The sequence below is a fragment of the Eptesicus fuscus genome, chromosome 22 (genome assembly GCF_027574615.1).
Source record: "Eptesicus fuscus isolate TK198812 chromosome 22, DD_ASM_mEF_20220401, whole genome shotgun sequence".
NCBI lineage: Eukaryota > Metazoa > Chordata > Mammalia > Chiroptera > Vespertilionidae > Eptesicus > Eptesicus fuscus.
The window spans coordinates 17,587,886-17,659,974 of NC_072494.1; the positions used below are offsets into that span (position 1 = coordinate 17,587,886).

At 39.6% G+C, this 72,089-nt stretch overlaps 1 protein-coding gene across 3 annotated transcripts; it reads left to right on the forward strand.

Moving 5' to 3' along the window:
* Positions 1-5,644: 5,644 nt before the first annotated feature.
* On the forward strand, positions 5,645-30,584 carry GORAB (golgin, RAB6 interacting). 3 transcript variants are annotated; one of them, XM_008145830.3, is made up of 5 exons: positions 5,645-5,784; positions 12,647-13,004; positions 19,402-19,503; positions 21,657-21,797; positions 29,388-30,584. In XM_008145830.3, exons 1-5 carry the CDS (start codon positions 5,724-5,726, stop codon positions 29,845-29,847), a joined length of 1,122 nt encoding a protein of 373 aa, XP_008144052.2. In that variant the 5' UTR covers positions 5,645-5,723; the 3' UTR covers positions 29,848-30,584. The 3 variants fall into 3 exon arrangements, 2 of the variants coding, with proteins under 2 accessions (XP_008144052.2, XP_028007779.2); XM_028151978.2 differs by lacking the exon at positions 5,645-5,784 and having other exon boundaries at positions 12,952-13,008; XR_008555146.1 differs by lacking the exons at positions 12,647-13,004; positions 19,402-19,503; positions 21,657-21,797; positions 29,388-30,584 and adding an exon at positions 6,959-8,177 and having other exon boundaries at positions 5,719-5,784.
* Positions 30,585-72,089: the final 41,505 nt, after the last annotated feature.

The window sequence follows — 72,089 nt, forward strand, 5'->3', positions numbered from 1 at the left end:
AAATTATTGACGTTATGACATTAAAATTCACTTTGGATTACTCTGGGGTCACCTTTGAGAAATAGGTATTCATCCTCCTGGCTTGCTAAATTGTAGCTCTAAATAAGAACTACATCTACATTGACTCTTTGTATACTCTTCATAATTATATTACCTTCTACAATCTCACTGGTAGAATTCCTCTATTCTTCTTAAAACATTTATTGCCTCTACCATTCTGTTTCTGTTTTCTAAAAAAAAAACAATAAACAAAAAAAAAAAAAAACAAGCACCTTACCCAATAGTCTTACTTCCACTCTCCCTCCTCTCAATATTTTAAGTATATGAATAGTCACACGGAAATCATCACATTGTAAATATTAGCACAGTTGGAATTTCTTCTGAAGACCATCTGAAGTTTCTGCATCAATTTTTTTCCACAAGTAGGGACTGACATCTTTAAACTTGAATCTACAGTACCACAATTTGGCATTCCACTTCAATTCTTTAAAAGCTTCATTTATATTGATATTGTCTTGGAATTTCCTGTAGGCTGCCTCAGATAAAATAATTCCCAGCCGAATCTTCATCTTGTCTGCTCTGTACTTTTACATTATGCCTTCAAAATCAAATCTTCTTATTTAATCCAAAACAAAAACACTTTATTACAGAATATTAAATCAATAACATTAACAGACTGACCTTGGTAATTCATTTTACCATGACTGATAAGCCAATGTTTAAACTTTGACTACTGATATTCAAAGCTTTGCAAATTTATTCCAGACTATTCATAATTGAACAAGATATTCTAACCGCCACACAGAGAAATCACTATCCAACCACTTTGTGTCTTAGACCAAGTCAATACTTTACTTTCTCGTTTTTCAAATAAACTTACAGCCAAAACTACAATACGACTGATTGTAAAGGCCAAACATTTTACCTTCCTCTGTTTCATTCCCATCATCTTCCTGAGTTGGTGCCTGTGAAAATATGCTAAGCCCAAAATAGCAGTTGTGCACTGCCAATTCAGCCTCAGTCATTTCCAAGCCCAAGGGGAATTGACAGAAACCCCCTTTACAAGTCTAGTGTTTGTAAATATCCAATGAAATGACTTCATCCAGTCAATTATTTCTGGAGAAAGCTGGCAGAATAACATGGTAATTAAACTGAGGACTGGTGGAAACTGTTAAACAGGAGAGGTATTTTGCTGAGCAGTTCTAGTTAATGCTTTTAATGCATTTTCATTTTTAAAAAAATGCTTGAGATACTAGTACAATTAAAAAGGAATTGCCTCTTCATATAGATCAACGGAACAGAACAGAGAACCAAGAAATCGAGTCAAGCCACTATGCTCAATTAATATTTGACAAAGGAGGCAAGAGCATACAATGGAGCAGAGATAGTCTCTTCAATAGATGTCATTGAGAAAATTGGATACAGGCAAAAAAAAAAAAAAAAATGAAACTAGATCACCAACTTACACCATATACAAGAATAAACTCAAAATGGATAAAAGACTTAAATGTAAGATGTGAAGCCATAAAAGTCCTAGAAGAAATCATAGGCACCAAAATCTCAGACATCTCTCATAGCAATATGTTTACCGATACCTCTTAGGACAATGGAAACTAAGGAGAAAATAAACAAATGAAACTACATGAAAACAAAAAGCTTCTGCACTCCAAAGAAACCATCAACAAAATAACAAGAGAGCCCACTACATGGGAGAACATATTTGCCAATGATCCATCTGATAAGGGGTTAATCTCGAAAATATACAGGGAACTCATACAGCTTAACAAAAGGAAGACAAACAATCCAATTAAGAAATGGGCAAAGGACCTTCAAAGTGGACAGACAGAAAGCCAAGAGACATATGAAAAAAATGCTCAAAGTCACTAATCATCTGAGAGATGCAGTTCAAAATGACAATGAGATATCACCTCACACCTATCAGAATGGCCATCATCAACAAATCAACAAACGACAAGTGTTGGCAAGGTTGTAGAGAAAAGGGAACCCTAGTACTCTGCTGGTGGGAATGCAGACTGGTACAGCCATTATGGAAAACAGTATGAAGTTTCCTCAAAAAATTAAAAATGGAACTCCCATTTGACCCAAGATCCCAATTCTAGGAATATATCCCAATAAACCTGAAACATCAGAAAGAATATATGCACCCCTTATGTTCATAGAAGCACAATTTACAATAACTACGATTTAGAAACAGCACTTAGGCTGAGGTACATATACACAATGGAATACTATGTGCCAATAAAAAAGAAAGAACTCTTACCATCTGCAACAGCATGGATGGACCTGGAGAGGATTATGCTAAGTGAAATAAGCCAGTCAGAGAAAGATAAGTATCACATGATTTCACTCATATGTGGAATCTAATTAACCAAATAAATGGATGTACAAAAGTAGACCCAGAAGCATGAACAGACTGTTGAACCTCAAAGGGAAGGCAGGGGAGGATGGGTGGGAAGAGATCAACCAATGAACTTGTATGCATATATGCATAACCTGTGGACACAGAAAAATGAATGGGGTGATGAGGGTGGGGGTTAGGGGAGGAATATGGGAGTGGGCTGGAGAAACTCAGTTTGTCAGTATCTTCTTAGAGTCAGAATTTATTTTAAGTATGATGAATTCTGAAATCAAAACACAACTGTATCCAAATGTTAAGTAGAAAAGACATCCCAAAGCCAGAACATCATGCAGTGAAGACTCAAGTGCCTGTGTGCTTAGGTATTCACTGTCTGTTGCATATTTTTGCCCTATCCACTTTCCCATTGGCTCCTCCAATGGGCAACCCTTTCCTTCCTTCATTCAAAAAACTGAACCCATCAGGCATTGGTCTAGTTATGTCTACTGTAGCCATAAACAAAAAATACTTTACCACATACTTCTCCTAGGTGCCTAATGGTTATGCACTAGGAGACAGAGCAAAGTTCTAAGACAAAGAAACAAGCTGGAATCCAAAAGCTGATAGGAAAGTCTATGAATGCTTCCCAAAGTAAAATACAAGCTGTTACTTGTATCACTTCCTTTTTCAAAGACTCCTGCATACAAATAAATGCCATCTTTCATAGAACCTGATGCCATGGATACAAAGGTTACAGAAAAAGGGAGAAACTTTCAGGCTGTTAATGGAATAAGAGAAGTTGCTGCAAAGTTCCAAGATGGAGTAAAATTGGGAGAGTTAATGACTAAAAACAGCTTCTGTTACACTTCACAAATATTCTCATTTCTTTTTGTCAGAATACATGATATTTCACTTACAAAAGATTCCACTGGGTGAGAAAGCATAATCTTTTCAAAATGTAAATAACATAGGGTGTAAAGTTAAGAATTGTCAGTCATTCACACACTGCTCACATGAGCTATATAAGAACTTAATGGAATGTTTGCCAGAGGAATACTATAAAATCAGAATGGCAGGGTAGTTAAGATCTTAGATTCTAGAGATATACTGCCTGAGTCTGAGTCCTAGCTGCATTACTAGCAAGCTAGGCAAGTTTGCACAACCAGAAAACTAACACCTGAGGCCTGTATCATATAAGGGGGTGACATCCAAATTTATATCACAAGTTGAAAAAAATGACCTTAAATCTGGCTTAAAGCAACTGAAATTTCCAGAGCCCAGGAAAACCAACCTGTAGTGACAATCTCTCAACCCAAGGTACAGAGAACTCTCACAGAACAAAGACCTTCTTTGAATTTAATCTCCCAACAAAATATTATACACCATTGAAGAAACCTGTTCCCCCTAAGAGCCAACAGACTTAGCCTTTTGCACTCGGATGTCAAGTGTGACTCGACACGGTTAGCATTGGTAGCAGCGCGTATGTCGAATTGTATTGAATGTATCAATAATTTGAAATATAAAAAAATCCAAATAAGTAAGTTTGTATGAAAAGAAACTCCAGTTTTTTATTTTACTTCCGCGCTTTGTAAAATCTGGGGTATTTAAAAAATTAAATCCTGAGTAGAATGAAGGAATCGAGAAAAAAGCGAGTGCAAAGGGTTAAAGCCTTGTAAACTACAAATTACAATTTTACACAAATGATGTTATCTTTTACTATCTTGCTCATGCTTTTGTTCTCATTCAGGGCTAACAAAACCTTTAAAAATACGATAATATCCACGTCTATTAAGATTACTGATAATTCTTGAAATTCACCCCCTGAGCTAAAGAAAGTTCATGTATAAATGTAACATGGGGCATACAACGTGATTCATTTTTATTAGATGAATTAGATGGCTGGAATCTATAAATGGGAAACTGAATTAACTACCAGACTGCTACCGATCCCCATCAATTACTTTGAAGCTAATCTGTATCTTACATTAACATATTTAGTTGACATTAAAAAAAAAGTGGATTAATGTCTCCTCCAATCCTTTTGGGCGGCATTAAAAATTTTAAAATTCTGGGGAAATGAGTCCACATTTAAAAAGAAGCGCTTGTGCACCTAGATTTCAGAAACCACTTTTAAATTTAAAAGCTCAAAGTTTATAAGAGAAATTCCTTTCCCTTCTGACCACCTATCTAAACCTGAAATACTTATTTCAACCCTTTTCTTTGTGTGGTAATTTCAATCCACTCATTTATTTCAATTTGTCTAAAAATATTGACACATTAGTGTCGAAAGTCCCTTTGGCTTACATTTGACATCTTAAAACGTTTGCCAAAATAAACATTATTTTTTTAATGCTCAATATAAGAGAAATATGAAAAATGTAATAACTGGCCTTTTAACCACCCTATGTATGTGTTTTGTTTTTTGTTTTTTTTTTTTTACAACGCTTGCATCTTTTAATCTTCGAAATGTTACTAAAAATGAGAATACGGGAGCCCGGAGAGGTTAAGTGTCCAAGGTAGAACCAGCACAATGAAAGCGGGACTTGAGGCTGGGGGAGCCTAAGGAGCGTTTGCCCACCCTCCGGGGCTGTTTTCCATTGCCTTCTCGAACCACAAAAACAGAAGAGACCATTTTTAACGGGGGAGATGCAGACATCTCTTAGGAGAAAGGTCGCAGCATAGCAAGAATTACTCATAAAATATCAAGGACACAACCCAGTCAACAGAACTCGGAGACGCTACAGAGACCTTGTTAAATGCCTCTGCTCCCTTTCCACTCATTAAATCCCAGTTCTCTGAAGTGTACCTTCATAACTAAACACCTAAATCTGAACATTCTCTCGAGTCAACCTGCAGGGCAACTTCAGCGCAGTTTTGAAAGGAACCCGTACGACGACCCACAGAGCACACACCTCGAGACCACTAGGTAGAGGGCTCCGCCCCAGTGAACTGAAAGAGGACCCCCTCCCCCACCCCCAGGTAGTTTCGTCCGCCCTTTCGCGCCACCGACTCGTAGCCGCTTCCTAACTGCCTGCTGATCTCCACCCTGATCCTCCTTGATATTTGTCCCCTTATCGGTTGAAGTTATTAACCCAACGATGATAAGAGACGGGAGAGAGAGAAGAGTCAGCTCCGGGAAAAGGAATGTCTGCGTAGCCAAGATTTCCTTAGGCAGTTTGTCCGGCACTGCCGTGGGCAGCCTTAGACGGAAGCCGGGGGGGTCGGGGGGGGCCTTGGGTCCAAAGCGCGACGCACCGATTGGTTGATCAACCGCTGCCGGGAAGAACCCGGATGTGCCTGAGTAGTCAGTGTTGGCACTCGGGACTCTCAAGTGTGGGTATTCTAGGGGTGCTGGCAGCCCGGACGGATGGCGCAGGGCTGGGCTGGCTTCTCTGAGGAGGAACTGAGGCGACTAAAGCAGAGTAAAGGTAACAGGACGTGCCTGCGAAGACTGAAATCTTGGGTCTGTTAGGAGAAGGGGCGGGGCTGCTGCTTTTGAGGGGAAGGGGGCGGGGAAGAGGATGAGGTGTATATGTTGGGGGATGGATCTGTAAATGGGAAGACAGAATTGAGGGGCTCCGGAAGTGGACCTACTTGGGGCCGTGGGGGGAGGGGCGGGCTCAGGGGCCTGGGATCTACTTTTAGAAAAGAGGGTTCAGGGATCCATTGCAGGGTTTGGTGTTTTTTCCTGGGAAAGGAATGGGACCTGGGAGAGGGGGCTGAGCCTATAGCCTGGCGGGCTCAAATAGGAAGATTGCGGTGTAGGTCCAGGGTTGGAGAGTCAAGGAAGGAGGAGGGTCACTCACCATTTTAGAATTGTGATGAATTTATAGCAGTAGATAATGACTGAGCAAAGGGGAACACGGGGGTCTTAATGCAAAACGTCGGTGCTTTTCATAACACATCTGGAGTCTTGCATTCACTTCTGGTTGCCAGATGATTTTTGCTGTTCTTTCCAACCCAGAGAGTCAGCAAACTAAAGGGGGTCTTTGAGAGGTTAGGTGTGATATAAATAAATACACACACACAACACACACACATCTGTGATATAATCCAGAATTTTGTCCTTCCCTCTCTGGCTTTATAGAGTAATCACTGAATGGACTTGTACTATTTTGTTATCTTTTAATAAAGAAATTAAGTTTGTTGATACTTGGTGAGAACTCTTGTTGATATAAATGAGGCTTTGATGGTGGTTGAAATTTCATAAAATTCTGTCTGGTGATCCCGGTAATGCACACAACTTCTGTGAGTTTATACTACTCTTGGTACACAACTTACACACTGTACTTTGGGGGAAAATGAAAACCCTGTGATGCCTTTTATTAGTTTTTTTGAGAAAATTGCATGTTGCTCAGATAGGCCTCTGTATTTTTAGTATAGATGGGAGGATAATCTAGGGTTGACAATCAGAAAAGGAAGTAAATTGGTAACATAGGGCCAGTGAAGGTTACATAGATTGAGGAAAATTTGACTGGTCCAGAGGGCTTTAAAAACTATATCATAAAAGTCATACTACAGTGTTTAATTAACGGATTCTATCTTGCTTGATGTCATCAAATTCTCTTGCTCTGTGTTTTCAACATCCATTCACTTATTCAGATGTACAGTGTGCAAGTACGTCTGCTTCCTGTCTGACCTGAAGTTAAAGACATCAGCTTCTGCATTTAGGATGCTGAGATGAACATGGCCTCATCCCTGCCTTCAAAGAGTTTCTAGTCTACTGAGGAGACAAACTATAAAAAATGTAATAGTAGATGTTGTTCAAGAACTTGCTACCTGTGAGCAGGAACCTCACACTGCTGGGGGTTGGGTGCACTTTGGGAAGATATCACAGAGATTATGTGTTAGGAGAGGTGAGTTTGCTGAGGGAAAGACGACTTCGTGTAGAAGTCTAAATTAAATAACAGATTGATATGTAGAAGAACATTTTTAAATAGCTCTGCAATTTGGGATAGAGTAGGTGGACCTTAATTTCAAAGCCTATCATTTCATAGCCAGATGTTAGAACATAGACACCAACTGACTGGTCTATGATCCTTGAAGAAGAGAAAAGATGCATCTTTGCATACTTATAGCATCTTTGTATACTCATAACCAAACACAGTGATTGTCAGATCATCCAGATCTGCATCTAAATCTTTTTGCCTTGGATTTCTCATTTGTAAAACTAGAAGAGCTGGATCTTTACTTTTGAAGGTTTCTTCCAACTATTCTCCAGCCATAAAAATATAATTAAATAATCTATGAAAATGAAGTTGGTTACCAGCAAAAATAAGTATAACAACTCTAGAAAAACCCATTTGTGCAGTGGTGGAGATTGAGAATGTTCTCAACACTCTTCATTATAATATTGAAAATCTGGGAATAAACCAAGTGTTCATTAACAAGGAAGTGGATAAATAAATTGTGGTATAATCATCCAGTGGACTACTATATAGCTAGTAGAAATATATGAACACATGCATTAACACGTATAACTTTCATAAATACAATGTATGAAAAGAGCAAGTTGCAGGAGAATATATAGTCTGATACCATTTATGGAAGGTCAAAATCATTTAAAGCCAGCATATTTTAGGAATATAGGAAGTCTTTAAAGAAAGGCAAGGGAATGAAACACAAAATTCAGGGTGTGGGGGGAAGCAAGGAGTGAAACATAGAAAGTTTCAAAGGTAGTGGTAATTATGAAATTAATTACCAACTTAAGCGGCAGTAATAAATAGCCCTAAAATATCAATTGTGTAAAAAAATAAATAAATAAAGATTTTAAAAAAAATTTATTCCAGTTTTCTGTCTAACATGGGTTGGCAGGTGACTCTACTCCACACAGTGCCTTGGTACCGTCCTATAGGAGTTCACCATGGCAAGAGAAGATTGAGAATTAAGCATTGGCAATAAATACTTCCACCAATAAATGACATGTGTCACTTCTATTTCATTTAGCAAAAGCAAGTCATATGACTTGGAAGACAGGAAATATAGTTATCTTGTGTGTTCCAAAAAGGGGGTAATGTTCTATCTTTAAATATCAATTATTTCTACTATAGCCATGTTTTATTTGTTAAACTGTGTTGTTTAGTTTTTATAATCCAGTAGAGGCCCGGTGCATGAAAATTCATGCACTAGAGGGGGGCGTCCCTCAGCCTGGCCTGCCCCCTCTCACAGACTGGGAGCCCACAGGGGCGGGAGGCAACCTGGTGATCAGGGGAAGGCAATGCCCCACTGTCGGCAGCACAAGCCTTGGGCGGCCCTGGTTACCTGAGCCTTGGGCATCCCTGAGCGGCTGGGCAGCTGCCATCCGAGGCTTGCCTGCACCTCGGGCCTGCCCTGGGCAGCTGGGCAGCCGCCATCCAAGGCTTGCCTGAGCCTCAGGCTGGCACTACACAGCTGGGCAACCAACATCCAAGGCTTGCCTGCGCCTCAGGCGTTGGCTGGGCAGCCACCATCCGAGGCTTGCTTGTGCCTCGGGCCGGCCCTGGGCGGCTGGGGGACTGAGGGGACTGGGGGACTCCGGAGGCAGGCGTGTGGAGCGGCCAGACCCACCTGGGGGTGAGCCCAGCTGTGCCACGCGCCTGCCACCCTGGTGGGGCTGAGAGGACTGGGCACTGCCATCCTGTGGCTCTGGATGCCGCCATTTTTGAGGGTGTGGCAGTCAATTAGCATATTTCCTTATTGGCTGTGGGCACCACCATCTATGTGAGGGTGTGATGGTCAATTAGCATAGTCCCTCTTTATTAGATAGGATACTGGATGGATTGTGTGTGTGTGACACATTATAGAATGTATGACTTCTTTCATAACTAGAGGCCCGGTGCATGAAATTTGTGCATGGGGGGGGACCGGCAGTGGAGTCCCCCAGCCCGGCCTGCGCCCTCACAATCCGGGACCCCTCGGGGGACGTCTGACTGCTAGTTTACGGGCCTAAACCGGCAGTCGGACATCCCTCTCACAATCCAGGATGCTGCATGCACCAGTGACCATACTTTTCATACAGGTGAAAGGCATCTTGCTTTTGTATGGGCAGGTACATTTTTTTGCCCTGATTACAAAAAGTAGTCCATAACATGATCCTTCTGAGGCAGTAGTACCATTTTCCCCATTTTATGAGTGGAAAAACTGAAGCAGAGAGAAGTAATTGGCTTTGTCACACAGTTATAAGTGTCAGAATCAGGGCTGACCACAAAATGTGCAAGCCAGAGTCCATGCATGTCATTGCTGCATCATCCTGTTTTTTCAGTGTTAGAGGAGCCTTGCCAGGTTTTAATTTTTAAATCTAAGAGACTGTTCTCAATATATAGGGTAGGGTCCCTAGGCCTGGCTGACAATCAGGGCCGATCTGTGGGGTGGTGACTGGTGGGGCGATCAGGGAGCCCCCGTTGGCACCCGCCTTGGCTGGCCTGGCACTGCCCACTCGCCGGCCCCGCCCCCCGTGGACTGGTCATTCTGCAGGTCATTCCGCTGATCAGTCAATTTGCATATTAGGGTTTTATATAGATAGATGAAAAATTTTGGAAATAAAAAAGCAGTGCAGCTACAATGCTTTATGTTTTCCAGTTGTTGATGATATATAAAAATACAAATAAGCCAAAGAAAAATTGACAAAAAAGACATGAAAAGGTAATATGAAGAGATGCTTATCACCATCTATAAGAGAATTGCAAATCAAGAGATAGTGAAATACTGCTTCATACCCATTTGATTGACAGAAATTTAAAAGTCCTTCATTAGATTTGTCTTTTGCAGTGAGTTTTCTCACTCCCTTGACAATGTCTTTTGCACAGCAGAAGTTTTTAATTTTAATGAAGTCCAGTTTACCAATTATCTTCTTCATAGATAGTGCCTTTGGTGTTGTATCTAAAAAGTCATTGCCATACCTAAGGCCATCTAGGTTTTCTCCTATATTCTAGTTTCGAATTTTGCATTTACATCTTTATTTTGAGTTAATGTTTATGCAGGGTGTAAGGTCTGTGTCTGGATTCCTTTTCTTACATGTGGATGTCCAGTTGTTCCAGGACCATTTGTTGAAAAGAAATTTCTCCATTGTACTTACTACCTTTCCTCCTTTGTCAAAGAGCAGTGGACTATATTTATGTGAGCCTGTTTCTGGGCTCTCTATTCTGTTTCATTGATTGGTTTGTCTAGTTTTTTGCTAATACCTATGTCTTGATTACGGTAGCTTTGTAGTGTCAGTCCTCCAACTTTATTCTTCAATATTGTGTAGCTGTTCTGGGTCTTTTGCCTCTTCGTATAAACTTGAGAATCAGTTTGTCAGTATCCACAAAATAATTTTCTGGGATTTTTATTGGTATTGCAATGAATCTATAGATCAAGTTGTGATGAACTGACATCTTGACATTATTGAGTCTTCGTATCCATGAATGTGGAATATCTCTCCATTTATTTAGTTCCTTGATTTCATTCATCATAGTTTTGTAGTTTTCTCATATAGCTCTTGTACATATTTTGTTAGATTTATACCTAAATATTTTTTGAGTGCTATGTAAATGGTATTGTGTTTTTAATTTTAAATTCCACTTGTTCATTGTTGGTACATAGAAAAGCAATTGACTTTGGTATATTACTCTTGTATTCTGCAACCTTGCTATAATGGTTTATTAGTTCCCCAAGTTTTTTGTCATATGTTTTATTTTTAAATGGCCTGATTTGTTTGTTGTTTGAGAGTGTAAAAATTAGCGTTATGAATCTTATAGGTGGGTTCTGTGAAAATGCAAAATGAAATGGAAGCTAATGTACAGAATTTGAGAGTCATTATTAATTCAGCTAATGAGTATAACTGAGAAGTAAGCAAGCTCAATCATATTTTCTGATGGTGTGAATAAAGATCAGTAGCCAAGAATAAGTTCCTGTTCCAAGATGCAGGAGGTTACTTTATGTTTCTGGCTAAAGTCAACAACAGTAACATTTTACTTTAGATAGTACAGCTATTTTTAAAAAATGTTTTCTTGCCCTGACTGGTTTGGCTCAGTAGATAGAGCGTCGGCCTGCAGACTGAAGGGTCCCAGGTTCGATTCCAGTCAAGGGCATATACCATGGTTGCGGGCACATCCCCAGTAGGGGGTGTGCAGGAGGCAGCTGATCGATGTTTCTCTCTCATTGATGTTTCTAACTCTCTATCCCTCTCCCTTCCTCTCTGTAAAAAATCAATAAAATATATTTTTTAAAAATGAGGAAAACTATAAAAAAATAAAAAGTAATAAAAAATGTTTCCTTTACCCGTCTCATTAAATCTTTACACCAACTCCATATGAGTTAAGTAAAGAGGTAATTTTCACCCAGTTAGACAGGCGAGGAAACTGAGGTATGGAATATATAATTGCTTGAACTGGACAAAAGCAACTCTGGAACTGTGACTCCAGAGCTTTGAACTCTCCCTTGGAGAATCTAAATAATAAGTTTGTATTGCTTCAAAGGTCAATATGCAGAATTTAAAAGCCCTATTTGAGTTCATTTACAAGAATTTATAATATTTCCTGAGCATTTTGTAAAGAATATCATTTATAAATTTTATTAAATATAATATGAATATGAGTTAAATTCTCTAGTTATCTTCCCTACAAGGTTAATACTGATATGGACAATATAAAAAGTGTAATAGAAGTATTATTACTCAGTTTGTAATATGACTTGTTTTATCTTCCTCTATTGCTTTGATCAGGCTGCTATTAAAGTTAGGTTGCATACATTGATTAAAGTCTAACTAGACTTTGGGGAACACAACCTTGGACTGTTCTAGAAGATTAAAGAAAACAATTTAGGGTAAATTAGAAATAGGGGACTTCATTTAGTTATACTTTGTGTATAGCATCTTCTTATGTATCAGATTGCCTTAAAATCTGTGAAAATTTAAGAAAGGTGAAGCTCACTTGAAAATTCAACCACCATTTTATTTCAGGAGAGTAGACACAACCGTAAATCAAATTTAAGATATATCAGAGAATTCACTTGTCTACTTATCTTGGTCAAATAGGTGATACTTTTGATAATAATCAAATCAAGTTGAAAAACCTTGTTTTGTATCCTAAGGCCTTACAAGACAAATAGCTCTCCTTGAAGATAAATTGAGAGGTAGGACAGTTTTTATTAAATGTTAACAGTAGATTGAAGAACTATCTAAACTCTGCAGGAAGATGCTGTTTTTCCCTGGGCTTTTAAGCTAGAGAAGGGGGATTATCAAAAAAGTTTAATGTTAATCCTTTATTTTCCTAGATAAATTATTATTATTTGCTGTTCACACAAAGGAATTTTCCTTCATTTTCTTTTATGTAGATCCATTTGAACCACAGCGACGTCCCCCTATGAAGAAAAGTCGACAACAACTTCAGCGAGAAAAAGTCCTTCAAGAGCAAAGCCAAAAACTTGGACTGCAAGATGGATCAGTCAGATTATCTCCAGAGCTGCTGCTCTCTGCACCACAACAGAGATTCAATCATCAAAAGCCACATTTTTCTCCCCCTGCTGCTCCTAATCCTCTTACACTCAACTCTCCTGTTGGCAATGGAAAACCACAGGGCACTGAAAGTCAACCAAGGGAACTGGGACTTGAGAATTCCCGGGATGGTCACATAAGTGCTGAGGTTGTACCTCTAAAACCAGATTGCAAATTGGAGAAAAAGAAAGTGGAATTGTTAGTAAGTCTATATATCCATGATATATTTTCCATTTTACTTTTTTTTTCCTATTGGGCTTTGAAGAAATGTAGTTTTAACATTTTCTCTCTTTCATATTCTAACCTAGAAATGTGATAAACAAATTGTCGAGAAAGAGCTACTACCTAAATGTATTATAAATCAGTCAGTGTTAGGCATTTTATGTTTAATGTCACTTAGTTCATTATTTTCACTTTACAGCTATTTTGGACTTAGAATAGCTGTTGTATTCTCAAAGCCAATACACAACTAGTAAGTAGTAGAGTTAGGACTCAATAAAAGTCTCTGAATCCAGAGTCTATACTCTTGACACTCACAGAAGCATTTCTTATATGCGTAGTACTCCTTCCCAAATGTAATGCATTCTTCAACTTCCAGGCTGCATCTTCATTGGCCCAGAGAAGGGTACTTGTGAAGAGACATGTAAGGATGGTCAGAGGAAAGTGTGTAGGAAATTAAGGGGACTGATTAAATAATTCACATGTGTCATTAGATTTCTTTTTATTATTTAATTTCTTTGTATTTGCAACCACCTCCAGAATTTAGTTTAGCCACATTCTTATGAAAATTGCCATTCTATGACTTGTAAATTCATATAATCATATATTATTTACTTTGACAGGACATGTATATCTGTGTGAATTACAAGAGCAAAATAGAACATGTGCATACATTCAAATAGTTTACCAACAAAGGCCTGAGACAAATAGGGGGCAATTTAGATTGCATGTCATGAGGAAAATTATTCTTTTCTTAGGTACCTGGGAGAATTTTCATAGAAGACATGTAGAGTCAGGAACTGTTGTTGAAAAGGAGGAATTCTGAGGCTCTAAGAAGGGGAAAGGAAAGCTGTCTTCCAGAGACTGTTCAAAGATGACATCTCGCTCCTCTGGAAGAAGATCAGGCCAGAGAATAGTAAAGAATTAAGAAAGAGAAAAAGGACTTTGGAGTAGAGGATCCTTGCCTAGCAAGTTCCCAGATGCTGTAGTACAGTGGTCGCCAACCACGGTGGTCCGTGAGGTCCAAAAGGTTGGTGACCACTGGTTTAAGGAAACCGGTAGCGGTCACCAACCGGTGGTCTGCAGATTACTGGTGGTCCGTGAGGTCTGAAAGGTTGGCGACTGCTGCTGTAGTGGACCACCAAGCCCTCCGAAGGAGAGAGGTCCTGATCAGAATAATGGTGAGAAAATACTCAGGTGTCAGTGTTGCAGAACATTTGGGATAGGGTGCTGGCTGAGCTGGAACTAAGGCATCTGGGAGGAGGTGACTGCGATAGTAAAAATGAGAAAGGACCAGCACTAAGATGGAAGTTGTAGGAATGGAGAGAAGGATAATTGTGGAAGTGGTTACTAAGTCTGGGAATAGATATTTTTGATATATGGCTGTAAGAAATGTCAATAGTAGGAACAAATAGCTTTTTCACTATCTTGTTTGAGTTGACATCAAGTTGATGAATTTACAGGAAATTTTAATATACTTCTTTCAGAATTTGATTGGAAAACAATTCATGTTTTCAGACCTTTGAAGTTTTTCTTTAGCCCACCATTCAAGTCTTAGTTCATAGTTTTTCACTTTGTTTACAAATGTTTAAGAGCTGGAAAGAAGTGAGCAAATTGAAAGAAAATGAATGAAATAAACATTGCTTATTGTCCTAAGGGTGTTTCATGGTGCAGACTTTTAATATAGAAAACTCTATAGAGTCACTTCTGGAGAAGATGGCAGAGTAAGTAAATGCTGTGCTCACCAGCTCCCACAACCACATCAAACTTACAGCTAAGTTATAGAACAACCACCCTCGAGAACCACCTGAAAATTAGCTGAACAGCCCAGCCGGCATGGCTCTTAGTGGTTAAGCATTGACCTATGAACCAAGAGGTCATGGTTTGATTCTGGTCCGGGCATATGCCGAGGTTGCGGGCTCGATCCCAGTGTGGGGTGTGCAGGAGGTGGCCATTCAATGTTTCTCTCTCATCGTTGTTGTTTCTATCTCTTTCTTCCCTCTCCCTTCCTCTCTAAAATCAACAAAAATATATTAAATAATTAAAAAAAGAAAATTAGCTGAACAGAACTCCTCTAACTAAAGATACAAAGAGTAAGACTGGTAGAGGGACAGAGACAGAAAAGGTAGGTCCCACACTCATGGTGTGGCGGTAAGATTCAGGAGGGCTCTCTCAGCTGTGGAAGTTCCCTATTGAGCAGTTAGGGGTCCTAACCCTAGGCCATCTCTCCAGCCCAGGATACCAGTGCTGAGGAATCCCCACAACATCTGGCTGTGAAAATCAACAGGGATTGCACCCCTGTGAGACGGAGGGCTGCTGGAGACCCTGGCTTTCTTCTTGAGGAGTCTGTGCATGTAGTTACTCACAGACTCCTTGCTCTAAGCCTGCAGGGGCAGCAGCTCATAAAGTGCCAGGGATATGCAAAGAGTAAGTGAATTGCCTAGCTTCAGATGAGGACTGGAGGGACGGGCCAACTCTCTCTGGGGACAGAAGCACTGGCAGGTGCCATTGTTCCTTTGTTGAGCCCGGCACATATGAGTGCCAATCTAAGCTATCACCGTTCTCCCCACCCTGGTGAATCCCTGAGACCTCACCTCACTCAACTCATGGACTGCCTCAGCTCATACTGTGGACTTTTCCTAAAACGTTAAAGGTTCACAAACCAAACAAGCAGCAGCTGTCCTCAGCATGCTCTGTACCTCTTGCTAAGCAACCCCAAGCCTGACACAAGTGATGACTAATCTCAACTTGCATTTGGCTAGCGTCAGCTCAAATCATGGTGCCCACCAAAGGGTCCCAAGCCTGGCACTACTGTCAGTGGCGTTGGTTTGCAGCATAGTCTCTCCCAAGCACCTCCAAGTCTGACTCAAGCATCAACCAACTGCAGATCACTTTGTAGCTTTGACCAGGTGGCCCCAAGCCACCAGAGTCTGACCTTGGCCTGTAGTGGAGCTCCTAAGAGGCTTCAAAAACAACACAATAGGTGACCAACTTCAGACCACACCAGAGCAGAGCATCACCCAACCAGCTCCACAAAAGACACACCCAAAAGGTGAACTTAGCTGGCACCACAGCCCACCTGAAGAGACTCCCTCTCTGTGGGATAAGCCTCTGCACAGCAGCTTCTCTGCTGTAGTCATAGCTAATCCTCACAGCAAGTAAGCCAGGCGGGCAATCCTACCCATTGATGTGCCAATAGCAATCAGGGCTCAACTACTACAGGAAGGCACACACAACACACAAAAGGGATGTCCCTGGAGCACCTGGCTTAGGTGAACAGTAGGACTGCACCATGGGGCCTCACAGGACATCTACTATATAAAGTTACTCTGCCAAGACTGGGAGACATGGCAGATCTACCTAATACATAGAAAGAAATACAAGGATTCAAACAAATGAGACAAGCATTCCCCAAATGAAAGAACATAAAAATGAGCAACAAAATGGAGACAAGCAATCTGCCAGATACAGAGTTCAAAATAGTGGTTGGTTATAGAATGCTTAATGATCTTAGAAGAAGAATAGATGGACTCAGTGAGAACCTCAAGAAAGAGAAGGAAACCATAAAAAATGAATATAATAGCTGAAATGAAGAATAGATTAGAGAGAATCAACAGCAGGTTATAAGAAGCAGAGGACTGAGTCAGCGATCTGGAAGATAAAGTAGCAGAAAACACCCAATTGGGACAGAAAAAAAATTTTTTTAAATATATTTTATTGATTTTTTTTACAGAGAGGAAGGGAGAGGGATATAGAGTTAGAAACATCGATGAGAGAAACATCGATCAGCTGCCTCCTGCACACCCCCTGATGGGGATGTGCCCGCAACCAAGGTACATGCCCTTGACCAGAATCAAACCTGGGACCCTTGAATCCACAGGCCGATGCTCCATCCACTGAGCCAAACCGGTTAGGGCAAAAAAAAAAATTTTAATGACAGTTTAAGGTACCTTTGGAACAACGTCAAGTGTATCAACATTCACATCATAGGGGAAGAAGAGAAAGAAAGCAAGGGACTGAGAACCTATTTGAAGAAATGATGACTGAAAACTTTTCTAACCTGGCAAAGAGAATAGACAAGCCCAGGAAGCACAGAGTCCCAAACAAGATGAACCCAAAGAAACCCACAGGAAGACAACATAATTAAAATGCCAAAGGTTAAAGACAATCTTAAAAGTAGCAAGAGAAAAGCAGTTATGTACCAGGAAACTCCTATAAGACTGTCAGGTGATTTCTTAACAGAAATGTTGCAGGTCAGAAGGCATTGGCATGAATATTCAAATTGATAAATGGCAAAGACGTACAACAAAGGTTGCTCTACCCAATGAGTCTGTCATTTAGAATCAAAGGAGAGAGAAAGAGTTTCCCAGACAAGAAATAGCTAAAGGAGTTCATCACTATTAAACCAGTATTTCAAGAAATATCAAAAGGACTTCTTTAAGTAGAAAAGAAAAGATCAAAACTATGAATAAGAAAATACAAGAAAGAAAATTCTCACTGACAAAGACAAATGTAGTAAAAGCAGTGGATCAATCAACTGTTGAGGTTCTCACTGAGTTAATCTATTCTAAGAGGAAGGTTAAAAGGCAAAAGTACAAAACCATGTTTAATTACAATTATACATAAACACACACAAAAGAAGTAAAAAAAGAATGACAAAAATAAACATAGAGGGGAAGAGTAAAAATTGTAGTGATTTTAGAACATGCTCGAACTTTAAGAACCATCAACTTAAAATAGACTGCTCTAGCACAGCCAGCGTGGCTCAATGGTTGAGCATCGGCCTGTGAACCAGGAGGTCACTGTTCGATTCCTGGTCAGGGCATGTGGGCTCAATCCCCAATGTGGGGCATGCAGAAGGCAGCCAATCAATGATTCTCATAATTGATGTTTCTATCTCTCTTCCTTTCTGAAATCAATAAAGTATATTCTAAAAAAAATAGGCTGCTATAAATATAGTTTGGTAAATATGAAGCACCTGGTAACCACAAAGCAAAAATCTCTAAGAAATATACAAGAAATGAAGAGAGGGATCCAAACACAACACTAGAAAGTCATCAATGTACAAGAAAAGAGGACCAGAGAACTACAAAAACAATCAGAAGGCAACAAAATGGCAATAATTACATACCTATCAATAATTACTTTATGTGACCCAGCAATTTCACTTCTGAGTATTTACCCAAAGAGATTCAAAACACTCATTTGAAAAAGACATGTTCATTACAGTCTTATTTGCAGTAGCCAAGATATGGAAGCAACCTAAGTGTCCATTAATAGATGAATGGATAAAAAAGAATGGTACATTATGTACAGTAGAATGTTAGCCACAAAAAAAAAAGGAAATCTTGCCATTTGCAATAACATGGATGGACATAGAAGGTATTATGCTAAGTGAAATAAGTCAGACAGAAAGACAAATACCATGTGATTTCAGTTATATGTGGAATCTCAAAAACAAACGAACAAAATAAACAAATAAAACAAATTTATAGTTGCCAGATGGGAGGGGGTTTGAGGAGTTGGGTGAAAAAGGTGAAGGGATTAAGAAGTACAAATTGGCAGTTATAAAAATAGTCCCAGGGATGTAAAGTACAGCATAGGGAATATAGTTAATAATATTGTACTAACTATATATTATGTTAGTTGGGTACTCAGATTATCAGGGTGATGACTTTGTAAGGTATATAAATGTCTAATATGTTGTACACCTGAAATTAACATAGTATCATGTCAACTGTAATTGAAACATTTTTTTAAAAAATTAAATGCACATTCAATCTGGAGAAAAAGAAAACTTTCTAGTCATTCAAAGAAAGGAAATTGTGGTACATAACCATGAGGAAAGTCATCAGGAAAAACAGCCCACAAACAATGGGAATTATCAGGCAAAGAATATTTAAACAGCTATTACAAATATGTTCCATGGGCCCAAGAATGTAGACTATAAAGTGATTTAATGATTAAATCACTAAAATGATTTTTAAAAGAACTTTGAAAAATATAACATATTAGCTACAGACCTACTTATTTTTCTCTCCATTTTGCATATAATACATAATTAACTTACACAGGTTTCTTTGTACTTCTAAAAAATGCCACATTATTCTGGCTTCCAGTCTGTGGGTTCCTAGGTTATATACATATAATGGATTTCAAAGGGCCAATTTACGGTATGTAAGCCTTCTTTACTTCAAATCATAATCTTTGTTTCTATTAGAACAAAATAATGAGCTGCAGATGGGTTCCTTTCAAAAGGACTTTTTAAAAATATATACATAATCTGGCTGATTAAATTTTATACGTGGGGGACTGAGACTGGGAAGGTGTGGGGTGGTGTTTCAGAAACTCATTTTTACACTTTTTTGCTCCCTAGGCAAGAAAAGTCTCGTTGGGAAGTCCTCCAACAAGAACAGCGGCTAATGGAAGAGAAAAATAAACGTAAGAAAGCTCTTTTGGCTAGAGCTATTGCGGAAAGGTGAGGCACCTGAACCAGGGGAGATTGTTTGCAATCTGCAGTCAGCTCTGTCATGTTTTATATTTTCCCATGTCTATTCTAATAAAGTGGCATTTTCTTTAAGGCTGATTAAACAAATTATGCTTTATAAATGATACTGAAATCATTTAAGGATAGATCATAGCAAGTTTACTGGTAACACAGGTACAACTAAAACTTAAGGATCAGTGTCAGTGCTTTCAGTTTTAACCATCTCTGCATTCATAAGGGAGCAGTAAATAGCTGTCAATATAAGTAAATTAAGAAATGCAAGTTTTCATTTTGACATGAGGGGGCCTTTATCATCTAACATGTAGAGGAGCAGATTGTTTTATATAAATGTTTTATACTCCCACAAATCTTATGTTTCCTATGGACATTTTTCTTAAATAATTACTCTGCCCCCACTGATAGAAGATACATGATATAATTTAAGCTTTTGTTGATGACTTGGGTCACCATTGTGAGTACTGTCCCATACTGTTTGCAGTTCAGTTTTTCTCTCGCCTCCCAATGTCAGTGTGTCCGAAATCCCTCTCCCCCATTTTTTACTATGTTGTGCTGGCCTCAAATAAGAACATTCCCATTAGAACCGCTTTTCCCATCCCTCACCCACTCTTTCTGCCTTTATTATTTTTTATTTTTATTTTTATTTTGGTTAATCCTCACCCGAGGGTATTTTTTCCATTGCTTTTCAGAGAGAATAGAAAGGAGGGAGGGAGAGGGAAAGAGACAGAGGAGAGAGAGAGAAAGAAACATCCATGTGAGAAAGACACATCAATTGGTTACCTCCTGTACATGCTCCAACTGGGGCCGGGGATTGAACCTGCAACCCAGGTACATGCCCTTGACTGGGAATCAAATGTGCAATGTTTTGGTGCACAGGCTGACGCTCTAACCCCTGAGCAACACCAGCCAGGGCTCTTTCTGCAATATGAGGTTTTATGTGGGAGTTTTATTCTCCTGTGAAAATGTGTGTGAAATTTTGAAATGAGTGAAATCATGATTGAAGGTTGGCTTTTATCTTTGTTTTGTTTGTTAAGTTTGTAATGTACTTGGGGGTGGTGAGGGGACTGAGAAATGGTGAGGTTGGATGTGCTTTTAAACAAGAAAAAAAAGTGCTTGGCTTTGAGGCCCAGAAAGAAAAATTTTGAGGACCTGTAGTTTTACCTAAAGAACAGGAATCAAAGCCATAACAGTTTGGGGAAACGAATCCTAAGAAAATTAAAAACAAATAGATGTTTCTAGACAAATAAATCGTGTTTGATGCAGGCATCTGTTCTTGGTTTCCAGGTATCAAATGAAAATGGGCTAGAGATTTGGAGAGTTGTGTTTGATGTTTCATTGTAAAGAGAATACAGATATATTCTTTTAGTGCATATTCTCGTCTTTATGGAATGAATATTCCTATGAGTGAACTATTTATTGATAAATTTTTCAATCTTTTCCCCTTGTATATGAAAATCATCTATAATAATTCTATAATAATAAAAGTGTAATATGCTAATTAGACCAGACAGCCGAACACTCTTCCTGACATCCCGGACGACCTTCCAGGTGAAGGCAGGGCTGTGAGGGCCGAGGCAAGCTATCGCGGCTGCGAGGGCTGAGCCCCTTGCAAGCATTTCGTGCATCGGGCCTCTAGTATATACTAATAGAAAATTTGGAACAATAAGGAGAAGAAGCGCAAATCTTAGAGATACACCAAAATGTTACCGGCATTTGATTTATTTCTATTTTTCTTATATCATCTAATTTTTTAAAAATTACACATTATATTCATATTGTAAATACAGTAGTTCAGTGGTCGGCAAACTTGAGCCACATGCGACTCACAAGCTGCGGTTTGCCACTCTGTTGACTAATGAGTTTGCCGACCACTGCCTTAGGGAAAAACACTTAAAAAACATTTTAATAATGTACTAATGTCTTTAACCTGAAGTCAGAACTTCTGGGTAAGGGTAATGCCTTACGCAGTGGTTGGCAAACTCATTAAGTCAACAGAATGGCAAACCGCGGCTTGCGAGCCGCAGTTTGCTGACCACTGCAGTAGCTTGCTTTTTTCATTTACGTTGTATATGGATATATGGTTTTAGAATGTTTTTATTTTCCCATTCATGTTCCTAATTTTCTAGATCTAAAAGAACTCAGGCAGAGACCGTGAAACTGAAGCGGATCCAGAAGGAGTTACAGGCTTTAGATGACATGGTTTCAGCTGACATTGGAATCCTCAGGAACCGGATTGACCAGGCCAGTCTGGACTATTCAAATGCTCGGTGAGTTGGAGAAATTTGATTCAGAAAAAGCAGTTTGATTTAATTAATGTGTATTGCTAGTTGGGTCAGGACCTTTTATGTGTATCATCATTTAAGCCTCATAACCACCACAGTAAGTGTTGTATTCATTCCTGTTTTGGAATAAGTAGTGTCAAGTGTGTCTCCTCTTCTTGAAGTTTTCCTTTACTTTGCTCTACCCCTTAACCTTGTTCATATTCCCTTTAGATTATTTCCTTATTGTTTATTTACATTTTAGTCTTTCTTACTAAAGCATCAGATATTTAATGTTTGAGACTTTAAATATCTGAATGACTTGCTCCCAAATTATAATTCTAATGCCAACTCTATGGTTTTTTTGTTAAATTTTGATTGAGGTTCTCCTTAGGGATTAACCTAGTTCCCATTTCAGTTTTCATTAAAGAAACACCTAGTTTATTTTTTAAAGCCTATGAGTATTTAAAGAAAATATCACTGTCTTGAAAGCTTGAAGTTTTTTCTTTCCGATTCTATTCTGTATAAAATGGTTCACTATCATGTGTTTCCTTGGTTTCAGCCATTGGCATTTTTTAAGAGAAAAAATCATCATAGAGTATTTTTAAAATGAACTAACACATGTAAAGAATTACATGAACTTTGCAAGCAGATAAAAAGGCAAAAAATTAAGTCCAATTTCAGGGTTTTCAGTCCTTTCAACATTGCTTTAATCATCCTGGTTTGTCTTTTTTCACAAGGGAATGCTGTGTTAATGACTCCGTTTTGCATCTTTCTCTGTAACACTAGAAATCAATCAGAATGCCTCATTAGTCCAGGGTAAACCACAGCATCAGAATGTTTATATAACAATTTAATAAAGCGGAAATGCTTGATTGTGGTTTTTAATTCACTGTTTATTATTTAAGAAAGAGGTTTGTGGTGTCCTCATGATTTTTGTAATTGTTGTTTGACCATGTGCTGTTAGATTTAATGGGTTGCCTAAATTAATGCCATCAGTAGCTGATAACTAGAGGTTCCAGATTTCTACTAATAAGGTCATTAAGGAGGTGACCAAGATTTTATTAAGATTAAACTAAGCCTAGATGTTTAGCACATTTTATTCTCTGTAACTTAAGGTTGCCAGAGGAACTTTTTTTTTTTTTTTTTGGCCTTATAGCCTTTATATGAGTAATTCAGATTATTCTGGATACTTCAACAGAAAAGTTATTGGATTATGTTTTAATTCTGGCCTAGAGGAGTCTGGGAAAGGATGCCTTTGTACACTGAACATTATATTTTTAAAATTTCATAGTTTTAGCCTTCAGAGAACCACAAAGAAGGTGGAATTACAGGTTAAAGGAGGAAGTATCCCATAAAATAGAAATGTTTGTAATGAAATTTCAGTAAATTTTTACAAAATAAAAAATTTTACATAGTGCATTTTTTATATCTCTTAACAAGCTCAAAATGGTAATTTCTTAAGGTACTGATATTGACATCATTGTATGTGAATATCCATATTGCATGTGTGAGGCTATTTTTTTAAATATTATTAACAATTGTGTCCGGAACCAGCATTGTATGTTGTTCATGCATAAGATTAAGACATTTTCTAAATTTATGTCTGTGGTTATTGAGAAATTATAGATTGGTAATATACTATTATGGTCTAGATTTCTACTAATCCCCAAGGTAGTCCATTTATTTGGGAGATTTTCCTTGATTTTTAAAAAATACATAGTTCTCTAGTGCCTGGTACAGTGCTGTGTCCACAAAGGGTTCTGGGATATTGAACAGGCCGGAGTTCACTGTGGAATTGGCTTCTGTAGAGCAACATCAGGGCAAACACTTTTGAGTGAGCCAACTTGAGCATTGTTGCTGCTGCTGCTGTTGGCAGCAACAATGACAGTGTTGCCATATGCTATGCAGACCAGCTTGTAAAACTCAGAGTGGCTGCATGTAGAACATTTCTTTAACCCTCAATATACCAGGAAAAACAATTATCACTATTTGCCACCTCTGTTTAACAGACGCTCCCCCACACACATGTACACACACGTGCACATGCATGTATAATTTTAAGTCATTTTATGAGTAATGGACAGAAGTGAGAATAAAAGGGATTGTGGGAAACAACTTCATTAAAAATTGTAATAAGAACCTAAGCATCACAAACCTCTTTGTATCAAGTAATGTTTGATTCCAAAACTTATTAAAAAAACAGAAAGAATGCAGCTACAGCCTCCCAGCAATACAGGATGGTCCGGATACTTGTAAAATATGGATTGATTAAGTTCTTCCTATTGAAACTATTAACTATGAAAAAATAACATTTTCTTTGTATCCTCTTTTCACTCATTGATTCGTGAGTTTGAGAACATTCATCTAGGATGTGTTTTTTTGAAGACATACTTTGAGATGTCACTTACACGAACAGTTTCACCATCTAGAATCTAGACTGGCTCTATGTGCATTTGTGTTGGTTAACTAGGGCTGCTATAACAGATTACTACAAACTGGGTGTCTTAAAACAAGAGCAATAGACTCTTACGTTTTCTGGAAGCCAGAGTCTGAAATCAAGGTGTCGGCTGGGTCACACTTCCTTCAGAGACTCTAGATTTTGGAGATTAGGAAGAGAATATCTTTGTGGGATCACTTTTTAGCCTACCACAACATTTATCTTTTGACCTAATAACTGCAAAATGTTTTCATCTGTCAATTTTCTCTACTTTGCCATTAGTGCAGAGAATAAAAAAATACTATTTCTCAACTGTGTTCAATGAAAGCTAGCTAGAGCAGATTACAAAACTGGGGTTTCCAGTCTTTTATACTTTCTTGAAAGATGATATAATACTTTGGACAATGCAGTAAGGAAACTGAACTATAATGATTTATTTCATTATAGCATCATCCTTTAAGGTCATTTCACCAGTCTCTTTTTCCTTATTATTTTAATTTGTTAGCATAAATGGGAATAATTGGTACAAGGAAATACGTCACAGAGTGATGAAATGGCAAAATGTTAAAAAAATAATTATCTCAACGATCTGGTAAAGTAACCTACATTATAAAAGGATCCAATGGACCTATGTAGTAATTGCAAAATATGATTAGTTTTATTATATTTTTTAAAAATATAAATATATTTTCTCTCTGTTCTCTAGAAGACTTCTAATAAAGGACTTTTAAAATCATGATATGTTTGTTGATCCTTAAAAATAGTTATAGTTGCTAATAAAAGAAACAGAAAAACTAAAAGTGGATCAGTGGAACTTAAAGGCATGCCAGGGTTATGATTGAGGTTTTTTTGTTGTTGTTGTTGATTTTTTAATTTCAGGGATACCAAAGCCAAGACAGTTTCCAGAATCCTTTAAATAACAATTAAATCATTCAATGTCCCTTTAAAATAACAAACTAAATCTGTAATTACATTTCAGCTGAACTTCTCTTACTGTGTTATATATAATGCACTTATTATTCTGTTCCAAAGTGTGTCTTCAGGCTGATTTGGTACATCCACCTGACCCCCAGGCCCATAGTGCAGTTTGTAAAACTAATCAATACTTTAAACATAAATCACTCTGTACAAGAATATATATGCATGTTTCTGGCCAGAAGGACTTAAATAAATAAACAAAATGCAGAATCTTCAGTGATTTATCCAGGGTGAAAGATTGATGGAAACCTAGGTAACTATTTGCAAATTTTTATTTCAATTCAGCATTCATGAGCCCGGGTCAGTAAATCTTTCCCGGCTGACTTTGACTGGCTGAGGGCGACCACAGCCTCGCAGAGAAGGGAGGATTGAGTGGGGGGAAGGGGCGAGGTAGTCATATAGCTATAGAGAGTGTTGTTAGAGTGTTCATGCTTGATGCCAGAACATTCACAAACAGGATATGTTACACAGTATGGAAATCAGGGATCCAAATATCCAACAGAGCTCCTTTAGCACAATTCCCTTAACACAGAGAGGAATGGAAAAACAGTTTTTCCATTCTCATGTTTACTAGAGGACAGTAAAAAAAGAAAAGAAATATGATAAATAAATGTTATGTAAGTTAGAGTTTTCAAGTATAAGCACCAGATCTTACATTTTGCATCATTTTCATTTTAGATACACGTTTAGTGATATACTAACAGTGCTTTTTGAGTCTGGTGCTCCGGAGGGGAAGTTCTGTTTCTTGAGTACCTACCAGGCCCTAGACCAGACCCCTGCCCTATTCACATTCTTTAATCCTTAATGCTCCTATGAAGTACTGTTATCACCATTTCACAGATAAAACAGAACTCCACTGAAGGAAATTACCTCGGGTCACTCCACTGGAATTTTAGTCATTGCGTGCTTCGTCTCCAACCCCTCCCACAGGAACCTGGCTGTGTTTTATACTCATGATGCTGACCCTGGGCCATCTCTGATTAGAACAAAGACAAGCTACCAACTCCAAAACTTTTAATCTATAGGCCACACAAGGGTTCAGAGCATGGCCTGGTACTATGAGCTCTGTGAAGAACAGAGACTCATTCAAACTAGCTCAGGTAAAAAATGGGTTTTATTATTTTATAGGTTACAAGAGGGAATCTCACAGGCATGTGATCATAATCAAAGGCTATCCTCTTCAATGCTCAGACACCACAGTTTCTCTAAAGCATTTTGGCTTTTCCTACTATACTCACCACCCAATATTGCCACCAGCAATATTGATCCACAGATCCACTCAGAGTTCCAAAATTCCAGAGGGAGGACATGAGTTGGCTTTTTACCTGAGCTAGTTTGCCTGGGTCTCTCTTCTTCACACCCAAGAAAAAAACAGGTACACATTTAGCAAATGGCAAAGGCAGGTTTAGAACTCTGGGTTTTCTAAAATCAAAGCCTTTTATTTTTTCACTATATTTCCTTCCAAGACAGAGAATCTTGAGTTAGGAGATACACCTATTTCTTTTTTGCTCTAATTCTAGTACTAGAAATTACTTATTACATTGAGTTGTATAGGCAATCATAAGACAGCATAGCCTTCACAACTCTTAGTGGACATTAAATGGAATAAATTACTTGGTAAGTGGGGATCACTCTTTTCTTGGCAAAAATAAAAGCAACACATTATATAGAAAAGTCAAAACACAGTGAACCAATATATAATTTTTTTATATCAATTTAATGCAAAAGAAAAAAAAGGGGGGGGAATTGCAGGGTGACTTTTCCAGTAGAATTACCTTACTTCAAGTAAGACTGGTGTTACTTATCTATGGAGTTTACATATCTGACATTTATAAAATCTTATATAATAAAACCCTAATATGCAAATTGACTGAACAGCGACGAAACAACTGGCGGAACGACCGGTCGCTATGATGCACACTGACCACTAGGGGGCAGATGCTCAACAAAGGAGCTGCCCCTTGGGGATTGGGCCTAAACCAGCAGTAAGACATCTTCCAAAGGGTTCCCGGATTGCGAGATGGTGCAGGCCAGGCTGAGGGATACCCATTCCCGGCCCCCACCCCACCCCCGTAAGAATTTTGTACACCGGGCCTCTAGTTTCCTAATAAAAGCCTAATAACACTGTTGTTGCAGAGTGGAGAGGGTGAGAACAACTTAACCCAGGATTTCTCAAATGGGACATTTTTGCCCTTTGGAGAAGATGTGGAGACTTTGGTAATGTTCTGGAGATATTTTTGGTTATCACAACTAGAGGGTGCTACTGGCAGCTGGTGAGAAAAAGCCAGTGATGCTACGCATCTTACAATATCTAGGACAGCTCCCCACAACAAAGAATTACATGGTTTGAGTTGCCAGGAGTGCCAATGTTGAGAAACCCTTCGAAAACATATCCTGAGGTTTTCTTTCCTACTTGATTTTTACTTTTTGCCTGCACCCAGTATCATTTGCTTGGTGTGCCCTCCCATTTATATTCATTTCCCAACCACTGTCTATATCCTTCTCCACCAAAATTTTTCTTCCTTTTTTAATCCATTAATCAAGAGATCCAGATTTCTCAAAAACAAAAATCTGATTAAATGGGCAAAGGGCCCTAGACGGTTTGGCTCAGTGGATAGAGCCTCGGCCTATGGACCAAAGGGTCCTGAGTTCGATTTTGGTTGCAGGCTCCTCCCTGGCCAAGGCCCTGGTCAGGGTGCGTGCAGGAGGCAACCAATTGATGTGTTTCTCTCACATCGATGTTTCTCTCTGTCTTTCCCTCTCTCTCCCACTCTCTAAAATCAATAAAAAATATCCTCGAGTGAGGTTTAAAAAAAAAATAGGCAGAGGACCTGAATAGACACTTCCAAGGAAGACATACAGGTGGCTAACATATATATGAAAAGGTGTTCAACATCACTAGTTACAAGGGGAATGCAAGTCAAAACCACAATGAAATACCACCTCATACCTGTTAAAATGGCTATTGTCATAAGACAAGAAATAACAGGTTTTGGAGAAGATGTGGAGAAATAGGAACCCTTGCACACTGCTGTGGGAATGTAAATTGGTGCAGCCACTATGAAAAACCTCCAGAGGTTTCTCAAAAAATTAAGAATAGAGCTATCTTATGATTCAATGATCCCTTTTCTGCATACCTACCCCCAAATTTGAAAACACTGGTAAAGCTATATGTACCCCTATGATCATTGCAGCATTATTCACAATAGTTCACTGTCTTTTGACTTTTCTATATAATTTGTTGCTTTTTTTTTTTTTCATAAACAACCTAAGTTGGATGATTGGATAGAGTAGATGTGGTACATATATACAATGGAATACTACCCAGTCATTAAAAAGATGAAATATTACCATTTGTGACGACATGGATGGATCTTGAAAATATGCTAAGTGAAATAAGTCCCACGGAAAGGACAAGAACCATATAATTTCATTCTATGTAGGATATAAAACAAAAAGCAACCAATGAACAAACAAAAAACTCAGAGACAGAATGGTGTTTAATAGAGGAGAAGGGAGCTGGAGAGAGGTAGAAGGGGCTAAAGGGGGTTAAATATATGGTGACAGAAGGAAACTAGACTTCAGGTGGTGAGTACACAATAGAGTACGCAGATGTATTATAAAGTACACCTGAAACTAAGATAATGTGATTATTAACCAATGTCACCCTGATAATTTAAGTAATAGAGATTCGTTCTCCATCTTTTACTGTTTTACCACTCATAAATTTAACCATTTGTGTGCTGGAGCTAGTTCATGAGAGCAGATTTTGTGCATTTTTCCCCCTATTCCACATTCAGTTATATTGATAGCTTGAAATTGGTCATGGTGGTATGTTCACACTAGAGAAGTTGACAAACACTACAAATCGGGACTTACCCCTTTAGAGCTAGCATACCACTGAATTAACCCTCTTCGCCTGCTTTCATTCAAGCACAGCTTTGGAAAGAGGAAATGAGTGCAGAAGAATGTTGATATATAGGAGAGTCAAAGTGTGGATGTTGTGGAAGTTTCAGCAGCAACAGCCTAGTTTGTCTAACGTGTAGACAAGAGTTCATAAAGTACTAATAGTCATATCTTCATTATACCTTGTTACCAAATTCTGGAGTTTGTTTATTGCTGCTCGGCCCTCTTTCTGCTATGGAAAACTAATGGACCAATCTTTGTGCCTGTCCCTACAGGAAGCGGTTTGACAAGGCAGAAGCAGAGTATGTTACAGCCAAGCTCGATCTACAGCGCAAGACGGATCTTAAAGAGCAGCTCACTGAGCACCTTTGTACAATCATACAGCAAAATGAGCTCCGCAAGGCCAAGAAGTTGGAGGAGTTGATGCAGCAACTGGATGTCCAAGCTGATGAGGAGACTTTGGAGCTTGAGGTGGAGGTGGAGAGACTGCTGCATGAACAAGAGGCAGAAGCAGGGAAACAGAAGGTTCATGAAGAGAGGCCATTTCAGCCTTCCGGGGAGAGTGTGACATTAGGGTCTACTCAGAACAAAGAGCATCAAGCACCAACCGCTTGCCCAAAGGTAGATGAACAATGTGAAAATCCCAAGAGCACCCCCCTTCGCACTCCAGACCACCCAAGTCAGGAAGTGAAGACTAGTGCTCATGACAACGGTTCAGCTGCGCTGACCACATGAAGGGCCAGTGTTTGTTGTTTTCAGCTAATATGGTCTTCAGTAGACTTTCTGTTGTAAAGTATGCCATGACCGCTGAGAAATGCCTCTTTAAAACAATATTAGTTTTTTAATCTAGGATTAGTTTTAGAAGTAACATGTTGGACTATTCTCAAGTCTCAAATAAGTATAATTTTATCCATAGTTCACCTTGATTTTGATCCAGTTTCCTTATTGAACCCTTATTTTGGGTGAAAACAAGTAACTTAAAGGATAGAAGAAAAATTACATGGTTCTGAGTGTTTTTAGACCAGGTCAATATAGAAAAAGTAAAATGAAAAATGATAATACCTCATCAAACTCATTTAACTTCTGGGAGAAGTGCTGGGACTGAGAATCCTGTTTTATGTCATCAGTAAAGAGACACAAAAATTAAACATGAAAAAGAGAACAAACAACTAACAAAAAGTAGTATTTGGGTCTTACTAGATTATTATCTGTTTGGGTCTTACTAAAATTGCAAAACACAGTTTTGAAATTACCAGCTTACGCCAACATTACATTTGTATTCACATTGCCTTTTAAGTGGCTCTAGTTTACAAACTGAATTTTGATTGGTTGATATATACACACAAACATATATATATATCAACATGCTATATATATAATTTTACTATTAATAAATTGTCTTTAATCAGCACATTGATTAAATTTAGACAATGAAAACTTGTCTATAGTGAAACTGAAAATAATATAGAAAATCTTGCTACTTTTGATTATGAAAAAAATTAATACATTTTCTAACATTACAGTAAATATGTATTTTATATGTTGGATATAAATTATCCTGTCATAAAGCATTTAAATTGTTAAATGGTGATTTTCTTATTACTCTAATAGTTGATTAATTACCATCACTAATACTTGACCACTACATTGTGCTATATGTGAATTTGTAAATAAATATTATAATTTTGTTATAAAATCTGTGAATATCACATTAAATTCTGATTTATCAGAACTTCCAAACAGTAAATATAGTATTACAAATGTAATATAGTATACATAATAATTTCTGAAAAAGAATTTTTTAATGAGTTTGTTTGAGAATATTATTTTCTAGTAGTGAGGATGAGCTCTGTATTTTTATATTATGTAATTTGACCTGAAATTATAGCTCTCCATTACTGGCTTCTCTAAACAGAGGCATTTTTATGGACGGTTTGTTTTTATTTATGAATGACATGCATAAAAACTGAAAGCTTCATTGTCCAATATACTCCTATTTTTCTAAGGGATAAACAAATCTGATGCACTTATAATGTGGTCTCTCGTTTATCTTTTTATTTTTTTAATTTCACAGTTTAATATGTGTTCTTGAGCAGTGTGTGGCAGTAATGCATCCTGAATCTTCATATGGTAGATACAATCAACTACTTTTGTATGAACTGTTAGGGGAAAATTCATCCATAAATGAGGTTCTATAATACTGTATCCAAAAACAGATGGGTACAACTTAATACACAGTTTAAGTACCTTAAGAATTTATCGTATAAGGTATATGGAGAAATGAAAACCATGAAATAAATGAAATGGATGGGGCCTTGGAGATCATCTGATTTAATGATCTTACTTTACAGATGAGGAATTGGAGAGCCAGAGATTTCACTTATGTCATGTTGGCCGACTGGCTCACTTTAAACTTATAGGGATAGTCAAGTTGCAGTTCTAAACTCTTGATGTGTCTCAACCTTGATGTATCTCCTAGAGTGCAGACCACGAAGTTCACTGCATCCCTCTTAAAAATGTTGCTTTAGAACCCACTCTGGGATTGTGTTGGTCCATGTGAAATGCTTTCTATAAATGGTCCACTGAAACCATCATGTTGAAAAACATACCTTGCTTGGCTTTCCCAGGGTGGTATCTGAGTGTTCAGGTGATGATATAAGTGACAAAGTTCTATTGCATCAGTTTTGTACAAGAGCAGCTGTAGCCCATGTGTGAGAGGAACACGAGCAAATGAACGAGACATGAGGCTCATTGGTATGAGGACCATATGCACTGGTTTTTCCAGGATAGCCCTGATATCTTTTAAAATCATAAAATACACTCAAAAGACTTTTGATATATGGATTCACAAATCCGCAGTAATTGTTAGTTTCTGTGAAGGAAATTATTGGTTCAAAATTGCTGCCATGAGTTTATTGGGGCACTTTGTAGAGCTGTCTTTCCTGGAGTTAAATTCCTCTTCTCTTCCACTTCTCAAATAGTTAGAGCATAAGGTTATCAGGGCACTTGATGTGCTATGTAATTGAGTTAACTGCCTTGGGTTATCTCTCTTGTTCTGTTTAAAAGACGGTCTTGACCAAATTGTAATTTTCACTCATTTATCTTAAAAAAAAAAAATACTTTGAAGAGTAAATTGAATTCCTGAATTTTCAGAGTTCTTTACCTTGATTCCGTACTACTTTCTTTAAATTAGAGCCATGTTTTATTAGTTTCAAGAAAACAGAATTTCTTAAAACAAGGTTTGTGCTGCATTGAAAACAATTTTTTCTTAAGTTTTTCATCTCTGCATAATTCTACTGATGGAATTATGGCAATTGCAGGTAGTAAATCTTTGTACTCACTGCGAGCACAGCTGGTTTCCAAGTCAGATGATAAAAATCTGATTGCAATTCCTAGAGCATATTTCATTGCTGGATTGGCATTTGAATTATAGAGTAAAAACTCAGCTATAAACCTCTCTCATTCTTTGTTTGGATTTAGCAACATAGTACTCTCAAGGAGCTTTATCTAAGTATTTAGCAACTTCCTCTTCGGAGGCACTGGCACAAAACGGACTCAAGTTATTCTGACCCAGGCCATTCCCAGTGACCTTTATAAATGATGTTTTGGGTTTTGTATTTCTAAGGAGCCAAGTCAGCATTTTAAAAGGCCCTGATAGATATAACTCAGTCTGCCAGACCAGACCTGGGGCGCTCTGAACTAGGGTAATTATACCCCTTCTCAACATAGATCTACCCCAGGCCTGACTTGAACTACTCTCTGGAGGGATGAAGCAGGACACTGTTTTCCAGTCTGCCTTTACCTTAATGTCAGGCTACTTTTGCAAGCTCCTAATCCCAAACAGCTGTCTTAAAAATGCAACATCATCCCTATGCAATGGATCAAACAACTGTATACAGCTATGTATATGGACAGAGCAGTATAAAAGTACATGACCTGTGCCTTTGTCCCTAAGAAGCTTCTAGTCTATGTGAAGGACTAAGATTGATACTCATAAAATAGAGGCTGATACAGAACATAATGTCTTAGTAATGGGAGGAGAGAATAAGTGGAAGGAACACTGAATATAGATGCATCCTCCGGAAGTCCCAAATTTTTCAAACACTTAATTTTAAATATTCTATCCAGTTGTTTTGCAATCCAAGAATGTATCTAGGACCTGCCATGCATTTTGGTTTGCCGTTAGCACTGGGGAGCAATATCCACACACAACTAAAACAACAACAAAAACCTCTGTTAGACAATATGTCCAAATTTTGAGTTAAAAAGAAAATGTAGCCACCAGAGCAAGAGTACATTGGAAAACAGGGAGGTGTTTGCATGTCACTGATTTAAAAAGTGAGCCCACTGGAATTTAGTGAAAAAAAATAAAAATAAAAAACTTCAAGTATTGGGAAAATTAACTTTAAGCACATGATTTTCTGACAAAAGGTTGAAGTATCCTCTTATGTGCAGAATAGTGTAATTATAAGGGCCCATTGCAATAATTCAAGGCATTGCTAAACAAAGGGGCAGTAGTTATTGCCCAAGCCAGAAAAAGATGGAAGTGGAACAGACTGGTGTGTGAACTCAAGGAAAACTCAACATGGATGCATGTTCAAAGTCACACATGAGAGGGGTCTTTCCAAGCCAAATGGCTCTAGGAACCTAAAATAGAGCCATAATTAAGCAATAAGACGTGACAGAGAGCACTTTTCTTGGTGATTATAGCATGCCTCAGGGATAAGTCACTGGGCCAAAAGTTCATATGAGGAGTGAAGTAACCTTGCAATGTATAGTGTCACGCTGCTAGAGGGAGGAGGAGGAGGAAATGAATAATGGGAGTTAGTAGAGTTATTTCATAAGCGATTATTTCAGTTGTTGGGTAACACTACCTTGTGTATACCACCTATGGCCATTAGGTGTATCCAGCATCCTAAAGCTCCATGTTTACACCAGAACCTTCATTTAAGTAAAAACCCTGTAGAACTGTCCATCTTCTCATTTTCTTAGCCAAGCAAAAACCAGGCAATACAAACACAAACTTAAAAGTCCATAGCCATATAAATGGAACTATATGGTCTGGGAGAATTATAATTGCAATTGCTTAAACCTGGCTTGTATAACTTAAAAGTAGCTGAAGCAACCACACTGCGTGATTTTCAGTATTGTGGCTCATTTCTCATGTGCATTTAACTCAGAAACTACCAGTAGACATGGCCCTGTGTCCCATAGGTCCAGAAACCTCTGCAGCCTTCTGTGCTGAGCTTTCCCTTCCTCACTGAGTTGCTGCTGGAAGACAGGGAGCACTCTAGAACTAGTGACCAACTGAACCCCATGCGATGGTGAAGGTGCGCCTTATACCAGGATGACAAGTGAAATACCCAGTTTCCAAACTCTGAAGATGCCCTGAAAAGGCCTGCAGATAGAGGCAGCCAGCTATCTTATTGCCACATTCCTCTCCATGCTCCTCTTATTCTTATCACTTTAGAAGATAATTAAAAATCTTCTGAAACAAACAGACAAGTTTTTTGTGGTCCTTCACATCTCCTATGGCACAGGCCAGGGTTGTACTCTGGACAAATTTCTGGGCAAACAATGGTTTTTATCTTAGCCCAGCCCCTCTTTCAGGTGACCCATGCTCTCATTCTCTTCAAATCTGCTCTTGGGAAAAGATCTGAAGACAGCTACTATAGACTAAAAATGTTGTGTCCTTCCAAAATTCATATGTTGAAACCTAACCTCTGATGTGATGGTATTGGGAGGTGGGCGAGGCCTTTGTAATGTTAGGCCATGAGGGTGGAGCCCTCATGAATGAGACTTATGTTCTTGTAAGAGACCTTAAAAAGCTCCCCTACCTCTTTGACTATTTAAGGACACAGAGAAGATAGTCATCTCTGAACCAGAAAGCAGCTCCTCATGAGATACCGAACCTGCCAGCACTTTGGTCTTGAACTTCCTAGCCTCCAGAACTGTGAGAAATAAATTTCTATTTTTTACAAGTCATCCGGTCTATAGTATTCTGTGATAGCAGCCTGAATAGACTAAGACAACAGTTACTTACATCTTGGGGAAACTTGAAATCAGTAGGTTACTTTTCCCAAGTGTCTCTACATTTTAATGTAATGAGTTATTTTAAAGTAATGTATTTCAGTTTGTGCTGTGGAAAGCTTTGCCCCCAGCTAAAGGAATTTAAAGCATCGGAGAGCAGGTGTGAGAAGGAATTGAGATTCTGAAATGATACCTGACTGCATGAGCTGAGAATCGAATCCCTGAAGCTTCGCCCGTGCTATAGTCTCCATTTAAGAAAGATGACCCAACCTGTCCTCCCGACTTCCCATTGCTAGTGGAACATGTTGCTAGGGAAGTGAAATCAAGTCTGCCGTTCTAGCCACAAGTATCACTTCTCTGTGGCTGCATAATAAACTGTCCCATAACTCAGTGTCTGAAATAAAAAACCACTGTTGTTTGCTTATGATTCTGTGGGTGAAGAATTTGATCTGGACTCCGCTAGAAGTTCTGCTGATCTTATTGGGGATCACTCAGGAGGTTGCAGTACTCCACAGGGTTTCTTAGAGGTGGGTGGTCTAAGACAGCCCCACCCACAACCTGGCAATTGGTGATGCCTGTCACCTGAGGCTTTTTCTCCATTTCGTCTCATCCTCCAGAGAGCCAGCTTGAATTTCTATTCACGGAGGGCCCAGGGTTAGAAGATAGCAGGAGTGAACCTCAAAGACAACTCCTTGAGACCCAAGCTCAGCAGTCACACATCCCATCTATTGCATTCCACTGACCAAAGCAAGCCCCAAGACCAGCCCGGATCTGGTGGTGACAAAATGGACTCTGCATCTGATGGAAGGGGCAGGAAAGTCACAGTGCAATGGGACATTCGTATAGGAATGAGAGTAATGGTTGTGCCATCTTTGCAAACGGTTTACCACAGTCTGGCCCTCCTTGCTACAATAATTCACATCTATTCCACACATAAAATGCACCCACCTTTTCCCTCCAACCTCTCATCCCATTGTGGTTTCAGGCATGGAGTCCAGGATCTCATCATCTGATCAAGTCCAGATGTGAATGCAGCTCCTCTTCATCGAAATACCTGTGAACAAAAATGAGACGTTCCCTGTCCTCACCACGCCTCAACATACAGTGATGAGACAGAACAGATTGCTTCAGTAGACACTCCCTTTTAAAAACAAGAAGCTCGAGGCAAAGAGAAGGCATTCTGAGAACTAGCCTGGGAGATGTTGTCAGGTCTCCCTCTACTGGGGCAGAGAGTATCACTAGGGCCTAGTTCTGCTGTCTGGGGCTCCCTACTTCACTGTTCTCCACCATTCTTGGCTCCACACTTTGAAATATCTTTCCTTCTCCATAAGAAATAACCCATGTTTGCAACTGAGTAGCTCTCTCAATCTGCTTCCCGATCATAGAAACTTGAGGGTCCAGAGTCCTATTTTCATTTTGGAAAGACTCCGTCTTTCCTGGTTCAGACCCATAGTGCTTTGTTAATTCAACTCTCTGAAAATTTCATACATTTTCTTTCAATCTTAGTGGGATTCACTCAGAACTCCAAAGCCACATTTACAGTGATTTCTTTATGAAAACCTCTCTTGGTGTTGTACATTTCAGGGAGCTATGACCCAATGCCCCTATTATGGACTTAATTATGCTCCCCCCCCCCCCAAATTGTTTGCAATCCTAACCTCCAATGTGACTGTATTTGGAGATAGTAGGGCTTATAAGGAGGTAACTAAGGTTAAATGAGGTCATAAGAGTGGGACCCTAATTCAATAGGATTGATGTTCTCATAAGAGTAAGGTGACCAGACGTCCCGCTTTTGGCGGGACAGTCCTGATTTTTAACAATTTGTCCCTTGTCCCGCGGCGTTTTAAAAAAGTCCTGATTTTTGGAAAGAATGCACGACAAGCTAGGGAACAGCGGGAGAACGGGAAGGGAATATACAGTTTTCGGCGGCCATGTGGCTATTTAGCCAGGATATGAGTTTTATATTATTTTTGTTAATTTTATAATGTTAAACTTTAATAATAACAAATAATTGTTGAGAACTGATTATCGAGAACTGCTTATCAAAGTTCGCATTGTTGATCAGTTGTTAGAATTCGACCACACTTGTTTGGACTTAATGAACAATGGCATTTTTTGGGATTGGCAACGACGAAAACATTTTGTAACTGTCTCTCAGATGATACACATCGTACTGCATGCTAGTAAGCTAGTTAAACAAGTGATGTCATTACAAATCAGCTATTCATATAATTTAGGTAAGTAATTTATTTATTTCATAAGTACATAAATTTTCTTGAATTTAGCAGACAGTACTCGTATTATTTATATTTTATAGTGGCAGCAAAAGTCTAGCGCCGGCCTTGAAAGTGACACTCACGACTTACATTACGGCAAATTCATGACCTTTTAAACAACGACAGCAATCTACTAAAAAAAATTCACTCAAATGAGAAATATGCCAAAGAATAAAATAACACTATACATAATTTTTTATTTATTATATTTGTAAATTGTACTTATGTTGAAATTTTAAAAATATATTACAATACTATTTTTGCATTCTATGAAAATTTTTGTTGCTCCATATAGACCAAATTTTTAATCTAGAACCCCCCCCCCCCCTTTCTCCCTCGTCAATGGTGTCCCGCTTTACCAATGTTAAAATCTGGTCACCTTACATAAGAGACAATAAAGATTTCTCCCCTTGCCCCCTTTTCCCCCCTCTCTCTTTCACTCCATTTAAGGACACAGCAAGAAGATGGTATTTTGTTATGCAGCTTGAGCTGACTAATACAGATTCTGGTAGCAATAAGTGGGATGCAACTATAACAACTTACATTCCAGCAGCTCCAAAAGTCTCAACTCATTCAAGCATCTGAAGTCTACTAGTAAACTCCAAAGTCTCATCTAAATATCAGCTAAATAAGGTACTGTATAGTTTTACATGAAACTATACACATACAAAGCATGAATTCCACTCTAAATAAATCATGCCTCAATAAACAAGACATTGAGGAAAAATAGTGACTTAAAACTACTACTTTATTTTCTCATCATCCTGTGGGTCAGCAATTTGGACTCGGGTCAGAAGGACCATTCTGCTGCTACTCTTTCCACAGGATCAGAAGCAAATAAAATGGTGGTTGTTTTAAGAGTAAGTTTTGGGGGTACTTTCTGTGCAGCAATAGATCATGGATATGGCACAGTAGATTGAATCAGGAGCTCCTGCATGTTCTATAAAGCAATGAAGTACAAGCTGACCATAAAGAAGAGCAACGACCCTTAGAATGATTAGCAGAAGCTCTAGCCTATCTAAGGAGGTCTATGCCCATCTAAATGAGGCCTAAACCACCAATCAGAGCTTCCATTTGAGGAAGATTTTCGTGCGGAACTCATAGAATTGTGCATCAAGTGGATCTGCTTTCCCAGAATTGCCCTTACATATCTCAAGTTCTAGTTCTTGCTGGTTATCTGTCCAGGCTGGCCTCCTCTAAGCTGCATATGGTACCACTGGTCCATCATACTCAATTCATGTAGATTACATCTTCAACATCCCTTGGACCATACTGGGGGATCCCTCCAGGGCTGGCTCTCTCTTAACCACTTCTCTACCTCTCTCAGGACCAACGAAGATATTAGGCTCAGCTCCCTTACCAGTCTAGGACCGTGGAAAACTCTCCAAGGCAATGCATACCCTTTTACTGTAAATGTGCCAGGCAGCTTGTCTGGCACAAGGCTGGGTAGAGGGGATCTCTCTGAGGCTTTCGATCTTTTGAATTCTAACCTGGAAATAAGACACAGTTCTCCTTGTTCTCAGAATGTGAAAGACCCACACTCCTGCCAGCGCTCAGCCTGTGGAGAGGGCAGAAGTAGAGTGCAAGAGCCCCTTTCAGGGACTCCCCAGGGTCCAACCCTCCCTGCTTTGCTTTAGAATAGCCTCTTGTCTCCCAGCCAGGGGAATTTTTATTTTACGTGGGTAGGAAAAAAATTGGCTCAAGTTGATCAAATATTCTTCCAAACCTTTTTTGTCTGAAGCCCAAAGTTCAGCTTTTTAAACTCAAACGCCAAGAATTTGTCTCTTTTGTTCTCTGGTGCTGCTGTGACAACCCTCCCTGAAGGCAAGAAATGACTCATGGTCTAGCTGCCCAGATGGGGGAGGGTCAGGGGTAACAGGAAATCACGGGGAAAAACACATTTGTTAATACATCAAAATATTATCCTGCTACACAAGGATTCCTATTCTTTTTCTTATTCTTGGTTCAATGGAGACCAACCAGTCCTCTCCTTTCTTACAAAGAGTTCTGCATTCGATAGGGCTCTTTGATATGTAAGAACAAGAAATCAACTCATTCTTGCCCACCCTCTCCCTAAAAATGAAATGCTGGTGCTGGGAGGAGGGGTGGGAAGGACCAGAGACTGAGACAGAAATGTAACCTTGCTTTCTGAAGGCATCCGAGACCTAAATTTCCACCGGAATCATGATTCCTACGGTTTCTATCTTCTCTCTGCCCGTTGGCTGTGTTCACTTTAGGACTTTCTCTGGTCCCTCTGTAGACAGGGCTGGAATTTGAACTCCTTCTGCTACCTACTGGGACTGATATCACTTGCTGGGGGATCTGAATTCTAATGGAAGGGACTCTGACTCCATGAACAAGGTCAATGGTCAAACAGCTGTGGCTGAGGCATGCTTAGAGGGCAGTACAGAATCCCATTTTATATAAAGGCTGCCAAGTGCCCAGCACCAATGAAGGGAGGGAAAATTCTTGAAAAAGTAGAGGCTGGACTGATAACCCCTACGTTAACATAAAAAACATTTAAACATTTAAACCTGTAAAGAACTTTTGTGAGTTTATTTGAGCTAAACTGTCGACAATTGCCGAGAAGCAGAATCTCAATGTATTGGGATAATGCTCCAGAGAATGGCAGTTTTTCACCTTGTTTTATACATTACAAAGGAGGAGACATAAGTGGGTGACCTGAAATCCAATGGAGGCTGGGGGCGGGGGGGTGGGGGGGGTACTCTGGGATTGGGTAAAAGGTAAAATGATAGACACATACTTCTTTTACTTAGGTGGGTACAGGATAGTTAACAGTCAACAATTAACATTGTAACAATAACAACAAAGAAATTTGTGGTATCTGTCCTGGGGCCCAGGGCATTTGGTTGTGCCCTGAGGGGTCCTGAAAAAAGGGAAGTTAACAAGTTACCCTGACATTTCAAGGATATGTTATCTTAGATGCAAAAAGGCTCAGTTAAGGTAAAGATTGACCTTGTCAGGGAAGATCTTGGCCTAGGACCATGTTTGGCAAACTGCGGCTCGCGAGCCACATGCGGCTCTTTGGCCCCTTAAGTGTGGCTCTTCCACAAAATACCACGGCCTGGGCAAGTCTATTTTGAAGAAGTGGCGTTAGTAGAAGTTTAAGTTTAAAAAATTTGGCTCTCAAAAGAAATTTCAATCATTGTACTGTTGATATTTGGCTCTGTTGACTAATGAGTTTGCCGACCACTGGCCTAGGACGTGACTACCCACCATAACTGCTTTTAGTTATAGTTTTAATTTCAGACCATCCTTTATGGTTACTTTAGGTCTTTGAGTTTGCAAGACTGCCATGCAGGCCTTCCCTGAGCTTGTCAGGTTAGCATGTGGCCCCTTTTTGTCCACACCTAGATGTCTAATTTATTGTTCCCAGGGTGGAAGTGATTTTGCCTTTATTAAACGACCTTGGCAGCTTATCTATACCTATTATGTCACCTTTATCACGCTTCGTATGTTATAGCTATTAATGGACGTGTCTCATTTCTCACAGACCACCAGCAACTGTGGGCAAGAAGTTAGTTTCTCTCTGCATGAAGGCAAACACAGTGTGCTGCACGTCATAGGTGAAGGGTCAAACGAATCCATAGGAACAAAGAAGTTAGTTGAGTCAATAATCCCAAACAATCAATGGATACTATAAGGTGAGAAATATAAGGCATTTGTATGGTAGGTAGAGTTTTGAAAAAATATCCAGATACCTTCTATTATATGCGACACTTCTGTTTAGGCAGGGAAAGAGTTAAGCAGTGTTGCACTGTGTTCATGGACTTCTGACATGATATAAAACACTACAATTTTGGCTTTTCCATTTTAGCTGACATAGTTTAAGTTGATGAATATTTTGATTTGTGCCAGTCTCGGGGCAGTTTTAAATGCTATCCCTGCAGGAGTCAAGAAGTCCGGTCATAATCATAACAATATGCTTGTCAGTCAAAAGCACCGGAAGATTGTTTAGGTGCAAAGAAAGCATTTTCCCTGAAAGGAAACAGGGCAATTGAAATCACCTACTTTTCAAGGCATTGAAGTCAAAACTGTTACCAGCATAATGGTGTGAAAATCCAGGTCTCAGGCAACCCCTTGGTCAGACTCCACTATGTCCTCAGGCTATGCAGCCAGAAACAAGTTAGTCTGAAGTTCAGAAGAAATGAGACTAAAGGGAAGGCAGGGTGACCAAGGTTGATGTTCCCATCATTATATGCAGGTCACCATTTGAGCAAGGAATGCATAATGAATTCCCTTCCATCTCTGAGTCCAAGCACCTTGGGATAGGTTTGCTGAGCCAGCTAAATCAGAGAATTCGTGCAATTACACAAGATCTGAGCTGAAGAAAGTGATTTTATTCTTTTTTTTTTTTTCTGAACAGACTGAGCAAATAATACTTGATAGAACTGACCTAAAGGTTATACCATAGGAACTGTTTCCATTACAGCAAGCAAAATTTAAAAATTCACAGAGCATTGAGTTCATTAGTAAAAGGGGAAAAGCCAGAAACCAGTGTGGGAGAAAGGAAAGAAGAAAGGAACAGCCTGGAGAAATGGATTTTAAAATTGGAGACAGCCCAGAATTATTCAGATCTCTGGATATCTTGGTGTCAGGACCTTCTTATTTCAATGTTAGTGTGACCTTAACAATTCCAGCTGCTCAACAAATTTGCTCAGCAACTTCGCCCGACCAGAGGAAAATTAAAAAACGAATCTGGTATGCCTCTTCTAATTTTATTGCACCAATAGCAGTTTTTACATGGAAGTGAACTGGTTAAATAAAAAGTTACTATAATAGAAAAGACACCTTTCACCCCCAAAGAATTCCATAGACCCCATGCTGATATCAAAAGAAACTCCTCATGGGAAAGAGCAATGTGGAAAGCAGAGGGGAACAAAAATCTGGTGTGCGGCGTCCGCTGGGAGCTTCAGACAAATATGAAACAATGACTTCATGCAGTAGATAAATTTCTCACATTCTTCAACCAGTTTTATTGGCCAAATACTCATGTATCTATCCAGTTGTGTGAGCACCAAGCCTGCCCAAAGAAGAATCTGAGTGGGTATTAAAACATATATCCAGGGTGGAATTCTAGTCAAATGCTAGTCCTTTTGTCCCACGGTTTACCAATGTTGGTCATTCTTGAAGTCAACCAAAAACATGTTGATGATTATCCTCTATTTCACTGATAAGGAAAAGATAAGTTTGAAGAGTTAAAAAAAAAAATCTTTAGCAATAATAGAGCAGGAGGACATTGGCTGTCACATCTACGCCCACCCACCCACCCACATTCTCTACCGTCCCAGGTTGCAGTGCGAAGTCTGGCTTTCCTGGCACACCACGATGTGCCCCAGACCTCCCTCTCTCGTTGGCTCTGTCTCCTGATTTTCTCCTATGAGAATCTTTTTTTTTTTTTTCTCATTTAAGCTGTCTCTATTCATTGTCTAACTCAGCCATGCACACATGTGCCTCTGCCCCTTTATGCTCCGTTTTCCCTCCCTTCTTTGTCTAAACTCTGTCTTTGTATCCTTCAGCCTGGATGCCTCCATGCAACTCTCAGGGGCTGCTCCAGCCTTTGCCAGGTCTCTCATCTGGATCCCTCTCAGTTGGCACTCTGCCTAGTGGGCCTCACCCTCCAATATCTCTCATGATTTCATTAGCCTCTGAGGCCATGCGGATAGCAGAAAGTAGAAAGGCTTTGGAATCAGATAAATTTGTGTGGAGATCCAGGCTTTTTCCCTGAGGAACTGTGATCATGTAAGCTCTCTGTCGTTTCATTTTTCTCATGTGTAAACTGGGAATCATAATATACAGCTTACAAAGTTCTTGGAAACATCAAATAAAGTCCTATGTACAAAGTGCCTTGTCCCTTACACCATCAAGTAAGTCAGAGCTTCATTTTATGTGTTCCCTGCTTTATCTGTGGCACCTAGAAGAGTTCTTAGCACAGAGTAAGTGCTCAGTTAATGCTTATTAAATGAATTAATGAATATTCAGTACACAATAAACATTAGTTCTTATCTATTTTTTCAATAATTTTTGCAGGGTAGGGTGTATGCATGTACTCACTGGGAGGAAGTTTGACAAGTGTTTTCTTGGAGATTCTTGGTCTCCCAATGGCACATAAAGATCTATTTATTATGGCAGTTAACCCACTTGTCTATGAACTTCAATGCTATTCCCTACTGATGAAAGCAGTAGCAGAGTAAAAATAATAATAATCTTAGAAAATAAATGAGGGAACTAGAAAAAGGCATTTGAGAAATATTTATCAATTTTTAACCTTTTGTACCTGTCCAGCATGCTGAGTTTTACACCATAAAACTCAAAGATAAAGTACAAGACATCAATAATAAAGGTATGAAGAAGGAAAGAAGGAAGGGAGGAGGAAGAGTAGGAAGGAAGAAAAAAGGAAGGGAGGAAAGAAGGGGGAGTGGAAGAGAGGGCAGGGAGGAGATAGAGGGAGAGAGTAATAAAAAAGAAAAACAGAAGAAAAAAAGCTGTGAACATATTGCTGTTGCCTCAAGGCTGCGTGTCTTATGTTTGTTCCCAGGCCTCTTGTGATCATCTGGCTCAGGCTGGGAACAGCCTCAGAGGAGTTCTGAAATCCCCAGAGGACAGTGGTATTTAAAGTCCAGAAATTTCATATCAGAGACCATGCCAAGCCACCACACGTCAGCCTCTTCTCTATGTGTCTATCAGCAGAAGAAATGAGATCTCAGGTCCTAGAAGACCCCTTCTTGACTTTAACCCAAGGAATTCTTCCTATTTTTTTTTTTTTTAAATCAACTTGGACTGTGATCTCATACACCAGAGAGACAGTTTGGAGCAGCGAAGGCAGGTTTTCCCCTTGGCATAATGGAAACCATGTGTGCCATTACGGGTTTCTAATGCTCCAATGAGGTGGGTACAAGTTGCTTTGAAGAAAAGGAACCCATTTCCAACCACATTTCTCCTGATTTATGTCCGAGTCACAGAAGGTCCAGACAGGTTGGAAAAGATTTGGTAACCAGAGAAGTGACAGGGGGTGAGAAAGTATACTTTGTAAAAGACTGCGAACTTGACTCTCACTTTAAATTCTTGCCTTAGGCAACGTGTGCTTTTCAGAGCTTAAATCATGTTAGTAGTTTAAATCGGATTGAGGGTGAAAGACTACACAGCTCTATGAATTAGGTCTGGACTGTTTTGGTAAAAACATTTTCCAAGTTGGCCAAACATAAATCAGTCCTAACAAGGCACCTGTGATTACAAGCAGGCCCAATGCCCTTTACCATACTTCCACCCATTCTTATTTTGCTTCTATTCGCTTTTTTTTTTTTTTCTCCCAACCAGAAAAGCAGGAAGCAATGAGGGTTTTTAGAAACATGTTGCATTCGGCCCACAAAAGAAAAGAGTCCAGAATGACACAAGTCCAGAGCAGAGGACACAGATCACTCCATGGGTCTTAGCAAGGAGGCCAGGGACAGGCAGAATCTGATGGTGACACGGCAGAGCTTTTCAGCAGACAGCAGGGACTGAAGTCCTAGGTTTAAGTGTAATGTCCAGGACCTGGCATCAGCTGTCACCTGGCAGCTGGCATTCCACACTTCTGCCCTAGGGGCCTCCATGACAATACACACGTGTCTCATCTTTCTCCTCTTTCTCTCTGACCCGTAAGTTCTGGTTTAGGAGACTCCAGTTGCCCATCTTTTCAGGTGACTCTTGTGTACCCAAGGAAAATCTCCATAGCTGTTTTCTTATGAAACCTTGAGTTTTGGCTTCAGTACATTCCTTTTTCTCTCTCTCTTTATTGATTAAGGCGTGGTCGGCAAACTGCGGCTCGTGAGCCACATGCAGCTCTTTGGCCCCTTGAGTGTGGCTCTTCCACAAAATACCACGTGCGGGCGCACACGTACAGTGCAATTGAAACTTCGTGGCTCATGCTCAGAAGTTGGTTTTTGGCTCTCAAAAGAAATTTCAATCGTTGTACTGTTGATATTTGGCTCTGTTGACTAATGAGTTTGCCGACCACTGGATTAAGGTATTACATATGTGTCCTTATCGCCCCATTAATACATTTCTTTATGGTCATATTATTCTTTATTGCTCTCGTGAAAAAAAATGGTCTCACCTTCAAATCAATGCTATATTTTCATTAGCAAATGCCTTTCTTTATATCTCATCAGAAACAGAATAACAACACTGAAAAAAAAAGACACCAGGGTTATTTTGCCCTTTTGCAAAAGTTGTAAATTTAAGTTACCTTTTAAACTAAGGTAAAAATAGCCTTGAAACTTTTTGTCCACTAAATCCAGCAGTGTTGGGGGAAAGCTGTATGTGTGACTATTTCCAGTCTTATCTATTTTTAAAACTTGACTTAAATCATTGAGTCAACTGAGAAAAAAATGAGTGACAAACAATGAAAGTAAGAAGGTTTTACTCATAAAAATGTTTACAAATGGTAAAGAACTTAAGACCCAACTACTGCTCAAGTCAGTTACTGCATTCTGAGATCTGATGGAAGATAAGTATTCTGTTTGTGAGCATCACGTGATCAAGGCATTGCTGATTGGTTGAAATTTCTCAGGTTCTCCTGGGTCTGGTCACGGGTCAGAAAATAGATTATGGCCTCCCCTTTCAAGAAGTTAATTTAATCTGCATTACATATTTTATACAGTGCATCAAAGTTTCCACTTATTTTAGTAAATAAATGACAGTCCAATTTGGCAGACTCTTGAGCTGAAAGCCTCCACAAATGTCTGTTCATTTGAAATGGTCACAATTTAAAACCAAGTTTATTTTTTGTTGTTGTTTTTTTGTTTGTTTTTTCAAGGGAAGCCTACACCTTATTTTATTTTTTATGTCACTTACCATAATTTGTAATTATATTTTATTTATAATTATGTTATTTTTTACTATCTTCTCCCAGTGAAGGCTGGAACGATGGTTTTCCATTGACTTTGTGATGCACATTTTTCACATTTTAAAATCTGTGAATTCAGGATGCATCTTAAAATTAATGTATTTAAGTTTAATTGGCAGCATTTTACTTTTTCTCTTTATTGTTACATAAAATAATTATGCATCTTATAATTTTTTAAATATTTGATTAAGTATGTGTTTTATTTTATTTGTTTATGTATTTATTTTTAACTTAAATTCTTTATTGTTTAAAGTATTACGTAAGTCTCCTTTTTTCCCTATTGACCTCTCCCTGGTCACCCCCAACCCCCAGTACATACACTCACACACACCCCCTTCTGTGTCCATTGGTTATGCTCATATGCATGCATACAAGTGCTTTGGTTGGTCTCTTACCTCCTCACCCCCTGCCTTCCCTCATAGGTTGGATAGTCTGTTCGATGCTTCTATGACTCTTGTTCTACCTTTGTTCATCAGTTTATGTTGTTCGTTATATGCCACAAATGAGTGAGATCATGTGATATTTATCTTTCTCTGACTGGCTTATTTCACTTAGCATAATGCTCTCCAGGTCCATCCATGCTGTTGCAAATGTTAAGAAATCCTTCTTTTTTTTACAGCAGCATAGTATTCCATTGTATAGATGTACCAGAGTTTTCTAATCCACTCATCTGCTGATGGGCACTTGGGCTGTTTCTAAATCTTAGCTATTGTAAATTGTGCTGATATGAACATAGGGGTGCATATATCCTTTCTGATTGGTGTTTCTGTTTTCTTAGGATATATTCCTAGAAGTGGGATTACTGGGTCAAATGGCAGTTCCATTTTTAATTTCTTGAGGAAAAGCCATACTGTTCTCCACAGAGGCTGCACCAGTCTGCAGTCACACTAGGAGTGCAAGATGGTTCCTTTTTCTCCACATCCTCTCCAGCACTTGTCGTTAGTTGATTTGTTGATGATAGCCATTCTGACAGGTGTGAGATGGTACCTCATTGTTGTTTTGATTTGCATCTCTAAGATGATTAGCAACTTTGAGCATGTTTTCATATGTCTCTGGGCCTTCTGTATGTCTTCTTTTGAAAAGTGTCTATTTAGCCTAAGAAAAAAAGCCTGTTTAGATTTTTTAGAATAGGAAATGGTTTTAAGAGATTTGACCCATTAGAGTGATTACCTTTGATAAATTTCATTCTTTGTACATACATTCCTTGAATATCTACCATATGTCAAGTGCTATGATACTGAAGATACATCAAGGAAAATCAATAAAATTTGATCCGTGTGTTGAATTTAAAAAGTTATACCAACAGGTGCGGAGGGGATGAGGGAGGGGAAGGGCAGGGAATGAACAGCAATGCACAAGATCCATTTGTTACTTTTGTGTATACATCATAATGTATATTTAAATATGTCACAATTGAATGTCAACTAGAATAAGCAGTAGACATCGATGTTAAACCTTAAATCTTGCCATGTGATAAATAAAATAGATATTAATAAAGTAGATGTTAAATCTTAAATCTTGTTGTGTGATAATTCTGAAGTTTTATTGCTATGTCATTATTTTTACTTTAAATTTCAAATAATAATCATCTCTCTACTCAAAGATAGGGTTAAAAGGAAAAAGAAATCGTAAGATTCCAAAATAGGGATTTAATGAGGATAGCTGGTATGAACTTTGACTATTTTGACTAGCTTGTGGGGAATGTGTTCATGACTGCAATTATGTTATATTCATCTCCTTGGTATATAGACACTTATGCTATACAACTGGGCAGGCCCCTCTGTTGTCCCTGGATTTGGAAATTGTAACACAGGTAATCTAAGATGTAAATGAAGAAGTCTATCATTCTGCTCTTGGTCTTACCTAACTGTTGTATTGTTTGCTCTTTCCTGTAGTCACTTTTTCCCCCAAGTTTAATCTCTATATATATATCAAAGCCCAGCAACCGAATGGCAGAACAACCAGAACGACTGGTCGGCCAGTCGCTATGAGGCACACTGACCACCAGGGGACACTCAACACAGGAGCTGCCCCCTAGTGGTCAGTGTGCTCTCACAGTGTGAGCGCCACTCAGAGGGCAAGTCCACAGCCGTTCGGCTGACTGGGATGAGCGGCTGCTCCCACAGCAGAAGTAGCCGCTCAGCAGACTGGATGAGCAGCGCTCCCACAGTGGGCCGATCCCCGCAGGCCATGCCCCCCCACCAGTGCATGAATCGGTGCATTGGGCCTCTGGTTACTAATAATTTCTCAAGCATAATTTGAGAATATCTGGAAGCTTTCATTATAAACAGAGGGTTTAGAATAAGGAGCCCAACCCCTAGAACATACCTTTTCAAGTGTCAACTTGAATGTCCTAGTCAGAAATCTTGGCATTGTGGTGTAGTACGATATTTTCCTAAGAGAAATGGAGTATCTCTGATTGGCTAATGGGCTTAGGATGTAGGAAAACAAATAAAGTAGAGCCATTCATGGCACATCCCATTAGTCAGTGGCCTCATAGTGGTCACTCTGCTCCACAGAAACACCGCAAGAGTAGACCACAAATAGTTATCACACTGTGGCTAGCTAGTGTAAAATGCTGCTAGTCACTGTTACTCAATAACTGCATTATCAAAGTTGGCTTTGGTCCAACTTGTATTTCAGAACCGTTAACCCTCTCTCAATCCTCCCCTTTCCCAAATTTCCAAATAATTCTAATACTTCTAAGAGGGACCTCACAAGTTCTTCTGAGCAAGGCCTCTCAAACCTCCAGGTCCCACCCACCACACTCTCTCCTCTATTTCCCTTTAGAGGATTTCCTGTGAAGATTCCTCATCAGAACCACTAAGGCTGGGCTACTTCTATCCACTGGTTGCTGAGGGCCACTCTGTGTCCAGATAGTCCTGCAGACTTGCTGCTCTGAGGAGTCACTAAACCTGTCCTCCCCTTCTCTTCATAGACACATATTTGGGCCCCCTCTTCTCTTGAGATCTTAACGGGGGATGGTCTAGCATCCCCAGCATCTCAGAGGGATTTGTACTTGGACATCCTTTTTCTACAATTCAAACAGCAGTCCATCTATGAGGGTCGTTGAGAAGACTAATTTCTCAGTAGACTTCATGCTGCCCTCCTATCTTAGCTCAGGCCTCTCAGGAGACAGTTCCCCAGGCAAGGGTTGACCACTGATGCTCTAGACGGGAGGTCAGATGGAGGAGGAAGAAGAAGCAATACTGTGCTGGCCAGTGCTTTGCAATGACAGTAAAAGACACAGCTGGGGGCACAGCAGGCATGTCCAGTAGGAACCTGTGCAAACAGGCTGTATTCAGAAATGATGTTTCAGGGCGGTCCATGGGAGTGAGGGAGAAGAGGGAATTTATTTGGCCAGTTCCCACCTATTTCTTCTTGCCATTGGGTGAAGTTTGCTTCTTGGGTGGAGCACCCCACCCTTCTGGATTCCATCATGTTGGTGGCTGCTGCATGGTAGACACGGCAGCATGTATAGTATGTGTACTAGGCCTGTGCTATATTGCTTGATCCAAGTTTGAAAGTGGTGGGAGGAGACAGAAACTCTGGGCATGTGAGAGGATGAGAGGGAGAACTTAGCATTTGCAGAGCAAGAAATTGCTCACCCAGCAGGTGAGCCACCAGGGCCGCGAAGGTGGAAGGCTGTGGCACAGCAAAGCAAAGGAAGGGGTGAGGGTCCAGAAAGTGAGAAGCCCCAAGAAAATATTGAGAGATGCTTAGAATATGTCAGATCACCCCAAAACCCTCTCCTCACACCTCCAGCCCACCTTCCCCACAGTCTTATGAGCATTCAGTGCTGCCCCCCACAACTCTGTAATTTGGCACAAGACTTCGTTTATGTTGAGGTTGTGCTACATAAACACAATCGGTTAAATTTTGACAAAGTGTCAGGTATGAATCAGTCACAAGGCCGTTGACCATCTCTTTTTAGCAAAACTGAAGGGCTAAAGTGAACAGAGTTTTAATTGACTAATATTTCTCGGGCACTTGTTAGCTACTTTCTTTAAAGAAGAAAAAAAGAAGAACCTGAAACTTTACATTATCATCGAGATGACACAATGAATAGTGCTAATACAAATAATCGAGAAAATCTACTTTTGTTCCTTAGACACCTCAGACTCTTTTAAAGAAAGGCAAAATGAATGCCTGAATGTAAATAAGTGAAAATAAAAACCAATACACCCTGAGGGATGGGATTGTTGTGCTCACAAGTGGAATGAAAAGCGGTTTTAGTTTGTTTGGGTCTTTTTCGTTTGTTTTATTGTTACGGTTTTAAGTTCTCCATGGTTGGGGCTCAAGTGATTTTCTTCTTTTCTATTATATGTTGCTGGCGGGCTGGTAACGGTTCAGTTTCACTCTAATGTTTGGAGAAAACGATCTTCCTGTTCCATATTCAAAGGTAAAAATATCTCCCAGCTAAAGAGCTTGTCATTGCCAGGGCCAGGTTCCTTTTCAGGAATTTCCTCCCTGAACCTGGCCCTCCAACTTCCGAAATAACAACTGTTTTTCAGCTTTTCTGAAATCAAAATATTTACCAACAGGGTTTGGTTTTATGACATCGCATCTCCTTCTCTGGCCTGCTGTGATGGTTACATCAGACTGGCTGACACTGAGCAGGAGAAAAGCCAGAAGGAAGCTCTGGGGGCAAATGAAGAAGGAAGGGGAGAGTAAGCAATATGCCAAGGTTGCGGGTTTGATCCCCGGTCAGGGCACATACAAGAATCAACCAATGAATGCATAAATGAATGGAACAACAGATCTCTCTCTCTCTCTCTCTCTCTCTCTCTCTCTCTCTCTCTCTCTCTCTCAAAAAAAAGAGTGAGCAATCAGCCCCAAAGTATTTGACATGCACACCAGAATTTCGAAACAGAACATAAGGCCCAGTATTTAAACAGAAAGGAAATGTGTATCAGACCAAACACCCACACTTTGATCTTCCTTAGAATGTAATTCCTTCTGGCAAAAACCCTTGCCCATTACAGAAACTAACTTGTTCCCAATCATAAGGATAAAACAACAATAATATTAACCTTTTGCACTCGGATGTCGAGTGTGACTCGACACGGTTAGCATCGGTAGCAGTTCGTATGTCGAGCCACACTCGACGCGCAGTTTCACCGCAGGGGGGAGGGGGATTTTTGTCTATTTTTCCAGTATCTTTTCTTGTTTTCATTAGCATGAAAGGACAAGTAAAATGTAAATGCTGTCTCAACTGATGCCACCACCTAAGCTTCACCAATGGCATCTTCAAAGGCTATTTGTTTCTAAGACACATCAATCACGTGAAAAAGGTTAGACCAGTACACTAACTTCCAGGGGTAGATTATTATCCACTAACTTAGAGCAACGTTTAGATGGAAAGCTCCATATAATCACACCTCACCCTAACAAAAAACACAGATTGTGTTGTTTGTTCTAACAGAAAAATCAAAGGACGAAGAAGAGAGATGATTTATATTTGTGAAACATGTGAATGTAAACCAGGTCTTCATGTGGGTGAATGCTTCAAAAAATATCACACCATGAAAAATTATAGAGATTAAAATTACTCTTTGAATGTATCAATAATTTGAAATATAAAAAAAATCCAAATAAATAAGTTTGTATGAAAAGAAACTCCAGTTTTTTATTCTACTGCCGCACTTTGTAAAATCTGGGGTATTTAAAAAATTAAATCCCGAGTAGAATAAAGGAATCGAGAAAAAAGCAAGCGAGTGCAAAGGGTTAATACCTTCCAATGGGAAAACAGTGTTGGGAATTGTGCATGCCATCTGTTTTTGGCTTGGTTTCATCTTTAAAAAGGAATTTGGCAAAATCACTAAATGTTTCTGTCCACCTCCCCTCTATCTCATCCAAACCCTATGCTTCGTAATGTACTGATGTCAGTGGAATTTGCAGGATATGTAGGGAGAGCCCCTCAAGTTCATGTACAAGTAGGACAGAAAGAACCTGTCTGGAGGATACCTCCTATCTCAGTCCCTAGTTATTAACAGTGAATGCTGACTAATACCAGAGCTGGGGGGTGGTGTGGAGATGAGATGAGGAGATTGTGGGTGGGAAAGATTACATCATTTCAATGTGTGTTGTTCCCCCCGCCCCCGCCCCAACAAGCGTGACATCCTTCAGGGGGTGGAAAGCACAACCCAGATTCCAAATGGAACAAGGCAGTTTACAACAGGAAAACATTTTCATCTGTGGACTGACCTCCGGGGACACCTAATATTTGTCAGCTCTTCCTTCTCTTTTGAAACTCTCCTTAGACATGAAGGATTATCATTTAATACAAGGTTGAAGCTTATATTTTTAAAAAGCCCATTACCTGTCAGGAGCTCTGCTGGATGCTTTACAAATATTATATCTTTAGTCTTCATGATACCTTTGCCTGGTTCTGTTATCCTCCCCAGTTTGGGAATGAAGAAAGTGTGGGTTAAGAAGCACAAACATTAAGCATCTTTGTGAATGACCCATGTCCCGTGTGGTTCAGGGTTCGGGCTCTGGATGAGGGGCCACACGCAAATGAAAGAGACGAGACAAGAAACAATAATTTGGAAATATTGGGGACCAGGCGGGAGCCCAGCTCAAGAGGAAGGACTCCGCCTGGGCTCCGGCCTCGCCATCCTTTTATTCAATTTGGGATACACCTATAGCCTTTAGGTAGGCAATTTCTAGTAACAGGCAGACTATCTTATCAATAAGGATTTTACATGACTGTCTGGTAGGGAAGTTGCTTCAGCTACCATTGTCTGGACTAAACAGTGGGTGTACAGCCCTGACCTTTGCCAGAGCTCAAGGGTCACCAGCCTTCAGGGTTCCTTGTCCACACCTCTCTGCTGGTGAAGACAATGGGCGGCTTCCCGCACATCTTGTCTACGGTCACACATCTAGTAAGGGAGAAACTACAAGAACCATGGGAACCGCTCCTGTATTTGTCTTTGCAGTTGGTACTGTGCACTGCCCAGTTGACCCTTTCAAGACTGAGGCACCCCTTCCCCCAGCTGTGGGAAGTGTGGGCTGCTAATGGCTCACTTGTGCTTCTCTCTCCAATGAGTTGCCCTAGGCCAGTGGTCGGCAAACTCATTAGTCAACAGAGCCAAATATCAACAGTACAATGATTGAAATTTCTTTTGAGAACCAAATTTTTTAAACTTAAACTTCTTCTAACGCCACTTCTTCAAAATAGACTCACTTAGACCGTGGTATTTTGTGGAAGAGCCACACTCAAGGGGCCAAAGAGCCGCATGTGGCTTGCGAGCCGCAGTTTGCCGACCACGGCTCTAGGCTAAAGAGACTGACCTTGGCAAAGAGAGTCTACAACTAAGGACTAATAGTTGGAGTGCAAAGCACTGGCCCCCTTGCCTCAGTTGGGAAGAACGAGGAGCCAGAACTCCCCCGGGGATTGGCTGAGTCCTTTGTTGCAACTGCATCACAACCAGTCCCTCTCTGCCCAGTCCTGGCTTCCCTGACGTTGTACAGTTGTCCTTAAACATATTCCGCAATAAAATCTTGTGCACACATCTCCATCTCAGGGTCTATTTCCTGAGAAACCTGACCTAGAATAGCCCTCCGGCATGCACACGAACATGAAAAAGCAAAACCAAAAGCAATCTAAATGTCAGGATACAGGAAAAAACAAAAAGCAAGCAAACACCTGCCTCATCATTTCGGTCTACTGGCTCTAGCAGTCTACCAGGGGACATCCAGAAGGGACACTTTTATACCAGGTAGAATTTCATAAATCATAGCATTTTACTCGTTTTAGAACCAAAGTAAATATTAACAAGGCTTTCTCTCTCATCCCACCCCCATCCACTATCATATTACAATTTAAAAAATAAATGACGCTTCAAAAAAGTAACTGAGTTGGCCAAGGCCATCCAGCTATTTGGTAGATTAGGACCCAATGCTGAAACCAAGACATCACTCTATAAAATGCAAGCAAGACCGTATTAAACTTTTGATTTGATTAAGTTAAGATGCTTTTATGATGCATATTATGTGCAAGAAAGTACTTAACTCAGAAATGGTCGGTTCTTTCATCCCCATTTTAGAGTTACTAATACATAACTATTGTCTTTAAAATATAATAAAGTGACTGTTAATATCATGAAGGCAGACATTATTTATCCTCTGCTTTAACTGATTTTAACCAAGTAGTGCCTTTATACATTTGCTTGAAATAGTTGTAATTCACAAAGCTCTAAACAATGCATTTTCCCTCTCTCTGCCATCCTCTGCTAATTTTAATTGAAATGTCACCTTATTACATGATAAATTGTTTGTTTTCCTTAAAAGGAACAATTTCAAGTGTGCCTCCCAGAACTCTGGGAGTTCTTTTTTCCCCTCAATTAGCTTAGTTTACAAATGGGGATCTTGGAAACTGAAAGAAGATTCAGTTGCAGAAGAGAAAACTTTCCCCTCCAGGATTTTCATCCACCCCCACGCCCCATACACATGCGTGCACGCACACACATCCAACCCATATCCTCCATCGAGAGGTTAAAGGACCACGGCCTTTTGTTTCATGGGATGGATTAACATTGCTGGGTTGCTAGGAAGGAGAAAAGACTTTCCAAGCGGTAACACGCTGGACGTGTTGAGAGTGCATGGTTATGTAACACCATATTTTTTAATACAACTGACAGTCTGTCTTGAGATTTAAGTGTTTTTTGACAGTTTTTATGCACCTGTTAATTCAAAGCTCTTAACATATGCCAGTTAAAAAAAGCCAGGCACTAAAACATCTAGCTTTAGAGGCTAAATATGGCTCAGCTGCAACCCCAGGCGGGCGGGCGGGAGGCAGGCAGGCCGATGGGCAGGAACAATTCCTTCCTTCAAGATGGAAATCAGCTGTAGCCTCCTCTCTGTGACCTGAACAAACAGGTCTAGGTGGTTGGGGAGTGAAAGGGGGTGTGGACAGGCCATTTGCTTTCTCAGGGAATAGTTATCAGAGCTGATTCAGGTCTTCAACAGGGTCGGTTACTCTGGATACTCTTCTGTTGTGTTTGGATGGAGAACTCAGGCTTTGGAAAGAGCTTTGTGTTCGTCACGGACACGCAGGGTAGTCTGTGAGCATCCTTTGACCCTGAGTCTGCCTCACAGAGCTCTCCACCTGTCCTACCCACTCTCCACCTCTCCCCTTCTCACTACCCACACCCAGCAAAACTGGGACAAAAGCCTGAATTTCTCCAATGCTAACTTCATGGTTTTCAAGGAATAGGGCCATACATTCCCCTGTAACACAAAGAGCAATATTTCTGATGTAAATAAAGAAATAATTCCCTCCAATTTTAAAAAAGGATGACTAAAGGATATGCTCTCTAGCAGTAAGCCACGTGCCAAGGACTCAACGATCACTCTGAGCCTACAAAGTACCTTGTACTCAAAGCACTGAAATAACATAGGGTGGAAGGTAAAGAAGCGCTTGCTTTTCTCATTTCTGAGACTGTATGAGGCAAGGAGTGGATTTATTACCTGTTAAACATCTGATACAGTCCATCCTTTTGGGCACATTCAGAACAATGCTTTCCTATAGAAATATAACACAAGCTGCAAATTATATATGGATATGTATAATTGAAAATTTCCTAGTAGCCACATATTTAAAAGAAACAGGTCAAAATAATTTTAATAATGTATTTAACTCATATCCAAAATATTATCATTTCAACATGTAATCAATTAACAAGGAATTTTATATCCTTTTTTTTATATGAAGCTTTGGAAATCCAGTGTATATTTTGCACTTAGAGCACATCTCAATTTGGACTAGCTTCATATCAAGTTCTTCTTCTTCTTTTTTTTAATCTTAACCTGAGGATATGTTTTCATTGATTTGAGAGAGAGAGAAGAATCAACTGCCTCCCACACGTGCCCCAACCGGGGATCGAACTCACAACCTAGGTATGTGCCCTGACCAGAAATCGGACGCCCAACTTTTTGGTGCACAGGACAACACTTCAATCAACTGAGCCACCTGGCCAGGGCCACATATCAGATTCTTAACAGCCACGTGTAGCAAGCACAGTTCCAAAATTTTGGTCATGAAAATGCTCCAACAAATGGAAAATGACACTCAGTGACCCTGGGGAAGAGTACCAGAAACTGGAGAATGGCCAGGGGACCCATCAAGAACATAGCAGCTCCTTCTCTTCTCTACCCCCTGTTACAACACACTTCTTTTCAGACAGTTGTTTAAATGTCCCTCTTGGCTTCACAATGACAATCGTCAGATTCAAAGTAAAGAAATGTAGAAAACACAGAACTCTCAAACAGTGGAACGAGTTACCGAGATGGAAAAGTGAATTCCTGTCATCAGGGTGTTGGGCAGCATTGTCTGCAGCGATGCTCTGGTGGAACGCTGTCCTATTTGGTCTAACAGCACAAAGCAGGATACAAGTGCTTACAAGGTAGAGATTTAGAGCCAAATAGAACAGGGTTTGAATCTCATCTCCACCATTTGTGTGGTGGGTAACATTTTTACCATTTTGAGCTTCAATTCCCTCATTTGTAAAAGAGGAATAGCCACTTGATAAAATTGTGATGTGGAATAAATGAAATAGCTCTCACCACACAAAGGTATTAAGATTGTGATTATTACAGCAAACGAAAACTGCCTGTGACTATTTGGTCCTAAAGGCAGATTACAAAGCATATTCAGCACTAGAGACATTCCCCATCAGCCTCCTTTAACTTCTAAAACCACAGTAACCGGTCAGGTTAGAACAAGGTAATCCGTTACTAAAGAGAGAAGACAGCTAGACTTTGGAATGATTTGCAACAAAAGGGTTCAATTCAAAAATTGTTTTCTTTTATTTTTAGGGGAGAAGAAAGAACTAACCTTTTTTGAATGTTGAGGATTTCTGAGTGTGTGTTTTTGTTGTTATTTTTTAGTTTCTTTAACATATTGAGCACTTTCTGCATCTTAACAATCCCTTGGAAATGGGGGCCCATAAGATAGAACATGTATTTCAAGAGACTTCTCTCAGAGACGCAGTAACTTGCAGGCTGTTCTCAGATGTTCTCAGGGCAACAATGTTGGCCACCCTAGGGATGGGGGCCATTACACACCTCTCCAAAGTATCTATTACTACCCAACTTGATTAAGGTTGGTGGCAAGGGTGGGGAAGTAAGAGAGTGGAGTGGCAAGGGGAGAAGCACAGAAAATAGATGCTCGAATGCTATTCTTTTGGTCATCTATATATATAAAAGGCTAATATGCTAAGTGATCATCTGGGTAATGACATCACGTAGCAATGCCCGGCTTTCTCTCCCTAGCAACTAGCCTCCTTGGAGTTTCTTCAGCCCAGGAACACAACTTGCTTTATAGCCAGGTGGAAACATTTTACACTTTAACCAAATGTCCTGTGAAGCATTTTCCCGTGCCTTATCTCATTTGATCCTCACAGAAGTCCTGGAGTAGGTAGATAGGAGACTTGGTGGAATCCTATTTTCTTTTAATTAGCCAGAAAACAGAGATTTAGAAACTTGACCTGACTGAAAAGAAGTAAGAAATGGTGGACCTTGAAAATGACTTCAGATTTTCTCACTGCACAGAATATAGTCAAACACTGCTGCAGTTAAATATTTTACCCTTTGTTCTCCCTGCATGATCTACAATAATCTGCTTTGTGTTGATATTTACTGCTGTGTTACTGACAATTACCTCAAAGAGAAGTTGGGGTGTTTCAGTGGGCTGGAAAAAGTTTAGCTACATCAGAAAGCAAGTTTATTCTATATATATATAAAAGGCTAAGTTGACTCGCACATGCGGATTCACATACTATAAAGCTCTTGCTGGCACCAATCACACGCATGTGTTTCCATCTGTCATTGTTGATCGTGAATTTGGTTGACACTTCTATTAAAGAGAAAGGGTGACTAGCGATATTAAAATATTTCTTCTAATTAATTTCCTTTCAATGTGCATGAATTTGTGCACCGGGCCATTAGTTTATGATTAGTGCTTTTAGAACACGTCTGTCATGGCAGAAAACAAAAGTCCCTGGCAGCTGTTCTGAGGGTCTTACCTCATCAAGGCTAGCCTTGCAGAGTGAGGTCAACATAAGAATGTCCACACTGCGGCCCTGGCTTTCAGGGCAGTCAGAAACCCCAGTGCTTTGATCGCAGGACACAGAGGAAGAATCCAGTTCCAACCACATTTCTATTTCTTATCCAAAAGGTATTCAATTTAGATTAAAGAAACTTTCATGCTTCCCTTAGGTTTCCTCCTTCCAGGAGAACTGTATCTATAAATTATGTATAATTACCTGTCGTGGTCAAAGGTGAGAAGGAAATTAGCATCACAGTAGTCCATTTTCTCTCCAGGTCTCCCCTCCTCACCACCTCATATAGTTCCACGGATGATTTGAATGTGTTAAGCTTCCATTCATAAGCAGGAAAGTACAGCAGAGGCCATGAGGACAGCATTAAAAATTCATATTCATAGACGAGCATTTCAGACATTCATTAGCACACAAGCCATCAGTGGATTAAATCTAATAAACCAAATACTGGCAGGCCTCATGCCCAGGGCTGCTTAGACTCGTCAGGTAATGCGGAATGAAAACTGGCCCGAGTTACACCCTGCCTTCTTTTTGAAACAAGCCAATGGTCCTTCATCTCCTCATAGGAGGTGTTAGAAAACTGGTTGAAAAAACAGGAGGCACAGACATTGGGGTTTCAGTCCTGTATCTGGTTCGAGACAGTAGGAAATGATCTAGTCATTCAGCACAAGAAAACATTTTTAAATGTATTCTGAGTTAGAGGAGGTAGTATTTTTGAAGGGAGGTGGGGGTGGTCTCTCCACTATGTCAAAGAAGGAAAAGAACTCATCCTTTTCAGTGAGAAGAAATTGCAAAGTATTCTCCCAGAAATAAAAATGAAAAACTGCACACACACACATTTCTGAGCTGGATGCCAAGTCCGGCTCTGAAGCCATGTGCATTTTTCTCTCATGCATTTGTCTGCCTGACTCCAAACCATTTTATTCTTTCCTCATTTCTCGTCTTGGTTCGGTCTGTTTTCAGTTAGTTGTTTCTTGGCATAGCTTCCATTGGAGCTGAGAGTGCCTGTTCTTTCTTCTCCTCTCCCTCTTCTTTTCCTTTTCGTTTCTTTTAAAACTTCTTCTTTTTTTTTAAATGTTCTTTCTTCTGGGCTCTGCAGTGACTCTGCAAAAAATTGCCAAGACCCAAGCAAACCGCAGGCGTCCCTGGAGCTGGAGCCGACTCTGTCCACCTCCATCAGGCCTTCCTGCAGCCTCCAGAGAGCAGGCTCAGGGAGGGTCACAGAGACATGCCAGGGAATGCAAATGCCTGCTGCCCATGACCTCTTCTCTGCGCCAGTCTGCAGCTCCCCAAAGCTGCCCCGGTGAGCAGACTCACTCAACACCACCATTTTGTGTGGAGGACAAAATTCTTCCTTTAGAAGAACCTTCCAAGTTGTTTTTAAGAACTAGTTTTATTGAGACCCAAAGAGTAGTGGTTACTATACTCATTTCTTTATAGGACTCCATTACATTGTATTGGTCCACTTTTTTAACTGGCTTTGTCACAATATGGTTCAAGTGGTAGGAAAACGAAAAATGGAATCACACTGTCCATCAAGCCACCAATAGACCAGAAAAGAAGATGGTTGTTTTTATTGTATTTATTTTAATTTTGTTTTTAAAAAATCTTTACTGTTGAAAGTATTACATATGTTCCCTCTTTTCCCCCCATCGGTCCCCTCCAGCCCACAGGCCCTCACCACCCCACTGTCTGTGTTGAAGATGGTTGTTTTTAATCTAAATTTAAGCAAACAAGTTTTATATAGAGATGAAGTAAGTTTTAAAGAGCATCATGAACACACAGAATATAAAATGAAACACTCTGCTGGGCGCATCTTCATCCACATTCTTTTCGTTTACGGAGCTGGCGTGTATTTAGCTGGTGTTATCGTTTCCACCAACGTGTGATTGGACTTTGGAAAAAACACTTGACATCGGAACACATTCATAAGTTTGCTTCAGATCAGGAATGTAAAAATAAAAAAAGTAAACTCCATCCATTTGACAAATTAAGAGTTGCTTAAACTTGAATTAGCCTGCTAGACGAATGGGACAGTAGAAATAGAACTCTCTTTGTTCCTGTCCAAGTTAATAGGCATTCTACTTCTTTGAAAGACTTGCCTGTGAAGCATGAGGCCTGCTCTGTCTTTAGGTAGAACTGGAAATAAGAGGTGTTTTGTTTTGTTTTTGTCAGGAGTTTTTTGTTTGTTTGTTTTTTTCAAAGAGACATAGAAACACAGCCATTTGTTGATGACGTGCATAAGATTTATGAACCAAATTGAAATCTCCATTGTGCAGAGAAAATTTTAAAACAGTCATGTCAATTTCAGGAAACAAAAAGAAAGGAATTAACACACACAAGTGCCAAGACTGACGTGGGAGGAAATCACCTGAGGTGTAAGGTGAGAGATATGAGTTGGAATGACTTGGCTTGACTATCTGCAAGGAAAAAATGGCCAAACCTTTCCCTCCCAAAGTATGCAGCCTGGGGAATGTCATTTCAATCACTTCTGTAGTTGCTGTGCTGAGTACTTTTGAAATATCCTGCATCTACAGGTGACAAGGGCCTTCAGCAGAGAGGGAACAGAGCCTGTGGCCCTGTCTACATGCTGCCAAATACTTGGGTAAACACGGAAACCATTAGGCCAGAGCCTTGATGATTTTTCAGACACTCAGATCTTTGGCATTATAAAGGGAAACAATTTAGTTTTCATTCTGATAGTTGTCATTGTGTAGCTACAGTTAATGGCTAGATAAGTGTGTTTTTCCAACCAAAAAAAAAAAAGTTAAGAAGTAATATATTTGACAGGTAATTCAGGAGAAGTAAATTATAGGGAAGATACACAAAACAAACAGCAGAATCACCATGCCATGGTCGCCTACGTGTCCTTATTGTACACAAACACACAAACACACACACATACAAACCCATACTCGAGCACCAATTTCTTTTAAAAAATCCAGTTAAGTAACATTTCCTACCTTTAGTTGCTTGATGCTTTATTATCTTTTTTGGGGGAAAGGGACAGGGAAAGGGAGAGGGAGAGAGAAAGGGGGAGAGAGAGAGAGAGAGAGAGAGAGAGAGAGAGAGAGAGAGAGAGAGAGAGAGAGAGAGAAGCATTGATCAACCTGACTGGGGATCGAACCCCAAACCTATTGGTGTATGGGATGATGTTCCAACAAACTGAGACACTTGGCCAGGCCTGATGTGATATTATTTTGAACTTACTTGTCCATAAGCCAGACAAGTCCTATGAGAATAAAACTTTGCAGAAGTACATGACTTCTCTTTGTAAATCTGCAAACCATTTTTTTCTATTACTTGAAATATTATCACTGTGGTTTCAGTTATGTGCAGAGTATATTTTAAAGGCACTGCTCAAGTTCTGAAGGCTCTGAACCTCTGTTTTTTTAGTGATCATATGGTTGCCAAAATATGAGAAAATTTATGTGCAAAAAAAAATCCAACTTTAGTTTCAAAAATAGACGTAATATTTTTTTTCAACAGAAATGAACATTCTATCCAACAAACACTTGATTAATAATCTTAAATTAATGGATCCAAAATCAGGACGATGAGAATAAATATTTTGTGTTTTGGTAGCATAACATATTTGCCAACAGACTTACCTTAATGCAAATTAATTAGGAGATGGAGAAATGAGAGAATGCATTTAAAGTAAAGACCACTTTATAGTTAACTTATTTAAAATGGACTTCTAATGATGTCTCAAATATTTTCTAAAAGTAAATGGAAAGGAAAATGTTTAAATTCTGATAAAAAGCTTCTTTCAAAAGGCACACAGCATACCAGACCTTTTCCCTGGGCCTGGCATTCTCCAGAAATTCCCCTGCTATAAGGCATATTCATAAACCCGAGACCAATAGAGACATGCTTGTCACATCCAATCTTGCTATCTTCTTAGTTGTTCATTTTATAGGAAAAATCCCCCCTCTCCTATCTCTTCAATTTTTAAATGCAACTGCCTCTAGGTGATACGTACATGAAATGGCATTCATATCCAAGATATTAAATGTCATAACTGAGGTCATTTTAAGATTAGAAAGAATCAGTGCTTCAAAAGGACATGCTTGAATGGCCTGTGCAAAGAAATACATGTGCTTAAATAAGGTTGGAATTATATAAGATTTTAAAGTTGCAAATTACAGTGTTTATGAAAACACTTGATCTGGGCACTGGGATACCATATAATTAAATAAAAATTGAGAGCCTTCGAACACGTCCAGATTAGTGGAAACGGATTCACAGATATAGATTTCACGTTTCCATTTTAATAGCAATAAAGTATTTTGTTTATGTACACTCACTTTCAAACTCCACTTTAAAAGCGTGGCATTTCTATAGCATTTTGTGCACATGTTTGCCATCTAGCTAAAGACAGATTTTAATGAGCCATGGCTGGAAATCCATAAAGGTCTGCATGTCAACACTGGTTCCATTATAGAAAATCTTTTATTTTCTCTATTTTGTTTCTCAAAATAGTAAATGTTTGGGGAGTATGGAGGATAAGAAGGAAAAAGTGCTTTGAATTAGTTCATGCAGATTCTGAAGGTAGGCTGGCTTAGTTGTTCTCTCTTTTGTTCTTTCTTTCTTCTTCCTAATATTGAAAACAAGAATGAGTAGATGTATGCAAACGTGAAATGATACAGAATGTCACCAAGGTCATGTGGAGGTACTGTTAGCGTCTCTATCGCTTAGGGACGTTTAGAACGTCCTCAATCTATTTGCTGGGTCAGATAACCTTTTGAAGATCCCTGTTTGTCTGTTTGTCAAAACTTCAAAATTTAGAGCTCTATAATTCTGAACAAGGAAGTTTAAAGTGATCGCAAACCAAATATTATAGAAAACACACAAAAACAATAACAACAACGACAAAACACAGAAGAAAAGGAAGGGAGAAAGAAAGGAGGCAGAAGATGAGAAGAGTATGGAAAAAGAGGGACAGATAACTTAGGGGAGAGCAAAGAGGACAAAGTTAAAGTCAGAATGAGAAGGGTCTGATAAAAGAATCAAACATAACTTAAAAATATGGACGCCGAGTAAATATCCCAAATATGCCCTTAACAACCTCCAGTTCTGCAGGCTTTTCTGCTGCCACACGAAAGTGTATTTTTCAAGAAAATTGGTTACAGCAGTTACCGTGCCTTCGAATAGCAGCGAGAAGAAATAAGGCACTACGTCTGGAGGGACTCTCCACAGAGCTGCATTCTCTACCTTTTCAATCCCTGCCGGGTCTCCTGCGCCTAACCATATGGAATCCATCTCATTCAAGGACATAGATGAGAAGAGGGGCTTGGGGAAGCCGGGGCTGCTGCTGGCTGTTTTAACGGCATGCCCCAGGAAAGTTTTATTTCCAATTGATTGGTTACAAATCAGATAAATATCGCTTCTAATGAAAGCAGCTTTGAACTGCTGGAAATGTTATCTATAGGCGTCTGGGGTTTATCAAAAGTCAAATGCAGCTTTAATCACATCAGCATGCTAATTACAGGCAAACAATAAAAGCTTTAAGAAATGATTGTGCGGGTTTTATTACTATTGACAGTCACCAAGGTATATTTATTTCGGGAGGTAATTGTCAGAAGACTTTCTCCAGAAAGACTTGCTTGTGTAATTAAGTGCGTGTTATGCAAGCTTATCTGCTGATCGGCTCCTGCTAGTTATGTAGACCCCCAATGCCTCAGAACACAGACACAATTAAAAAAGAAACACATGAAAAATACCAAAAAGAAAAGGAAAAGAAAAGACAAGAAAGAAAGGCTCAGGAAGATGGTTTTTCAGTAGTTCATTTGTGAGGGATTAAAAAAACAAAACAAAACCTGATGTGCTCTGAATAAAACAAATGTACTAGAGTGAGAAATGCAACCAGTCACACACACACACACACACAAAAGAATAAAACAATCAACTTAAGACTCTTCCTGATCAATGATTTTTAAGAATCGGAAAAAAATTGGAATGGAACATGTACAGTTTTATTTTGAGTAGAAGTTGGGGGAGCAGGAATTTTCTCTTTTGTACGCAAAATATTATTCAATGGGGGTAACTCCAACTTAAAAATATGTAAGATGAGAATGAGACAAAATAGGAAATAACAATTAATGGCTACATAGACCCAAAAAACACTGGTTTTAGTATTTTATAGTGGATTTATTAGGTAATTCCCCGAACTACCTAATTTAAAATTAAAAGTTTGATAACATCATTCCAAATCCACACAGCCACACATGCTTTTCCAGCCAAATAAACAAAAAAGGCAAATTTGCCACCCTAAAATATATATTTTTTCAGTCTAGGGCACCTGAAACATGTATTTTTTAAAATTTCCACCTTATTTTTAATGACAAACTGGCTACATTGTGACTGAACTAGAGAGGAAAAAAATAAACCTTTCAAACTATAAACTATTTTTGTGCCATAAAGAATCATTCAACTCTAAAAGAGGGGGAGAAACATAATTTAAAAAATATCATTATTATATCAAAAGGTGTTGGCCTGGATTTAATTCTTTCCATTCCCAAATATTGGCCTCTGTTCAGTTTCCATATCATTCAAAGCAATTAAAAATGTGGCAAATCCTTGATCAATTTTTTTTTTTACCCTTAAACAGGGTCAGTTCTGAAGTTGTTGTCACATTTTAATGGGTTCAGAGTCAGTTTATGCAAGAGACAATCAAATGTTTGCTTTTAAAAGCCCTATAAAAAGTAAGAGCTTTTAACCTTTTGAATGCATTAATAAAATGCTAATGACATCATGGCCAAGGCCACATTTGGAGGTCCCCCAAAACTCCAAATGACTGTTGTGAAAAGGAAACAAAAATTTAATCAAATGATCTGTTATTTTAATGGCCACTTACAAAACAGGAGATTTATTGAGAAGCATAAAGTTTGTTTGCGTGAGTGAAGGCAAAGCTTTTAAGAATTACCTTCTTCTGGGTTCTACCCGCCCCCCTCCCCCCAGCTCCTTGCAACATAATACTACCAAATATTTGTGAATTGTGACTCAAGTCTGCAGTCTTATTTCTAACAGAAAATAAAAGTGAGGCTGAAGAGGGGGGAGAAAAAAAAAAAAAAAACAGTGGTGCCAATTTGTCTGCCCAAGCTCTGATTATTGGATGCAGAATTTTTTTTTTTTCTCCTTTCGGGGGAGGATTTGGTGGGAATGTTTCTCCCTTCAGGGTGAGATATCTGATATCCATCTTGAGACCAATCATAAGGCCAAACTTTCATGCAAAACTGCACAAGGGGAAAAATTTAAGACTTCGGGTAAAATCCTCATCTAAACTTGCAGCAGATCTCTAGTTCCCACTGGGCTACAGTGGCTCCTTTTGCCATTGCTGATTGCAAAACACACTGATTTCCCCCCCCCACCCCCCAAACGTTATTTCTGATAACTTGATGACCTGTGACCCCTAGGCCCCTCCCCCAACTCTTCTGCCTCTTCCATGAATCTCTGTTCCTCGTTTCTGTCTCTCCTGTCCAGAAGTGCTATCCAGTGACCCCTGGTGCTGATTAAAGTTCCTCAGGTGACCCCTGAATGCATTTTATTACACTGGCTGGTCATAAAACCTGCTTAAACTGCTGGCTTATCCAAACTCCTGCCTCTTCTGTGGAAAGCCCCGCAGTTAGCCCAACCTCAGGCAGGGAAAATACAAACAAGCGCACGAAGGAAGGGCAGAGGGCTCGAACACAGCCTTTGTCAATGGTGGGAGCCGCTGGGCAGAAGGGAGGGAACCACTTAGAATGAAGACTGAGGCTGGCCCGGGTTCTGGAGGGAATCAACTTAGCATAGGTGGGACATGGAGATGCAGAAGCATAAGGAGAGAGGGGGGCAGAGAAACCCTTTGGTGCTTTGTTCCTTTCTTTTCCTAAAATGATGCCACGATACTGAACTAGCTTGCCAGGGGAAAGCAAGGCATAACTGACAGGGGAGCATCAGGCATCTTTGAGACCAAGATATTCCTTAAATGTATCCCAGAAAAACATGGACTTGGCTTTTGGAAGCAACACAAGGCGGCTGGAGGCTTTGGTATGTCTATGTGTTTCTACATCTAGGTAAAGATATATATTATTATCCTTACATGGCTCAGCAGGAACCAACTTTCCGTCTGGCTCACTTTAACTGTTTGTTTTCCTGGCTGCCAGGTGCTGAAGAGAGATGAAATCTGTGATATTCACCATCCTCTGTGGAAGGAATGTCTGTGGCCAGGGTGAGGCATGGCAATGCTATGGAAGAGACCAGAGAAGTTACATTTGAAAGGAGAAGGTACCATTGTAAACCTAAAATTACCAAGTCCTGGGCTTTCCTTGATACTAAAACTGAATGTATATGTGTGTGTCAAATCCAGTTTTAGCACCTGGAAATAAGAAATGTTTTTTAGTCCATCCCCACTCACAACGTCTGAACAGAACTCAGCAGGGTCGGTTCTAATCCTTGAGCCCAATTAGGAGGATGCGACCGGGAAATTCGCCAAGAGGTGTCCATCCGTTCAGTTATGTAAGATGCTACCTGCGGCTTCTTGGGTAACAGGATGAAGATCGGATGCACGGAGTTAGCCCTGGGCGGCTGTCTGGACAACCGCGGTAGAGATCCACAGGGCAGGAGAAGGACACACCCTTCCCACCTCGCGCTGGTCAGGTCCCCATTTCAGTGACACTGAAACTAAATCAGAGCCACACTCTTTGCGGGGAGCCCTTGGCATTCCTAATCTCCAAATAACAGGCTCCCAAAGAGCTGGGCAGTTTTCTCCATACTGCCATGTGTCCGTCATTCTCACACTAGCTAGAATCCTTAATAAGGCAAAGGTGAGGGCCTAGTGGATCATTAATGACTATTTAATCAGCTTCTGATGACTAAAAAATGATATGTTACTCTTGGAATCATTTCCTTTGTTTCTGTGTTTTCTTCAAGCCCTTGGAAAAACTTGCTGCAGATGTCTAGCACTTCCTCTCTGTGCCGCTCTCTTCTCTCTGGTACCCTGGCTGCAAAGTCTAGCCATGTTGCAATCCCCAGGTTCCTAGCCCTGTCTCCTTTTGTTCAAACAAAGAAATACAACAGAACCATGAATGCAACTCCATGCGTTATGAGGTTTCCCATGCTGACTGGTGGGGTTGTTGCCTCTAATCTTTTCAGGTGGTCTCTTCCTCAGGCTTGGGTATTTCAGTCCATGCATGTGCCCATCCGTATTTAGCTGAATAGTCAAGAAGAGTACTCTACAGATGTCTAGCACTTCCTCTCTGTGCCGCTCTCTTCTCTCTGGTACCCTGGCTGCAAAGTCTAGCCATGTTGCAATCCCCAGGTTCCTAGCCCTGTCTCCTCAACTCACGGAGGCCGCCATGCTTCTAAATTCCCCCTTCTGTGCCCTGACTGGAAACTTTCTCTGGCCTGTAAGCTTGAATAACTGTAAAATTGTAAGGCTCATCTTGATTGTCTCCCATCTCTCAAGGATCGTTCATTGCCTTATGCCTGATGTGAAAAACATTTTTCTATGTATTTTTCTCTTGTTTCTCAGTTGTTTCCATGGGGTGGTAATCCATTTCGATGGGATGTAGATGTCTCCATGTCATTAACAAAGTCCCACAATAGTCTAAGCCACTAGTTTGTTTGGCAACGTAGTTCCTTGAAATCTTGGTAGAAAAAAAGGAGTAGGCTTCTCGTCTACGTACTCAGTGCCATGTGTCAGGAGCCACACCCGAAATCATTTTGCAGCATAGTGCCAAATCTGAGTTATATCGTTGCTTTCTTATCTTTACACGTGTCTTTCTCAACTTAACGTAGCCACCTGGAGGCTTTCAGGCTTCAAGGTGAGAGATCACAATGTGATCACTTTTGCCAACAAGAAGGTTAGATGGGACATTTACCCTTATGTTTTCTTTTGTTGTTATTATCTCATACTTTCTGAGATTGATAAACAGTTTTTCCAGCCTTGTATGAGTCCAAATTTCCTTTTTTTTTTCTGTCATTAAAATAATTCTGCTTGCATATTGGCCATTTTTTTCTGAGTTTATTACTTCCTTATAATATTTTGATAGAAGCAATCAGCAATAGCCAATATTTATTTGTAACTGTTATCTTTTCTAATCTCTTCTGCTATGCATGTGGTCTGGCCTAATGCCCAAGTTACCACAAGTGGTGGTCTCTCTCTCCGCCATGGAATAACAACAATTTCATCCTTTCTTTCCCCTGATGTCAATTTTATCACTGCCTGCTTCACATGAATACAAGGCATATAATTTAGGTTTTTAATTTCAGCAATACCTCATTTCAAAATATTAATCTCTGGATTAGGATAATGTAGTTTCCATAAGAGAAAAATGCCCAAATCTCCAAGGCTTAACAAAGTAAGTTTCATTTCCCTCATGCAATGTTTAATGTGGATTGGCAGTCTTCCTCAAACTTACAGCAATGACATCTGGAACATGTCTCCTCCTAGCTTTCCAAGGCAGGGAATAGAGAGATGCTGAAGGCATATTATTTCTTAAGTACCCCATTTTACTCACAGTCCATTGGCCAGAACTTGTCACATGGCCCCAACCTAACTGCAGAGATAGTTGGGAAATACTGGGAGACACAAGGAAGAAACTGGGAGAAACTAGGGAGACACAATGATGAACGCTGCCACGCCATGCTAATAACTTAGTATGGTACTATTCCCATTTCCTGTCTAGTCACATCCCTCTGCATGCAAATGTATATATTCATAGATAACTATATATATTCCATTTTATACAACAATGATAAGATGCCATATAAACTGTACCTATAAAATAACTGTTTATTCTTTTCATATATCACAAGATTCTATTTGCTTCTATTTTATAAGGACTTTTTTGCATCATTATCTGTAGGTGAAATGGGCCTTTACTTTCCCTCTTTTGCACTATTTTTGTTAGATTTTAATATGAAAGCCATGCAGGCTTTGAAATATAAGTTGGAGGAATTTTCCATCTTTTTTCTACACTTGGAATAGTAAAACCAACATTGGAATTACCTATTTTTAAATAGTTAGGTAAAATTAGTTATGAGTTCATCTGTTTCTGGTACTGTTTTAATGGTAAATATTTACTAGTAATCATTTGACAATCTCATCTGTGATAATTGATCCACTACTGTTTTCCTGTGTTGTTGTTGGTAATTTTATTTTGCTAGGAAATTATTCCTTTTTTACTGTTATTAAAAGTTGTATGAAATACTGTTGCATAATTCTGTTCATCTTTTACGAATGTTTTAAAAGTCCTGATCATGATCTATTTTTGCTTTATTTTTTCTTTTAGCAGTTTTGTGAAAAAATTTAATCATATTACTATTTTCTTTCAAAAATCTATCTGGCTTATTTCTTTGCAGATTAGCTTTTTATTTGAACTTGAGAAAAATCTCTTAATTTTCTTTTTATTGCTTCACCTCCTTTTGTGCCTCTTTCTTCCAAACTTCCATCGTTCACATGTGAACTCCTACTCTATCCTCTGTTGTGTGTGTGTGTGTGTGTGTGTGTATGTGTGTGTGTGTGTGTGTGTGTGTGTGACACATATTTTTGATGGGGACTGTGAAAAACTGTGCTCTCTATCCCAATATTGCCATGTGGGAAGGAAGAATCTATGTTGCCATAGCTCCTCATTTTTTAAGAGAAGTCATAAATCCAGAACTTTATGCTACATCTTCTCATTTGGAAACACTGAGGACTTGTTAAAACTGTTCTGTAAATATTACTCCAGGTTAGGACCACAGGAGTAGACAGTACCCTGGGGGATAGATGGTCACTTCTGACTTCTAAGTTCTGTTTCCTGGAGGGAAACAATCCTGCTTCTCTTAGGCAAGCTCCTTGGAGCAGAGCCATGTTCTCTACTTAGTTTTGTATTCCTCAGGGTTCCACGCACAGCACAAGATATACATGGGACATTCAATATATATTTACAAATGAAGAGATACACTCTTGGTGCCACTGTCAGACTAACAGGTCATTGGTCTGGCTTTGGTGAACACAAACTTTTATGCAGTAAAGGAAGCTGCTAATGTAGTGATTGAAATGTGGCGGGGGGGTGGGGGGGTGGGGAGGAGGCATGGAGTCTTCAAAACAAAATTCCCCACAATTGCTTGTGGTGGGGTCAGTAGACTGTACCATTATGAGTTTTCTACAAGACTAGAATATTTTCAAAATCTCAACTGTGCAACTTTTCTGTGGCAAAGAGTTAGCTGAACAACGAATACTGTCTAATGAGGAAGACAGGAAGTTTTGTCTCAACCATGTGGATTTGAAGGTTTTATAGTCTAACAACCACCTCAACGCAAAGCCGTGCCTAATAAAGTAGAGAGTCTGAGGATGAACTCAGAATGATGGCTTTTCCTTTTTTCTCCATTTGCCATGTTTCTCTAAGAGACTTTCGTAGGGAAAGAAAAACAATAAAATCATTGTCCCATGTTTTGCAGGCATGGAGTCTTAATATTATCAATGCTGAGAAGTGATTGTCTGAGATGAGAACTCAAACATGAGATTTAAAAATTTGAGGGAGAAAGGCCATAAATCCAGGTTTTGAATTGCAAACCTACTTAATCCTTGATTGGGCTCTGATGGTCCGTTCACCGTAGTGCTGCCTATATTAACCTGAGCCCTATTCCTAATTACAACCTGCTTTTAGTGTTCCTGGATGACATCAAGATGTGTGGGATTAACAGACAGTACCAGGCACATTGCATAGCAATTGTGGCAAAACACTGTGTTCCCTCAAGGGTGTGGAGAGTAAGTAGCTTCATTGGGTCAAAATATTAATGACTAGACTTTCAAGGCTGCTGTTACTATTCTGAAAAAAAAAAAAAAAGCATCATTCTATTGAATCAACAGGCTGTCCTAGACTTGTCATTGAACCCCTCTCATTTTTCACTTTAATTTCAAATTTCTTTGTTAAGCTTCTTTCTCAGAGAGTTTGAAACATGAGTTTCAAAACAGACTATTATTAACCTCAAAAAAAGATCCACTTCTACATGATAGAAATATAGAGTGGATAATCATACTACACATTTATTTATAATATGTCTACTTTCAAAGAAAGGATTTGAGGTGTGTTATTCAGAGTAAATGAAAGAGTTTCAATCAGCCCTGTCTGGGAATTTGAGAATCTAAGTGAACCTAAAGAAGGCCAAACGTGGCAATTTTCTCCGGGACTGTCACATTGCCCTACTTCCAAGGGATATGACACCCAAAGAGTTCACAGCTGTGCTGTCATCACAAGTTTCCATTTGACACTGGTGATATCATAACCATGGAAAATAGTTGCTTAAAAATATCACAGCTTGAGCTTTTAGATTTCATAAATTGTCATGACGAAGTGAGCTCCACAGAGCTTGATGGAGACTACGCACATTCAAGGACACTCCATTCTTTACTATGTTAAAGAATCGGCTCTGTCAAATACTGTGCTAGTCCTTTCACACCCATTATGTCACTTAACCTCCATATAATAACCCATAAACTAAATACCATTATCCTTACTCCATACAAGGGCAACTGAAGGTTTGAAGAGGTGAGATATCCTCCACAGAATCACACAGTTGGTCAGAGATGGGACGAGGAAGCTTACCCACACTATCTGGTTCTGAAGCTCTTCCCATTACAACTAGAATGTCTGGAATTCAGGTGAAGTTCTGTTCAGCCTGGATTAAGGGCCTGCTCTGTAGCATCTTGCAGGAGTCCAATAAAATAAA

What these genes read in the sequence shown, in the direction of transcription:
- GORAB (XM_008145830.3), top strand. Translation starts at nt 5,724, where the DNA reads ATGGCGCAGGGCTGGGCTGGCTTCTCTGAGGAGGAACTGAGGCGACTA. An exon ending in GAGAAAAAGAAAGTGGAATT is followed by an intron (nt 13,005 to 19,401) that starts GTTAGTAAGTCT and finishes TTTGCTCCCTAG; the next exon opens with GCAAGAAAAGTCTCGTTGGG. An exon ending in GCTAGAGCTATTGCGGAAAG is followed by an intron (nt 19,504 to 21,656) that starts GTGAGGCACCTG and finishes CTAATTTTCTAG; the next exon opens with ATCTAAAAGAACTCAGGCAG.